This window comes from Pipistrellus kuhlii, unplaced genomic scaffold, assembly GCF_014108245.1.
Source record: "Pipistrellus kuhlii isolate mPipKuh1 unplaced genomic scaffold, mPipKuh1.p scaffold_m20_p_17, whole genome shotgun sequence".
NCBI lineage: Eukaryota > Metazoa > Chordata > Mammalia > Chiroptera > Vespertilionidae > Pipistrellus > Pipistrellus kuhlii.
In genome coordinates this window covers 8,030,813-8,101,095 of record NW_023425482.1, presented here as the reverse complement: position 1 = coordinate 8,101,095, position 70,283 = coordinate 8,030,813, and the positions used below count along the sequence as shown (strand labels likewise).

The following is a 70,283-nucleotide window of genomic DNA, read 5'->3' as shown; positions in this document are numbered from 1 at the left end:
CCCTTCCACTCTGTACAAAATCAATAAAATATATTTAAAAAATAATAAAAATAATTTTATGGTTGGGGGTCACCACAACATGAGGAACTGTATTAAAGGGTCGTGGCTTAGAAAGGTTGAGAATCACTGACTTAGACTGACCCATCTACCCAGTCCAACAAATCAGAAATATGGCAGTAGGTGAACATTGACACTCTCTCACCTCTCACATCAGTGCTTTCGGTTCTTTCCTGTTAACTAGCTCCTCTGCAGCAGCCTATGATGGATGGCTTCGCTGGGAAGTCTATGAATTTTCTTTAGTTTCAGGCCTGGCTGTATCCAGGAGCCCGAAAGTTGTCTCCAGCTTGGGATTCAGTTACAGGTTCTTAGCTTGTGACGTCCTCCTGTCTCTTTGTGCTCCTCAGCCGCCTCACCACCTTCCCACCTCACCGCCACTGGTATCCATGCCAGTGCATGTTATTATCCCAAACGGGGGCACCCAATGGCCTTCACTGTCACCTCAGACGCCTACAGCATTGCCTTCAAGTCTGCCCAACAGTTATCTGACTCCCAAAGGCACGGGGAGAGCCTGAGGGGACATTGGGAGCAAACTCAGGCTTCCAGCTGGACTTAACCCAGGTTCACCTGCTGCCGAGTCATGGGTTATTTTTTTTCTTCAAAAATCTCTTGAATGTATAAAAACATTCAAACCTGTAAAGAATTTTTGTGGGTTTATTTGAGCCAAACTGTCAACAATTGCGGGGAAGTACTATCTCAACGGATTGGGATATGCTCCAGAGAATAGCAGGTTTTCACCTATTTTTATACATAGTGATCAAAGAGGGGAGGTAGGTGGGTTACATGAAATCCATTGTGATAGACTAGAGAGGCGGGAGAAAGCAAACGGGGGGGGGGGGGGGGGGGAGGGGAGGACAGCGACCTCTGGGATTGGATAAAAAGTGAAATGATAGACACATAGTTTGGTGGGTGCAGGATAGTTAATAGTCAACAATTCACATGATAACAATAACAATGAAGGAATTTGTCCTGGCGCTCAGCACAGTAGGTTGTCCCCCAAGGGATCTGGAAAAAGGGAAGATACAAGTTACCCAGACATTTCAAAGGGTGTGTTATTTTAGATGCAAAAAGACAGATAGGCTCAGTTAAGGTAAAGTTGACCTTGTCAGAGAAGATACCGGCCTAGGAGGTGACTACCCACCATAACTGCTTTTAGTTAAAGTTTCATTTCAAACTATCCTTTGTGTTGACTTTAGGTCTCTGAGTTTGCAAGACCGCCATGCAGCCTCCCCTGAGCTTGTCAGGTCAGCATGTGGCCCCTTTCATCCACAGTTATAATGATCAATCTTGCCTTTAGAATAGCAAGATACTTGTTTTTGTAGGCTAGATGTGATGGAAAGAATGCTGTCCTCTCCCCAGCTGTCTGTGTGGCAGAAAAGAAAAACCTACATTAAGTGAAAATCAATGAAAAATAGGAATTTCTTGGATGAATGGGAAAGAGAAAGGTTTGGAGGGGTGACTAGATCAAGAAAAATGAAAGGGCATTAAGCAGCGATGTGGCCACTTTAACTTGTTAATAACGTGAATGCATTGCGGTTAATGGATCATTTTACGTGGTTTAAATTGCTGTCGCATTCATCATCCCAGTTGGCCTCTGTATCTCTCCTATGAGGCGGGCAGGATGTATTGGAATCTCCTAACTATATAGGAACCGGGTGACAGAAAATCAGTGCATCTTCCGAGGTCTTCGACTGACATGGAGTCAGAATTAAGAATGCAATCAAGACCCCGGGCACTTCTCAAACTGCCAGTTACAGAAACAGACCCAGGGGGTGTAAAGTACAGCATGGGGAATACAGTCAATTATGTGGTAATAACTGTGCATGGTGTCAGATGGGTACTAGACTTAAGGGGGTAATTACTTCATGACGGATAGAAATGTCTAATCACTATGTTGTACACCTGGAACTAATATCATAATGATTGCCAATTGTAATTTAAAAATGAATGTCTAAAAATGTTCTTAAAAAGACCGATGGTACGTCTTACACTTTATTTACTCCCTTTCTTTAGCAATTGTTCCCCTGGCCAAAGTCCTATTAATATAAACAACATTCAAACCCGTAAAGAGTTTTTGTGAGTTTATTTGAGCCAAACTGTCACCAATTGCCAGGAAGCAATATCTCAATGGATTGGGGTAGTGCTCCGGAGAAGGGCAGTTTCTCATCTATTTTATACATTGCCATCAAAGAGGTGGGTTACGTGAAATGCACAGGTGATAGATTAGAGAGTCGGGAGAAAGCAAAAACCCAGAAACCACTGGGATTGGACAAGGAGTAAAATGATAGACACAGAGTTAGGTGGGTGCAAGGACAATTAACATGGTAACAATGAAGGAATTTGTGGTATCTGGCCTGGAGCCCAGGCACATTGCCCCAAAGGGTCTGGAAAAAGGGAAGTTACAAGTTACCCAGGCATTTCAAGGGTATGTTACCGTAGATGCAAAAAGACAGGCTCAGTTAAGGTAAAAGTTGGCCTAGGAAGTGACTACCCACCATAACTGCTTTTATTATAGTTAAAGTTTAATTTCAGACCATCCTTTGTGGTTACCTTAGATCTCTGAGTTTGCAGGACCACCATGCAGGCCTTCCCTGAGCTTGTCAGGTTAGCATGTGGTCCCTTTTTTTCACAGTCCTTTTAGAATTTGGATGATGGTATCTGCAAGCTGGTATCCTCTCTGGGGACAGTACTAGACCTGGGGAAGGACAGAGACAAAGAAATAGTGCAATATATAGGAGAGGAACTGCATTATACAGATACTTTCCTTAAGAAAAGACTTTGACTATTGAGTTCTGCCACCAAAATTAAAAAAATAATAATAAAATAAAATAAAAAGGGCAAGAAAGGAGAAGAAATAAAAGGGCGAGCAATTCCACTCCACACACCATTCAGTGGAAGGCTGGGTCTTAGTGAGCAATCTGCCTCCCTCCTCCTCTGTCTGTTCCCTTCCCTCCCAGGGGCAGATTGTTGGGCTGAGTTTGAAGTTGATGTTCAATGAGCAGATTTCAAATAGCAAACCCTGCAGAGCTAGCCATAATTAGAGGCACAAGTGGACAACCTGAGATTTGATTTGGCTCTGGATGAGAAACCCTCTGTGATGTTTATATTATGAGACATAGAGACAGAGTCACACAGGGAAGAAGTTCACGTGATGATGGAGGCAGAGAGGAAAGTGATGAAGGTACAGCTGAGAAACGCCATGGATTGCCAGTAACACCGGAAGCTGGAGAGAGGCATGGGATAGGTTCTCCCTCAGAGTTTCCAGAAGAGCCAACACCTTGATTTAGAGCTGTGAGACAATAAATGACAATAGACATTAAGCTCCCAGTTTGTGGTCATTTGTTACAGCAGCCACTGAGTGTTCATACAGCTAGCTACCAGGCAGGCTATTTCCTGAGACACACAGGACTTCTCTGATGGGCAAACTTGGCTCAAGGACTCCCAGACAGCCATGCTGAAACTTTTATAAATATATTTTATTGATTTTTTACAGAGAGGAAGAGAGGAATAGAGAGTTAGAAATATTGATGAAAGAGAATCATCCATCAGCTGCCTCCTGCACACTCCCCACTGGGGATGTGCCCGCAACCAAGGTACATGCCCTTGACCAGAATAGAACCTGGGACCTTTCAGTCCGCAAGTTGACGCTCTTTACACTGAGCCAAACCGGTTTCGGCAGTCTATCTTGAATTTTGAATGGACTTTTAATCATCGTGAGTTTATAACATCCCATATGAGTCATTTGGAAAATATTGATTCACTAAGTTATGTAGATCTTCCAAATATTAAAACATGGCATTATTCATTATTTTTTAAAAATGTAGCTGTTACTATCACCACCATCTAACCAGAAAAGTCCTTTAAGTGTCGGGAAGTGGCCCAGATCACAATGGTGGAGATGAGTTTCCCAAAAGTCTAATTTTTGTTTGAAAGCTTGAATTTAAAAAACAAAACAAAATGATTTTAAAGAGAGGAGGGAGGGAGAGAGAGAGAAAAAAAAAATCAACTGGTTGCCTCCCACATGGGGTTCAAATCCACAACCTGGGTATGTGACCTGACTGGGAATCAAACCTTCCACCTTTTGGTGTTTGGGATGACATTCCCTCTGAGCTACACTGCCCAATGCTAAAAGCTTAAATTTTATCATGGAAAATAAATCTTGTCAAATGCCCTGAGCCATTCCTATGCAAATATTGCCTTCCTTCTCAAGAAGTCTGTGAATAATAATGATAATTTCCACCACTTAGAAGCTCTTGCTGTGTGCTAAGTTTACATGTTATCTTATTATATCAATATTTACATGTTATCTTTAAAAAAAATAAGATTGCGTATCTTTTATTCTTTTTTAAAATGTATTTTATTGATTTTTTTTTTTTTTTTTTTTTTTTTTTTTTTTTTTTTTTTTAGAGAGAGAAAAGGAGAGGGATAGTTAGAAACATCAATGAGAGGGAAACATCGATCAGCTGCCGCCTGCACATCCCCTACAGGGGATGTGCCTACAACCAAGGTACATGCTCTTGACTGGAATTGAACCTGGGACCATTGAGTCCACAGGCCCACTCTCTATCCACTGAGCCAAACCAGTTAGGGCTATATTTACATGTTATCTTGTTATTATATTTATTTTCACTATATCTCTGGCAGGTATAATTTCTCCCATTTAATATATGAGGAAATTGAGATTCAGAGAGGTTAGGTAGTGGCCCAAAGTCACATAACTAGTGGTATTCCTCTTGCTGTCAGAGTTCCAGAAAAGAATTTCCCAGGTAGGATAGGCCTCATTAAAATACCCTGCCCCCTTGGGGCCAGGAATTAACTCCTGCTTGTTGGATCATGTACCATTGATTCAGATGGCGAAACATGTATCCCTTCTGACAAAAGGATACTCATCAAGCCTTAGATCAAATGTTACCTCTTTGGGGAAACCTTACATCTTCCCTGGGTTATAATAAATACTCTCTTACCATTTGTTGGAAAATGGTAATAAAAACTCTGTTACCATTTGACAGGCACAATATTCCATGTACTAACCCCATAACTTCATTTCCTCCTGGCAACATGCTTGCAAAGTAGGTGGTATTAACCCCTGTATTAATTTCTTATGGCTGCTGTAATAGTAACCACAAATTTCCTGGCTAAAACCAAGACAAATTACTTATTTTACAGATTTGTAGGCCCCATGATTCACTATGTTCCTTCCGGAAGCTCTAGAAGAAAATCTGTGCGTTGCCTTTTCTAGCTTCTGGAGGCCGCCTGTATTCCTTGGCTCAGGGCCCCTCCCTCCATCTATTGTACAAAGCCAGAAGCAGAGCACCTTCATCTTTCTCTCTCTCCGTCTTCTACCCCTCTCTCTCCATCTCCTACCTCTCCCTCTCCGCCTCCCACTTCTTTCCTTTTCCTCTCTCTCCCTTCTGCTTCTCCTGTCACAAATCATTTATCTCTTTGTATTAAAATCATGTGTTAATATCGCTGTGAATGATTTAAGTTTGAACTGTGTCTTATTTATTATATTGTAATTTGTATTTTTTGTTCAAGTAATGTTTTTGTGGTTGTAACCACAACATGGATACAACAGTACATTCCATCTCCCCAGCTTTTTGTTATAAACAATTCAAACATACAGCAAAAGTTGATAGCACCACTTAGATTCAACAATTGTTAACATTTTGCTTTTTTTGCTTTCTCTTTACTAGTATATATATTTGTGTTTACATGATTTTTTTTGTTGAACCATTAAAAATAATAACTCATAGGTACTATGACATTCACTCCTAAATTCTTCAGATGCATAGCCTAACAATCAGAACATTCTCTTACATGAAAAAAAAAAAATCCTTATTCACTATGAAATTACCAACAATGCACTAAAATTATCTATATCCAAGCTATATTCAAATTTCTACAATTGTCAAAAAAATTTACTAGCTAAAAAACAAAACAAAATATACCAGTGTCCATCCAAGATTCACTGCATTTGATTTTTTTAAAAATTAATTTTGCCGAAACTGGTTTGACTCAGTGGATAGAGCATAGGGTCCCAGGTTTGATTCTGGTCAAGGGCATGTACCTTGGTTGCAGGTACATCCCCAGTGGGGGATGTGCAGGAGGTAGCTGATCGATGTTTCTAACTCTCTATCCCTTCCCTTTCTCTCTGTAAAAAATCAATAAAATATATTTTTTTAAAAATTGATTTTAGAGAAAAACATTGACTTGTTGTTCTACTCATTTATTCATTCATTGTCTGATTCATGTATGTGCCTTGCTGGGGGATCAAACTCACAATGTTGGCATACCAGGACAATGATCTAACCAAGTGAGCTACCCAGCCAGGGTTCACACATTTATGTTTTTTTCTGCTCTTTATGTTAGAACATCTCTCTCCTGACATAGTTTTCATGGCATCCCATTTTTCTTAAAAAATCAGACTACATGTCTTATGGAATGTAGGACTAGATCTGTTGATCTTGCAGCACTGTGTCTGGCAATAGTAGACTCTACACATGTTAGTTGATAATGGTTATGAATAGCAATCACAGTAGTAATTTTCATTGAGGGCTGGCTCTTTTAGCCAATGTACTCACACTCATCTAACTTGAACCTCACCAAAATCTTATGATATTTTATTAGTCTCATTCATAGCTGAGGAAACCAAAGGCTTAGGAAAGAGAAGTGGCTTGCCTGACATCACTCGGCTAGAAAAGGGGCCAAAACGGATGGTAAACTGCCTAGTCAGAAAGGGGGCTCACTGTTTCTGATAGATCCTCCCCTTCCCCAACTGGTAAGCGGAGTATGATGCACCTGCAGCCTGGACATTCTCTCTTGCCCTACAAACTCTGGACCTACTCCTTTGCCCACCCTCATCAACACAACTTTCCATCCACTTTCTTCTTTATTTATTTATTTTCCTCAATTTTTTATTAAAGTATAATATGTGTACATACCTTACCAATCCCCTCCCCCCACACTCCCATCTATGCCCTCCCTCCCCAGAGTTTTTCGTCCATTGGTTATACTTATATGCATGCATATAAATCCTTCGGTTTATCTCTTATCTCCCCCTTATCTCCCTACCCTCCCCACTGTAATTTGACAGTCTGTTTCTTTTACTTTCTCTGTATCTATCTTTTTGTTCATCAGTTTATAATGTTCCTTATTATCCAAAAATGCGTGAGATCATGTGGTGTTTTTCTTTCATTGACCAGCTTATTTCACTCAGCACAATGTTCTCCAATTCCATTCAAATTGCTGCAAATGATAAGCATTCCTTCTTTTTTATGGCAACATAGTATTCCATTGTGTAGATGTACCATAGTTTTTTTTTATCTAATCATCTGTTGACGGGCACCTAGGCTGTTTCCAAATCCTAGCTATTGTAAATTGTGTTGCTATAAACATAGGGGTGCATATATCCTTTCTCATTGGTGTTTCTAGTTTCTTAGGATATATTCCTTGGAGTGGGATTACTGGGTCAAATGTGAGTTCCAGTTTCAATTTTTTGAGGAAACTCCATACCGTTCTCCATAGTGGTTGCACTAGTCTGCATTCCCACCAGCAATGCACGAGGGTTCCTTTTTCTCTGCATCCTCACCAGTACTTAACTTTCCACTCACTCTCTGACATCAATCCCTCCTTCTCTACATCCTGCTGGGTTTGTCTGTCGCTGGCTCAAACCCTCATCATAGCCAGTCCAACCCCAACCTATTGGACCACTAACTTAACTCTTACCTAAACCAGACCTCAACACACCCTATACAACATCTCTCTTTAATACTGAAAACACTACCTGTTTAACAAATACCTCTCAAATCACTACCTCAACTACTCCTACACTTCACTACTGTGCTTTATCTATAAATTTACCCCCTCCCTCAGCCTGCCCTCCACTGGGTATTTTTCTCCTCCGTGGGACTACAGCCTACACCAGTGTCCTCCAGGACCTGTCACACTCGCTCTGTCTTTATGTCCTCCTAACCCCCAATCTTTCTATCAGAACAGAGGGAGAACTCCAATCCTCTCTTGGTCTTCTCAGACCTCACCACAAAAGGGAAGTTCTTGTTCCCCTCTTAGTGGGCACAGAAGGCCTCACGTCAGTAGGGACAGGAGCAGGAGGCATTTCCTCCTCTGTTCATTTCTACCACAAATTGTCTGCTGAATTTTCAGAAGCTAGATCCATCATTAGCAATTCCCTTGAATCCCTTTAAAGGCAGGTAGTCTCCTTAGCAGCAGTAGCCCTACAGAACTGGCACGCTTTAGATCTCTTGACAAAATGGGGGTAAGAATGCTGCTACTTTGTTAATGAATCAGGAATTGTCAAAGAGCACATGAAATCCCTCCAGGACAAGATTGACAGATGCAGCCAGCTAGAAGGATATGCCATCTTTGGCTCACTTAGCCCATGGCTCCTGCCACTATTAGGCCCACTGGTATTTATTCTTCTAATTTTGCTCTTTGGACCCTGTCTCATGTGCTGTTTCACTAGTTTTTTGCAGAACAGAATGGAGGCGTTCGCCAACCAGAAGGTGGGAGAGATGTATCTGGCCTTGAATTCAGAACCTAGAGATACCTGTCATCAGAATCCTTGAGACCCTGAGTAAACGCCCCCGAAGACATTCCCTCTCAGCAGGAAGTAGCTACAGAAGACCATTTTTTTTTTTTTTTTTTTTTTTTACTATTACCAAAAGCCAGTAATGATAGATCCTCCCTTCCCCCAACTGGTGGGTGGAGTATGAGGTAACCTGCACCTGCAGCCTGGACATTCCTGAGTACCTAACCTTATATAGACCATACATTAAGCCACCAATCAGCAGGTGCCGAGTACCCTGAGCCCCCCATACCTTCCCATTCCTCCCCTCAAAAGGCGTGCTCACCTCTGCATGTGTTGCTGTTCTCACCTTGCGAGACAGCCAGGCAGGTCCTTCTTCTCTAATAAAGCCTGCAGTCCTGATTTTTCGCCCTCTGTCTGATCTTTCAGTTTCTTGAACCATTGACCCCAAAGCTGGTCTGTCTGGATACACATACAGCGGTATGTGTGTAATCTAAGGTGACCAGATGTCCTGCTTTTGGTGGGACAGTCCCGATTTTTAACAATTTGTCCCGGGTCCTGCGGCATTTTAAAAAAGTCCTGATTTTTGGAAAGAATGCAAGACAAGCTAGGGAACGGTGGGAGAACAGGAAGGGAATATATGGTTTTGGCGCCCATGTGGCTGTTTAGCCAGGATATGAGTTTTATATTATTTTTGTTAGTTTTATAATGTTAAACTTTAATAATAACAAATAATTGTTGAGAACTGATTATCGAGAACTGCTTATCAAAGTTTGCATCTTTGATTAGTTGTTAGAATTCGACCACCATTGTTTAGACTTAATGAACAATGGCATTTTTTGGGATTGGCAACAATGAAAACATTTTGTAACTGTCTCTCAGATGATACACATTGTACTGCATGCTAGCAAGCTAGTTGAACAAGTGATGTCATTACAAATCAGCTATTCAGATAATTTACGTAGGTAAGTAATTTATTTATTTCATAAATACATAAATTTTCTTGAACTTAGCAGACAGTACTCATATTATTTATATTTTATAGTGGTGGCAAAAAGTCTAGCGCCAGCCTTGAAAGTGACACAACTATACATAATTTTTTTATTTATTATATTTGTAAATTGTACTTATGTTGAAATTTTAAAAAATATATTACAATACTATTTTTGCGTTCTATGAAAATTTTTGTTGCTCTATATAGACCAAATTTTTAATCAAGAACCCTCCCCCCCAATGGTGTTCGGCTTTACCAATGTTAAAATCTGGTCACCTTAGTGTAATCAATGGCACTGCTTTTGCCAGGCCTCAAGTGCATTTGCTTGCTTGTTTTTCAGTATCCTCCAACTGTCAAGTAAAAGGCATGTCAGTATTTGTGGAATGAATGAAAAGTGAGTAAGGGAATGAATGGATGGAAACGTGATCTTCATACACCAGAGGAGTCCTCTGGGTCTTCAGCGCTCCCTCCGGAGACCCTGGCCCAGGGAGACTCTGCGGCTGGGGCTGGGGCTGAGGCTCCCGGGCACCGGACGTCCCGAGTCCCGCCCCTCAACCACTTCAACAGCCTCCCACCAGGTGAGAAGCCGGGCCCACCTTGGTGCTTTTGATGTTTTCATCTCCCTCCCCTGCGCTTTCCCCCCTCCGGCCCCGCAGCGGGGCTCCGGCGGCTCCAGTGCAGATCCAGGAAAGGGCCGCATCCGCCCCACCGGCGCGGGCTCAGAGTCCACCCGGGGCCGGCGCCCGCCGCGCACGCCCACGCCCACCTGTCCGCCGCGCAGGCGCAGCACGCGCCCGGCGCGCCCGGCCCCCCCGCGCCCCGCGGGGCGCCGCCAGTGCGCAGGCGCGGCGGCCGATGCGAGTGTCTATGTGCGGGCGAGAAGATGGCGGCGGCGGGGGAAGCAGCGTGAGCAGTCGGGCGAGCGACGAGGCTCATTGAAACGGGCCGCCATGGCCCTCCGCAGCCCACAGGTAGCTGCCGGCCCGTGCCCTCGGCTGGAAGGGGCCCCCGAGACGCGGCGGACGGGCAGCGGGGCGGGCGGCGGGCGAGCGCCCGCACCCTGGCCCGGAGCGAGGCGTGTGTGAGTGGGGGAGGGCGCCGGGACACGCTGCCTGGGACTAGGCCCCGAGCCTCCCGCAGTCTCCGCGCCTCGGCCGCCCGCCGCCGCGGACCGCCCCGCGCCGGAGCAGGCCGTGCTCCTGCCCGTAGGAAGCAGCGGGAAGAGGGCGTGGGGGGGGGGACGAAGGGGTTAAACCTCCCCGGCTGGACCGCGCCGGCTATGGAAACGGGGCCCTTGTCACCCGGAGAGGCAGCCTGGGGGCTTCCGCAGGCCCCTTGGGCGGCGGAGCTCCAAGCACTCCCGTAGCCTCTCTGCTCCGAGCGAGCCACCAGATGTGGGGGTGCCCACTTTCTCCCCGTCTCCAATGGCTGCTTTCTCAGCTTGATTGACCACGGGGGTGTGTGAGGGGGGGGGGGGGCTTGGCTTGCTGGTTTACTAGTTTTTACACTAAAATTAAGGAGCATCCTTGGGTTACTGTATGGACCATGTTAAATTCATTAACAAGAAAACTAAAAATAAGTCTCCAGGACTGTACTTTTACCCGCGAGTGACATCTTTTGCACGAATTCATGTCAGCCTGCATGACACTATGCACCCTGTCACAACAGTATCCACAGGTTAGGAGACGTTTGTAATAATCCCAAAGAGGAAAGAAAGTAAAATGCACCTGTGTCGAGTTGAGTTCGAGTCACACTCCTCCCCTCCCCCATTACAGATACTCTGGATAAAAAAAAAAAAAAAATCGGCGTGTGTGATTATTTGTCAAGTTTGCTGTAGACTGCTGATTTGTTAACATCTAATCCCTATAAGTTACTGCACTTTTATACCGTCTCAATGTCCTTTTGTGTTAAGTATGGGGGAATAAAACAAAGTAGCAATTCGGTAAACTGGTGGCCGGTAAGTCCCAACCCTTTTCAAGTATTGGCTTTTGTTGCCTTTTTGGAAATGAAGTCGATTTTAATAACTTGTAATTAATGCGTGTTGTGGAATTTAAAACGTGAAAACCTTTTTAAAAAGTTAAATCCACAGAGTTGCAGTTTCGTTAAATTATTGGTACTGTAGTTAGTTTGCACTGGAAGTTTCTCCTTTTAACTTTTTGTTTATGTGTACAACTACTCTTTAGTATTTAGTATTGTACTTGGTACAAAAAAGAGACTTACTAGTTGAACAATTTTTAAAATGTGTAATTAAAAGACTTTAAGAGATTTGGTATTTGCTTTTTTTCTCAACTTAAAATGTGCATGCAAATAGCTTATTATAGTAAGTATGGACAGGTTCAAGGGCATTGTGAACTGAGGTGTGATAGAATAGTCATGGTGTCTGACTTGTGTGGCTCAGTTGGTTGGGTGTTGCTGAACAGCCAAAGGTTACTGTGCTTCGATTCCTGGACCTGGTGATAAAAGAGTTTTCTCTGTCATCTATGTTACTATCTCTTCCTTTCTTTTTTTGAAATCAATAAAACAAAACAAAACTATATTTTAAAAGAAAAAATATTCATAGTGATTTTGAAATGAAAAAAGAATGTCAGGCACAATTCACTGCCATTATTATAGGCACTAATCACAATGCAAAATTTATTGAAATGTTAATTAGCAGTGATAATATGTGAACCTAATTGTAATTTTATTTTCATTCATTGTTCTAGTACTGTATGTTTTATACAACAATATGGCCTATATACATCTTTATAAAATTGGAGTGGCAAAAGTTAGCTGAACATAAATGCTAGCAGCACATTGGGTTATTCTCTTAAAGCAATGTTTCCCAAACTTTTGACATATGTCTACCCCTTCTATAATTTTCTTAACGCTGAGTACCCCTCGTACTCGTGAGAACGTAGAATTAGGCGCAGCTAAGCACGGTGCAGTGCATATCCCCACCAAACTCCGGTGCAACAGGTACCCCCACCAAACTCTTCCCGTACCCCTGGGGGTACGAGTACTACACTTTAGGAAACACTGTAAAAAATTAAAGTATGGTTTAAATGATATTAAGTTCTAGAATGGAGAATTTAGCAATGGAAATAGTATGATTTCTCTCTTTTAAAAAACTTTTAAAAATATATATTTTATTGATTTTTTTACAGAGAGGAAGGGAGAGGGATTGAGAGTTATTGAAACACCGATGAGAGATAAACATTAATCAGCTGCCTCCCGCACACTCCCTTTTGGGGATGTGCCCTTAACTGGAATCGAACCTGGGACCTTTCAGTCTGCAGGCTGACCTCTATCCAATGAGCCAAACTGATTTTGGCTTATTAGTAATTCTTGAAAGAGACATTTTTATTGGAGTCTTACATAGGAGCAACTGAAGTATATAAAATTATGAAGTATATATATATATATAGGATACTTGGAGATTCCTTTTTTCCTTTGCATACTGACTGCAAAATATTGAGATATATACTAAGACTAGTTATGCTGTTTAAAGTTTGTGAGTTGATGGTTGTTGCCTCAGTGGTTTCTACAAAACAGCGGTGCAGGGGAATGGTGTTCAGGGCGGTGCCCTCATGCTCTGGAGCCCATATTGTTGGGACCAGAGTGTACTGAAATCATAGTGAATAATAAGTGGATCTGCCTCATTCTAAACTCCTCTTAGAGCAAAAGTTAGAATATATATTCCAGACCTTTTTAAAAATGTGGAACTGGCATGATTTACTAGTGCACACATAGGAAAACTTAAAGGAGAAAATGATTACAAAGCTTAATGGTTATTTACTGCCAAGCCTAGTGACACATTTACTTTGTGCTTTCTTTGCTCAGAGAGTATTCAAATACTTGAGAAAAGTTGTATCTCTTCTCTACTTGAAGTAGTTACATCAAAGTTATTTTTGTTTGTTTGAGTGTTTTACAGATTTCAGACATGTGAGCACTTGCTAATAATGGATCTGGTTTTTCAGGTGGCACATTAAAGGTGGTTGATGAGTACATTTCTTATTTTCTGATATACCAAGTAGAAAAATAGGAAGAGTTTGCTTTTGAGTTTGTAATTAGACATATTTCTATTAACTGCCACACATACAAAAATCATTGTGGCACAAAACAGGTAAATCTGTTAGCAATGGAATTTACTGGCCTTAGGCCATTGGATTACTGTCATTTGTCACGTTAGTGCTATTTCAGCAGTGTAGATGTTCATTTTCAAAGACTTACATGTGCGTGGACTGCAGTTTTCCTGTTTATTGAATTGATCTTCCAAAAAGTCTTTCTATGACCATTTCTGTCCACTGGCTGGATTAATAATTTGTGTAGGTATACTAGTAATAAAGGTAGCCTAAGGGGTATGTTCATAGTGTTTGTTTCAAGATTCAAACATTGTAGAATCTATCATAAACCTAGATGTGGAGTCTTCAGAATGTAGACTTGTCACGAGCTGGCTACTTTCTATTTGAAAGCTCCTTCAGCCTTACCCCAATTTCAGCAGAAGACCTGAGAAACCAGAGGCTGTCAGCCGATTAACTCCATTCTGCCCTCTATCTGGAAACATGCCATGCTACTTTTGTCCTCTCCTGTGAATAGGGTATGTGAGATATTGAGGTAGAAGTGTGGTTTGGGACAGAGAGAGGCAATGTGGAGAATTAAAGCATATATTTCTAGACTTTTTCTTTTTGGCTTACTTGAGAATTGTTAGATGATAATATGCATGTATAGTGTTAGCCCAGTGCTTGACACCAAGTGTCTACACACTCATGATGACTAGTCTTCTGATTTTTAGGCTCATCCCACTTGGTCTTTGTAGCTTTTTTGGTTGCTATTCTTTAGATCAATTCTCAGTTTATTTTTCTGGTATCAGCTCGAGAGCCATTTCCTAAGACTGCTCTCTCTTACTTAAGTAATAGAAATGTGTTAGAAATGAAAGTGCATCCTAATAGGTTGGGGTCCCCACTATTCTGCCTTCATGATATTAAATTTAATTTTAAAATATATTTTATTGATTTTTTACAGAAAGGAAGAGAGAGGGATAGAGAGCTAGAAACATTGATGAGAAAGAAACATCAACCAGCTGCCTCCTGCACAACCCCCACCAGGTATATACCACAACCAAGGTACATGACCTTGACTGGAATCGAACCTGAGACCTTTCAGTCCGCAGACCGATGCTCTATCCACTGAGCCAAACTGTTTTCGGCCGTGATATTACATTTAGTCCTTGACTTTCCGCCATATTTGATGATGGTGGATTTTTGTCTCCCTTTTTGTCTTTATGAAGAAACTAGAGGCCTAGTGCGCAAATTTGTGCACAGGTAAGGTCCCTCGGCCTGGCCTGTGATCAGGGCATTTGGGGCCACAGGAGGTTGGCCGGGGGGAGGGGCCAAGGGAGGTTCCGATTAGGGTCGATGGGGCCAGCTGGCTGTGGGGAGGGACCATTGGGAGGTTGGCCAGCCACAGAGGTTGGCTGTGGGAGTGCACTGACCACCAGGGGGCAGCTGCGTTGAGCATCTGCTCCCTGGATGTCAGTGCATGTCATAGCAACTGGCCGACAGGTTTGGTTGCATATATATATATATATATATTGGTTGCGTGTGTGTGTGTGTGTGTGTGTGTGTGTGTGTGTGTGTGTATATATATATATATATATATATATATATATATATATATATATATATATAATAGATAGAGAGAGAGAGAGAGAGCGCGAGCGAGCGATATGCCCAATGCATGAGTTCATGCACGGGTGGGGTCTGGCTATCCCTGGCCCCAATTGGGGTGGATTGGGGCCGGGCCTTTCAGGAGGAAAATTTGGCGGGAGGTTGGACAGGCCTGGCCAGCTGTGGGGAGGGACCCAGGGCGATTGGGGAAAGGGGGAGCGATCCGGGCCAGTGGCCTGGGGTAGGGGCCTTGGGTGGTTGGTCCGCTGGCCCTACCCCTGATCAGAGTGGAGTGGTAAACTAGGGGCGGAGCTGACTGGGGGGATGAGTTGCAGGCCAATTGGGGTGGTGGGGGCCCATCACGGGTGGGGCTGGCTGGGGGGAGGGGCTGCTAGCTGATCTGGTGGGTGGGGTTGGCATAACAGGGGCATGGGAGGGGGGAGGCTGAAGGGAGTTGGCTGGCTGGCCCCACCCCCCCAAAATACGCAAGACTACAGCTGTTGCCTGGCTGGAGTGGCTCAGTTGTTTAGTCCACCGAAAAGGTTTTTGGTTCAATTCCTGTCAGGGCACATTCCTGGGTTGCAGGTTCAATCCCTAGTTGGGGAATGTCCAGAAAGTAACCAGTCAGTGTCACTCTCTCGTATCGATGTTTCTCTCTGTCTCTCTCTCTAAATCAATGGTTGCCACCAATGGTCTGTGAGGTCTGAAAGGTTGGTGACCGCTGGTTTAAGGAAACCTTTGGAACAGTGGTCGCCAACTGATGGTCTGTGGGCCACTGGTGGTCTGTGAGGTCCGAAAGGTTGGCAACCGCTGCTCTAAACATATCCACAGGTAAGGATGAAAAATAATAAAAATAAAGTATGTCTTAAAAAAAAAAAAAGACTGCCCTTGTTATTGTGGATGAGCATCCCATGAATATTATAGCACCCGATCCCCACCTATATAGTCCTTAGCTGAGATTGACTGATTGCTCTGCAAGTGGTGGGGATGGCTTTTTGGACCACTTTCTTAACTTTAGTCTTCTCACTGTTGACAAAAATAGAAATTTACCTTTGTGATATGTGTCAAAAATGTTCATTTTTGTGTTTAATATATTGAGTAAAGCTGGACATTTTGCAAGACATGGACCTTGTGAACTAGAACTGCCCAAGAATATTTAATATATGGTTCTGCAGAAAATTTTGATTTGCCTTTGGTCTATCGAGGTGTTACAATCTGCATTCATTGTTTTCATGTAAACATGATAGTCCAAGTGTTCTTTGCGCAGTGCATTTTTATTTTATATTAATTTAAATTTAGTCAGGACCAATTAACTTGTGAATTTATTTGGTGCTCTGATAATTGTCAGGAGGATTTCTCATTTTTTTTTTTTTTGTGTGTGTGTGTGTGTGTGTGTGTGTGTGTGTATGTGTGTGTGTGTGTTTCTCTTATTGTAGACAGTTTATAACTCTAGAGAAGGCAGCAATGCCTCTCTTTTTAAAAAATATATTTTTGCTGATTTCAGACAAAAAGGGAAAGGGATAGAGATAGAAACATCAATATTAAGAGAATCATTATTGTCTGCCTCCTGCACGCCCCCTACTGGGGATCCAATCCATAACCGGCACATATGCCCTGACTGGGAATGACCAGGTTCAGGGGTTGAAGCTCAACCACTGAGCCATGCTGACTGAGCCAATCTTTTTCTTTTTGGTAAGAGATGTGGAAGCTTTGGAAGAATAGAAGAGAATTTGAAAATGACATTTAATTCTAGAGTTTGGGGAGATGCTTGTGAATGAACACACCCACAGTTTTTGAATGAACACACACACAGTTTTTCTTAAATATTGATATTTAAGTAGAAATTTCTGTTAAATGGCTGCCATGATATGTACATTTATTTATTTGAGACCTGGGGTTGACCTTCTGGATTGATCTGATAATTGGAAAAGGAAGAACATGTTTATTATAAAACATTAAGGATTCAGTAATTGACATGTGGAGGATATTGTGCAATGTATAAACTACATGGTTTATAAAGTGCCATGGCTGGCTTGACCCTTGCAGCAACTCTATAACATATTATTACCGTTTTACACAAGTAAAGTGAGACTCAGAGAGGCTGTGACATGGCTTTTAAAGTGAGTAATCAGGACTTAAAAGCAGGGCTTTGAACTTCTAAATTCTTTGCCTGTTTTACTTTACCAAGCTGCTTTTCTAGGAGAGATTGGTAAAAGGATAACATTTCATATTAGGACTTCCCATAGTAATTCCTCAATGAATGTTTATGATGGACAAATGAATGAAATGAAGATTTAGCCCTAGCTGGTTTGGCTCAGTGGACAGAGCGTTGGCCTACTGACTGAAGGGTCCCAGGTTCGATTCCGGTCAAGGACACGTGCCGGGGTTGTGGGCTTGATCCTCAGTAGGGGATGTGCAGGAGGCAGCCAATCATTGATGTTTATCTCTCTTTCCCTCTCCCTTCCTCTCTGAAATCAATAAAAAATTTAAATGTTTAAAGATGGAATGTTATTAATATGTTAATAATTATTAATTACTAAATACTGTCAAGGGATGCATTTTGTTATAAATTCTTATTAAGGCATGCTAGTTCTAAAACATGCAAACAATATATAAGTATGTAAGTTAAAAAATATAAGTCAATCTCTTCCTCTCATCCTCAATCTTCAATTTGATATGTGTTTCTATGTTTTTTTCTGTTTGGACATTTATTTATTGGATGATTGTTCTATTGTTCATCACACAGTTCTAAGCAGATAGTCATTGAACTGAACTTTTTGGAGCAAATCTTATCTTTAAAATTACTGAAGGCACCTATTCAAATATAGTTTTCTTAGTTTTGCCCAATTTTGTCAGGGAATGAAGCAGATATACTGGAGGTAAAAGTGGCTCATTGGGACCCACTATACTAAGGACTTTGGAAGTGCTGTAGAAATTTCTGAGTAACAAAATGTCTAAACAATGTTTTTCTTTAAAAGAAAGGATATTTTGAAGACACTTAGCCCCTTAATTATAACAGTTATATTGGCCAGTTTTTCTGTTGTAAGAGAGGTCTGATTTAAATTCAAATTATTGTTGATGGGTTACCACCGCACTAGAAAAGATTACTGAGAGGACTAACCTTTTGTTGGAGAGATTGTAGGTCACCAGCCTGAGTGAATAGTGGGGAATTGGGTAATTACCTTGGGTATATTCCTATCTTCAAAATCAGATTTTCTTCTCCTCTCCCTTTTGTTTTTATCAAAATAGCGCAACAGCAAAAAAGAAAGCACTCTCCTCCGACTCCCCACCTCAGGTCCACCTCCCCAGAGACAACTGTATTCAGCCATCCACTTCTGACTAATCAAATGCAAAATCAGGCCTTCTAAGGGTAGCACTCCATTTCATTTGGAATTAATTTTTAGGACATCAGACCCTTATTCAGAAGTACAAATGTATGTATTGTGTGGTTGTTCAAAAATTTTTGGTGGCTGGGCATTAGCAATATAGAGTTGAAAAGGAGAGATTCTGTGCTTTAGAAATTAACTGAATAGTGGGGAGAGAAATCGGGTAATTGATGAGTCCTGTTTAGGGTGGTAATTCCCTTAACAGAGGTGTGAACACCATAGTCAAGAGCATTCATTCATTCATCACATAGTTACTGAGTGGCTCCTGTGTACCAGGCACTGAAGATGGAGTGATGAGCAAAAACAGTCATTGTCCCTCTTTCAGGGAGCTTGCTGTCTAGTGAGGCAGTGCTCCTCAGATAATCACAGTAATGTGTGTATTATTCCTAACAGAAATGTGTCCAGAAGGAAGGGAACACAATCTAGTGGCATAGTCTGAGGAAGTCAAGAAATGATTTTCCCAGAATTGGTACCTTAGCCGAGAGCTTGAGACCATGGGAACAACATGTGCCTTGTCTCTGTGACTAGAGTGAGTTTGGAGCAGTTAAGGGACTCAGAGAAAACCAGTGTGTCTTGAGCTCAGTGCTGAAGGTGGGAGGTAGACAGCAACCTTGCATCCTTTCTTTCTTTCTTTAAAATATATTTTATTTTATTTTATTTTATTTTTTTTCGGAGAGGAAGGGAGAGGGATAGAGAGTTAGAAACACCGATGAGAGAGAAACATCCATCAACTGTCTCCTACACAGCCCTACTGGGTATGAGCCTGCAACCAAGATACATGCCCTTGACCAGAATTGAACCAGGGACCTTTCAGTCTGCACGCTGGCGCGCTCTCCACTGAGCCAAACTGGTTTCGGCCCTTGTATCCTTTCTTAGAAGATACTGTCTACCTTGAGAAAAACGTGGAAGAGAGCATTGTACAGCACATGACCACAGAATCTCAAAATCGGATTGTATTTTGACTTATACTCTCACTGCCCTATGTAGAATAGACTAGCAGGGTCACAGTAGCAGTAAGATCAGCAGGAGGATTCTTGCACTTTTGACTAGGGAGGTTGTAGTAGATAGAAATGGCATAATCTAAGAGATAATTGGGTGTATAATAAAATGGTTTGAAAAAAGGAGAGTGTAACTGTAAGGAGAAGCTGGGAAGATGTTTCATCTTTTCCCACTTAATCTGTTGACCACTTTCTCATGAATGGGATTAACTAAATCGTATTTTGAACAAAATTTTTAAAAATTTCTCCAATCTAGTTTAAGTGTGAACAACAACCAAGAATACAGGTTGTAACACTCTGAGAAGTGACATTATCTAATTTTAGCATTGAGTGGAATGAATTGTGGAAACAGAAGCAGCTGAAAAACCTGAAAGTTTTTGAAGATCCACCACATTCGATCTTCACAATGAGATTTTAATTTTGTTGAAGTTCATTAACTAACTGATTAATTCCTTCTTATCAAACTCTTTTCAGCTCTCACTGTATGCTGGAGTGTTTGTTGGGGTTTGTAAGTTGTAAAACACAATTACAAAAATATACATAAGTGTGAAAATGTTCCCCAAAGCTACAGATGCTTTACAGATGACTGCTGTGCTCCATATCATGAAACAGGCCTAATGATCAGCATGGTTGCAGCGCAGTCTCCACCACAGCTCATTTTAACCGTGACTGTCTGATGGCCCAGAGAGTCGGAACTAACTTTCTAATTCACTCTGAAGACGGGTTGGGTCAAAATCTCTTTGGGGATGTGTGTACATAGCCAGCCAATTTGCCATCAGAAGCTCTGCTGCTTTATTTGGTTACTGGTCATAGATTTATCAGCTTAAGAAATCTTTGCCTTCCAGTTTTTCACAAACTGGTGCTAAAAAAATAATTGCTCTTGGTTCTTTTAAAAAAATATATTTTTAAATTGATTTCAGAGAGGAAGAGAGAGGGAGAGAGAGAGAAATAGAAGCATCTATGATGAGGGACTCATTGATTGGCTGCCTCCTCCACACCCCCTACAGGGGATCAAGCCTGCAACTCAAGCATGTGCCCTGACTGGAAATCAGGGCTCAACCACCGAGCCATGCTGGCTGGGCTGTTCTTGGTTCTTATAGAACTCTTGGCTTTTCCATGTAATAACAGCACAGTGTGAGGTGTCAGGAATATAAACTTTCTTTTTCATCTGTGACTAGAGTTCTGTTTAGTGAGAAAGGTAAGGGGAAAAAAAATCTTCTAGTTTTGGCTGGAAGCGTAGCTGAATATAACTTGAACTTGACACAATGATTCTGTAGCAGTATTCTAGCAATGACTAGACCTGGACACAGTTACCAGGACTGAGTTTGGAAAGAGTTTGCCTCTCATCCCAAGGTGCATGTTGAACAAATGAGTGTTTTTTTTTTAAAAAAATTTTTATTGATTTTAGAGAGGAAGAGAGAGGGAGAGCTAGAAGCATCAATAATGAAAGAGAATCATTGCTTGGCTGCCCACTGTAAGTTCCACACTGGGGATCAAGCCCGCAACCCAGGCATGTGCCCTGACTGGGAATCAAACCATGACCTCCTGGTTCATAGGTCAATGCTCAACCACTGAGCCACACCAGCCAGACCAAATAAGTTTTTTTACTTTTATTTTTTAAGGTGGAAGAAAGTTAAAGTACATTTTGTTTCTTTGCCATTGAATTCTTCTTGGGTGATAGATTTGAGTTAGCTCTGTTAATTAGTTCATCACTTCTCTATGAGAAAGGAAAGGAATCCCATGTGTGTGGCTTTGAGGACCCTGTGGACTTTGATTCTGTAGGTGCTTCACCTTTTCTCCTGTGGTCAGTTGGCCATTCGAGGAGGCCTGCTGCCTGCTGGGCCTGTGTTGGCCCCGTGCCCGGGATGGTGAAAAGAAGACATGGCCCTGCTTGGTGAAGGTACCACCGGACAGATGGTCATCTAACTAGAGATATGCAGGTGCCCTTAAGTAGGAGTTCAGGGGTCCTGAGGGTGATCTGATGGGCCCAGGAAGGCTTTTTTTTTTTTTTTAAAAAAAAAAAAAAAAAATATATATATATATAATTGATATTTTACAGAGAGGAAGGGAGAGAGATAGAGAGCTAGAAACGTCGATGAGAGAGAAACATCGACCAGCTGCCTCCTGCACACCCCCCACCGGGGACGTGCCCGCAACCAATGTACAATACATGCCCTTGACTGGAATCGAACCTGGGACCTCTCAGTCCGCAGACCGACGCTCTACCACTGAGCCAAACCGGTTTCAGCAAGGCTTTTTTTTTTTTTTTAATATGTGTGTTCTGGTTCTCCTCCAGTGCTTCCACTGCCTAGCACAGCATCTTGTCTTAACTGTGTGTCAAATGGATAAGTTAATTGACAGAGGGACTAGTTGAAGGAAATAAAGAGCACACCTCGTTGTCATTCAGTATGTTCAGGGCTGTATGTGAGTTTGTTTTGTTGTTTCTGGTTCTGGCAATGAAGAACAGGACCATAGCATACAGATCCATGATTAAGAAGAGGTGGGCTGCTATTCTTATTTCAGATTGATGATAATTTCTGCAATAAGAATGCATGGGTGACCTCTAAGCTTCCTTTAAGATTTTTCAAGGCTCTCTGTATCTCTGTTACGTAGTTTCTTCAATCCAAGTGCCTGACCTGTATTTCAGATATTTCTCTCTCTTTTGTTTCATTCTCTGGGCTTTTTTTTTTTTTTTTTTTTTTTTTTTTTTTTAAAGGTAGTTCTGAGATCATAGGACAGTTATTGATGTGAATAAAATGTTTTCACCATAGCTTTCCCATGCCCAGTTGGTAGGCCATGGCAGTGATCCTTTGTTGACATGGCAAGAGCAAATGCCCTTATACCTTAAAATTGAGAGCCAAGGAGATGTCAGCCTTCAGGTAGAAAGGCTGTGTGTCAGTGATGAGCTTGGGAAGAGAACTTCAGTTGGCTCACCTGTTATTTTTATATTTGCCATCTTTATCACCGTAGATATCCCAGCTAGTGTCGTCATTAATCCACTAGTGTTTTGTTTTTTTTTTGGTGTTTTTTTTTTAATATTTCCTTTCATGTGTTTAAATTTTCTTTTCAGTTAGTTTACATTTAGTATTATTTTGTGTTAGTTTTAGGTGTATGGATCCATTTTTTTAGTTTCTGATTGTGAGTTGATTCTTTTCTCAGATCTAATTAAAACAATAATAAACTGAAGGATAAATGTCTTTTAATTCATTAATTATTTTGGAGGCATAGCTGGAGTTATATTTTGCTAAGTAATACAGAAGAATAATTTGTATTAATTGAAAACACTACTTCCTGCTCTGACCGGTGTGGTCCAGTTGGTTGGGCATCGTCCCATGCTCTGAAAGGTCACTGGTTTGATTCCAGGTTGGCACATGCCCAGAGTTGGGGGCTCAATCCTAGGTAGAGGGAGTGTAGGAGGCAGCCAATCAATGATTTGCTCTCACATATATGTTTATCTCTTTTCCCTCTTTCTAAAATCAGCAAAAAAATATTTGAAATACTTCTATGTCAGTGACATGGCAAATCCTTAGTTCTCAGCATCCATTTTGCATTCTTTATTTTAAACAGATAGTAATTTTGCATCTTTTACTGCTTCTAAGTAACTTTGGTTTTCATTAACAACCAAAGCAACTCATTAAGGGAACATTCTGTACTTCCTCCTTAAAATTGGAAGGAGAGGTGTGTATGTATAACTAACATAAATACTTCTTGTTAGGCATCTCTAGATTTTCCAAGGTATTTGAAGAGACCATTGGCAAGCAAATCAGAAGAAAATCATTTATGTAGAAGCTCTGATTCAGTGATGTACCTTCCTTTCTAGCAGGAGGCCTTCACAGCCAAGCTTTTGTTGGTTTGGTGCCAGCATATTTCATTAAGTGAGAAATCCTGTAGAACAGATGTGTTTACAAGTTTTTGCCCATGTAGCACTCTGTTTAATGAAACACTGGAGTTTTGATTCAGTGTTGTTGGCAGTAGTTGTGTGCAGTGTGGGGTTTGAGTAGGTGGTCAGGGGATTCAGGCAATTATAAAGGCTCAGTTACGTGCCAACGATCTGAGGTGGTAATTGAATGATGATGACACAGAGGCTTAAATAAAGGCAGGCACCCTTACAATGACAGCATGGAGCAAAATACAAATATGCACAGTAGTTCAGGTGGTGGTGTGTATCACTAGTAAGAATGTTTGGACTAAGGAACATGAAATCTTAAAAAATAAAAACAAACCCAATTCTGAGATCATAGGACAGTTATTACATGTTTGCAAATACAGAGCACTTAAGAATTCTATTTATGTAAATGAAAGATTAATTCTATGCTCATTGGTATTCAAGAGCTGTTTTATAATACAGTTTACCCTCATTTGTAGATCTTATTGTGTTATACTTTAACAATAAATGTATCCATTTTAAGCTTGCAGTTGATTTTTGAGAGAAAGTGAGAGGGAAAGATATATACATCAATGATGAAAATCATGGATTGGCTGCCTCCTGCACACCCCTAGTGCCCTTGACTGGAATTCTGCAGGCGGATGCTCTATCTACTGAGCCAAGCCGGGTAGGGCTAAAGTTTTCTTTAAAGCTAAATTTCCTTCATGATATTTAATTTAAAAATTAGATAAATATCTTAATTATATTTAAAGATTATACTTAAAAATGAAAACTGTGCTCCTGGCTGGAACTTCTTTGGTGATGGTTAAAAACAATAAAAACCAGTCAGAGCAGTCAAGTTAAAATTTTGTCAGTCCAGTTATGACTTCTAAACTACCATTGTGAGTATGAAAAGGTTATCATTCCTTATCCCTAGAACTTAATTTGTTGTGGTTTTTCTGTTTTCTTTTTCCTGAATTCATTTGTTCAACAAAGTATTTTAAGCACCCATCGGGGCTTGACAGGGTTGGTGCTGGCTGGGTCTGGATCTAGCCCAATGGGGGTGGGGCCGGCCAGGTTTGGGTCTCTCGAGATTTCAAGGCCCATGTGGGTGGGCAGGGACTTCACTCTGATTCTCGTGGCATGCCCCAGGCTCTGACAAGGTTTTCATATACATTTTACTAATTTTCTTTAATCTCTGACACTTCTATTACAGAGAAAGGGCAAATAGCAATATTAAAATATTTCCTCTAATTAATCCCCTTTTAATGTGCATTAATTTTGTGCACCCGTCACTAGTAATAGTATATGTCCTGTGAATTTTACCCATTTAAAGTATATTGCTGTCTGTGGATGTGACTTCATTACACAACTTACCCATTTTCAGGACTTCTCTGCCCCAGGAAAGGAAAGCAGAATTCTGCTACTACCCAGTCGGTTGAGGAATAAGCCTTTCTCTGCCTCCTTCTTTCGTCTCTTTCTCTTTCTTCCCCTCCCTCCCTCTCTCCCTCCCTCCCTTTTTCCTTCCCATTTGTAATACTCATTGCAACTTGCAGTACACTTACTTGCACTATTACAAAACTTATTCACTGTGTCCTGAACCCTGTGTTTGTCTAATTCAAAGTTTATTCTCATAATTGAGTACATTTGACTGTGGATAGTTGGTGCTCAATACACATTGCTAAATCAACAAAATTCCTGCTGTGCTCTGACTGTTTAAACAATGTCATCCCCAGATGCCCTCAAAACCACCCACATAGCTTTCCAAATTGAAAGTGCCTTGTGACTGTTTAATAGCTTCCAGTTAATACCCATCAAGTATGGGACTGTGATCAATAACATTTAGTAAATAAGTTAAAATGTTTATTTTTATGCAAGTACTGACCTGATACTTTTTACTTCATTTATTTTGAGATATAACTCACATATAACAGAATTCATCTATTTAAATAAGTATACTAGTACATTTCAGTGGTTTTTAGTGTGTTTGAAGAGTTGTGCAACTATCATCACAATCAATTTCACTCCCCAAAACCCATACCTATTAGCAATGGACTCCCCTGCCTTTACCTCCCAGCTCCTGGCAACCACAATCTACTTTCTGTATCTAGGGATTTGCCTTTTCTGGACATTTTATATGAATAGAATTATACAACATGTGGTTCTTTGAGTCTGGCTTCTTTCACTCAGCAGCATGTTTTCAGGGTCCATCCAGGGGGTAGCCTGAATTACTATAGTGAGAGAATATTTCCAAACCGGTGTTTCTCAGTCTTTGTTAGATCCAGGAGATCCTCTGGAACAGGGAAGGACTTTGGAGTTTGTCTAGTCCCGCATCCCCTCATTTTAGAGATTAAATTAAGGCGTTTATTACTCAAAATAGTTTATTAGTTTTTAATATTTCTTATATCCCAAATTCAGTTTCCTTGGGTCCAGAAACCAGGGAGAAGACTGTATTTCCTTTTATCTGTGACTTGGTTCTGTCCTTTTACCCCGTGAGGCTTGACTTTGGGTCTGTACGCGGGAGTTGTTCCTGAATAGTCAGTCATCTGACTGCCGTGGAACCTGTGAAGTAGGATGCACATGCAGCAAAGTGTGTATTGATCACTGCCTTTGTATCTTAATGTTTACCTCAGAGGCTGATCTCCTGTTTCCATGAGTTTTGGAAAACAGAGAACATTCATTGGGTAGCACCCTGCACATGCATTCACACTTCTAGAGGCAAAGTTTTGGAAGCTTGATTGAAGATTTAGTATGCTGTACTGCAATGCCTCCTGGTGCCATGCTGTAGTGGTAGTCCTCCATTTCTACTTTCAGAAAGTGGTGTTTCCTGTGGATCTTAGGTCTGTGGAGAAATGCAGGGAAACAGCAAACACCTCTCTTCCTCCATTTTCCTTTGGCGGAAAAATCTTTGCATTTCCTTTAGCACAAACTGATATTTTCAGCTTTGCCCAGCCCTATCACTAGGGTTTATAGGGTTTATCACTGGGCCCAGGGGCTGTGCATCAGGGAGGTGTCTTGTTTCCATCCTAACTGTGTTGTGGACATGCCCTCCTTTTCTCAAGTATTTCTTACATATGTGTTTTTCATGTCCTCCTAGAAAGGATGAGAAAATAATAAGACATGAGAACAGTGGGAGTTCTGTAAGCCTGAGCTGGGGTCAGGTGAACGTGAGGGAAAACGGAGCTTTCTTCCTTTTGGGGGGTGGTGGAGTGGGGAGAAGAGTTACTCTGCCTCCTAGGCCCTCTTCCTTAAGGGGCATGGAGAGGCTAGACGGCCTGGTGGTGTGTTCTCCTTTCCTGTGGGCGTCATGGCAGTTGGGAAAGGAACACTTGATGTAGCGTTCATGACTCCATTATTCACCTACCTCTGGTGGGAATTGCTTGAAATCTAGATCAATTTTCAGTTTTGCCTTGCTTTATTTGTGCAGCTATTAGAAGAGGAGCATTCCTGTGACGTGGTGTGACCAACAGAGGAGCTTCAGGCACTTTCTATTGTTTCATACTCACAGCACCCATTTGTTGAGCGTCTGTGCTAGTGTGTGCTAAGCCCTGCACCAAGCTTTGGAAATGCACTTATTTGTTCCTCCTGTTTAGTTTCCCATGCAAACTTAATTGTCCTATGTTTTTTTTTTTTTTTTTTTTAATATATATTTTTATTGATTTTTTACAGAGAGGAAGAGAGAGGGATAGTTAGAAACATTGATGAGAGAGAATCATCGATCAGCTGCCTCTTGCACACCCCCTAATGGGAATGTGCCCGCAACCAAGGTACATGTCCTTGACCGGAATCGAACCCGGGACCTTTCAGTCCGCAGGCTGACGCTCTATCCACTGAGCCAAACCGGTTTCGGCAGTTGTCCTATGTTTTAACTCACTCTGCTCTTACAGGACAAACTGATTCATGTGGTCAGTGGCATTTTCTTCCCCACTGATTATAAATCCTGTAAAATCAGACACAGAATCATCTTCATTTTTTTTTTTTTTACCCAAATAATATTTTCCCCCTAAAAATCAACTTTAAAAAATCTTCTAAAGGAAAGAGAATGTTTCACGCTTACATAAATAAGGAGATAAAGGTTTTCCTTGACAGTTTTCGTGGCAAATTTCTGGATCTGTTTGAGTGACCAAGGGTCATGCTTCTTAAAACCCACTCCCTGGATGTTTTTGTGGACTTTTGTATGTATATGTAAATCATCATGTCAAGATGTTTTTGTTTTTTTAAAATATGTATTTACAGTTTTGGTAGCTACTGCAAGAGAGCCATCCAGAAATGTTTCCCCCAGAATATCAATGCATTCTTATCAATAGACTGTGAGAGTTATTTATTCACATTTACAACAATAATGGGTAATATCCGTTCATATAACACTTGATTGCTGGTTATTTTTGAATCACATGCTTGTAAATTTCCCTGTAAGTTATTAGATTGTCAGCTTTATTATAGCAGAGAATCTGTTTTTATCATTTTTATTTCTAGTATTGATTATGCTGCAAAGCACTTAGTAGGTGTTAGTTTCCAGTTAAATGAACGAGTAATCAGTGAATGATTGTCTTTTGTAGAAATCCAGTCACATTTTTCTTATTAGTGACTTATTTCTTGAAGCTTCAGGGAGAGTATGAATTGCCATACACTTGTTAAACTTGCTTCCATGCAGTTTAACCATTTTTTTCCTTTGTGTGTGTTTCTTTTCTTTTTTTCTTCTTTTTAAACCATTTATTTTTCCAGAAAGTCACATTCTGAATTCTATGCAGTGAGGTTACATAATTAGGTTTGTGTCTGTCAAGTAATGTTTATCTGTGCATCAAGTATCAGTGGATTTTTAAAGATAAAAATTGCATACATACTCGTATTTTAAAAAATCATTTAGGTCATTAGCATGTTCCTTTTTATTTTTATTTTTCTATCTTCCCATTTGAACCACATTTTCTGCTTTTCTTTAGTATGTATGGCAGAAAAAAATAAAATGGAAGTGGTAACATGAGTCAGCAGAAAGGTAAATAGAACTCCAACTGGAAATGTTTGTGAATCAAAAAATTGTCCTGCAAGCAGGACTCTGCTTATGAGTTTGGTGTACAAAACTGACCTGTTTCAAAATAAGCATTAACCATTTCAGAGTTTTCTTTGACAGTTTTGTAGAAAAGGCTAAGTAGTATTTTCTTGTTTGTAATTGGAAAAATAGGACACTTAGAAATCTCACTTTATAGACCTTTGATTTAATGAAGGAAAGATCTTGGGCATTCTAGCCTGAATATATCATAGAATTGTTTTAATATATGAAAGTATATAATTTATATAGTTTATGTGATCAGTAATTCTCTCCTCCTCTCTCCTTTCTCTCTCTCTTTTCCTTCAGTATATTTTTGGAGATTTTAGCCCTGATGAATTCAATCAATTCTTTGTGACTCCTCGATCTTCAGTTGAGGTAAGACAAAACTTTAGTTTATTGAGTATATGTGTAGATGTAGTTAATGGTTATGTTTTAGTTTTGATTTTTTAATTTATGCTTTTTGATAAGGAATTCCAGGATACAGAAAAGTGCAGGAACTAATATGAGACATGCCTGAATCCACCAACCAACCAAAAAACAAACAAACAAACAAACAAAACTAGTATACACACTTTGAATAATGATAAAGGAAGTGTTTATTAAAATAAATTGCATTTTAAAAATGTAATAGAATCAGGTGTTAAAATGTGTATCCATTTTTTTGGGACACCCTGCATTAACATTTAACTATATTTATAAATGGCAAAACATTACAGATAACAGTTGAAACTTCATTATACCCCTCTTTCATCTTAGTCTCCTATTCCCAGAAAAACGACTCTGCTGAAATTGATACCTATTGTTTTCTGACTGTGGTTTTTAACCATTTATTACATATGCATGTTATCAACAGATAGTGCATTGTATTGTTTTATATGAAATGTCATATAAATGTTTCATACTATATTCATCATTTTATAGTTTGTTTATTTTAAGCTAATGTTCTTTAGATTTATCTATACTGATGCATTTTGTTCTTGTTCTTTCATTTTAATTGCCAAATACCATTAATTGAACACATCACAGTTCTTGTTGAGGACCATTTAGGTCTTTATGTCTTCTCACTATTACAAAAATGTTGCAATAACCGTATTTGTCATGTCTTTCATGCTCCTCTAGGTTACTCCAGCATATATTCTGGGAATGACACTGCTGGGTTGTGCAAGTGATAAACATCTTTAGTTTTACTAGGGACTGCTTATCTGCTAAGTGATTTTTTGTTTTTAATCCTCATTCGAGGATTCTCCCCCCCCCCCCCCCCCCCCCCCGCATTGATTTTCAGAGAGTAGAAGGGGAGTGAGGTAGGGTAGAAAGAGAGAGAAACATCAATGTAAGAGAGATACATCGATTGGTTGCCTGCCACAGGGGCTCTCTGGCAGAGGCTGGGGTGAACCGAAACCTAGGTATGTGGCCTTGACCAGGAATTGAACCTGCGATTCTTCTGTGGCTGACACTAACCACTAAGGCATGCTGGCCAGGGCTCAGTGGTTTTAAATTTAACATCAGCAGTGCATGAGACTTTTCTCTATCTCATTTAAAAACAAAAAAATCTTGCCTAATTCTCAGTATAGGCATATTTAAGATTTTTGTTAGTAGATTTTAATTTGATGGATTATAAATAGGCTGTCATTGTTTTAATTTACATTTCCCAGATTACAAATAGTTGAGCGCTTTTTATTATTTTCATGTCTATTGATATATTTCTACTTCTGTGAATTACCCGATGTCTATCTCTTGTCGGTATTTTTTTATCAAGTGTTTTTTCTTTTTCTTATTGACTTATAGGGTTAATAATCTTGGTTCTGCATGTTACAGGTATCTCCTAGCATGAGGGCTTTTAAACTTCATATATGATGCATTTTTTCCCCCCCCTGGGTAAAGAGAGCACACTTTTCACTTTAATGTCTTATATATTGACTTTTTTTCCTCATGCTTTATAGATCTTAGGTTTTCAAAAGAATATCTTTAAAGAAATTTTTTCCTTAAGGTAATAAAGACACTTGTTTTCTTCTAAACTCTTAAGGTTTTTGTTTTTACTTTAGCATTTAATACAACTTAAATTGAGGCATTGATTTTTATATGTGAGTGAGGTGGGGAATCTAATATGGCAATAGAAGTGGTCTCAGCACCATTACCTAGAACTTGGCCTTTAGATGTGTAGTACCACCCTGTCAAGTCACATCTCCACATATGCTAGGTTGATTCTGGGTCCCCTGTTCTGTTGGCCTTTTGCTTTGTCTCAATACCATATGTTTTAATTGCTGAACCTTGACAGTCTTTCAGCAAGGCTACACCTTCTTATACTTACAAGTTATTTTGGCGTTCTTTCATTCTTAATTCTTCCTTAGGAATTTATGATCAGCACCTCAAATTCCATGAAAAATTCTATTGAAATTTCAATTGTAATTGTGTTAAAGTTGTGGATGAATTTGTAGGAGAATTAACATATTTATGATAATTTCCCTAAATATGGTTGTGATATATTTCTCCATTTATTCAGCTTATGAATAACTATGCTATGAACCCCAGTCATAATCATGTTATTGGTGTTCAAAATAGGGATAGGATGCTAATTCTTCTTGAAACTTCCGACACTCATCATTAGAGACAACACATAGACCTCAACCAGCTACTGAATAACAAGCCCATGATAGCATTGGGTAGGCTGTAGGTGCACAGCACATGTGTGTGTGTGGGTGGAATGTTAGAATTAAGAGTTATTCTCAGTGGTTTGGTGTCTTAATATTTCAGAGGAGAGTCCTAGGGTTTCTGAGGGTCTTTTAGACAGCAGAACAAATGGTGGCAGCACCAAAAATATTTTAAAACATTACCTTATCAAAGGTCCCAAGTCCTGTCTTCTAAGGTGATTTGATTGTATCTAATATAACTAGATTTTGGTTTTGCACATTGCTCAGTTTACTTTTGTGTGTGAGATTTTATGCTCTTTGGTTTTTATACTTTGTTTCTTATAAATAGCTATATAAAGAGGTAACTTTAAGCAAACAATTCTTACAGTTTATTCTGCTTTGTAATTTTTAAAATATATTTTTATTAATTTCAGAGAGGAAGGGAAAGGGAGAGAGAGAGAGAAATATCAGTGATGAGAGAGAATCATTAGTCAGCTGCATCCTGCATGCCCCCTGCTGGGGATTGAGCCCACAACCTGAGCATGTGCCCTTGCCCAGAATCGAACTTGGGACCCTTCAGTCTGGAGGCCAGTGCTCTATCCACTGAGCCAAACTGGCCAGGGCTGTTCCTGCTGTGCATTTATTATACCCATTTTCCACAGACTGAAGGACTTCTTGTGAGCGGAGGAGGTTTTGTTGAATTAAAGGTTCCATGTGCTGCTAGAGTAAACAAAGATACACACTTCTGGGCCCGAACTCATTCCAGCATTCAGTAATTCCCACAGTTACACTCTTAACCAGATTTGTATATAGTAAGTGTTCTAAACACACTAACAGAGAACGGCAGTATTGCCCTGGAACCTGCGGGGCGATAGCTTTTCATATTCTGCTTCTACCATTTAACTAGATTCTTAAATACAGGGACATTAAAAAAAACACACACACAAGTTCTAGTGACTTAAAATTGTATCGATTTCTATCACCAGGGGGCACCCCAGTGTTGTTGGTAGAAAAAGGAAGGCATTCTGTGTCTGGGATTCTGTTAAACAACTTTTGTGGCTGCAGAGGAACATGATCTCTATTCGTGGTTTCTTCACATGCACCTTTCTGCTCCTTAATGTTCGCGCCAGCAGTAAATGCTAGAGTGTTTGGTGCGAGTGTTTGAATGGTGTGTGGAATGAATGGTCTTTGCACTTCAGGGACAAAGCCAGTGTAGCACATCTCTGGGTACAGAATGCTTTCTCCTTTTGTGTCAGTGTGAAGGTTACTGGGGTGCCCCTGCATGGTGGAAATACATGCAGTTTTTAAATCCTGGAAGCAGTCATTTGCTTTTGACTAACACTGCATTTTCTTAGCTTCTTATTTGTCATTAATTCTCTAGGGCACATGTGTCAAACACAAGGCCCGCGGGCCAAATCCGTCCCGCCAGGCCTTGCAATGTGGCCCGCACCACGCTGTCATCACTGCACTCCGCTGCGTTTCCATCACAATGACAGTTTATGACTGTTCAGTAAACCATTCGGCCCGCGATTTAGGCTGGATTTTAGATTTTGGCCCCTTCTCTGATTGAGTTCGACACCCCTACTCTAGGGAGAGAACTTACTCAGTTACTTGGAGCGATAAGCTTTTACCTCTGATTATTGACTTGACTTCCTAAGAGTTAGTTGGAGAAATCAATTGAGGAAGCCACTTAAGCAGTTCTCAGCAGTAGTGGACATGGGAATCACTTGGGCACCTCTGAGTATTGCAGACACATGGGGCCATTGTACTGCCAGTGCTGCAGCAAGCAGAGTTTGAGAAGCATTGTGATTTTTGTTCTTTTGTTCTGCCTTCTGGGAATAGTTATTCGTCTACTTCCTTTGCCATCTAAACTTTGTTATCTCAAACATACGCATTTGGAACATTTTCAGCTCTTAGATACTATGGAATAGCTGGGAAGGAGAAAAATTTGATGTTTCTACAGACACTTGCCATTTTGCATGATCTTTTCCAAACAAGGAATGTGATTTCTAGCTATTAATTTGGTTATTTAAAGCATTGTACTAAAAGGAAGCCACAATTCACAGACTTTTCTTTCCCAGTGGGGCTGTCTCTATCCTCTACCCATAGGCCTGGCAGTGCTTACATCTAGTGATAGCGCCCACGAAGTGCTGACTGTCACTAAGGCATCTTTACCAGTGGACAAAGATAAGTGGCAGTGGTATTTATGGACAGTCATTAACATCCTGTGAAACAAAGGATATATTATAAGCATTTCATTGAAACAATTTACTTGTTAATTGGAGTTTTGTGGGCTTTCTTTTTGCCTCATTTTTGGATCTATTTAATAACAAATATTTTAAATTATACCTATGATATCTTTTTCTTAAATGAAGATGATTTACTTTTACTGTCTTTCCATGTGTACTATTTTGTAAAAATGACATGAAAAGTTACATGGATAAAAAGTTTTAATGAAGTAGCATGTGTTGGGTTTTAACATTTTGTTGAATTAAAATTATTTTGATTCCCCATGCAGCTTCCTCCATACAATGGATCAGTTCTGTGTGGCACACAGCCTGCAGATGAACTACCCGATGGTAAGCTTGTTCTCCTTTATTTTCCCCGTGTGGATGGATTCTGGCCATATGTGCTCAGGCATGTCACCTGGAAACAGGGTTTTCCTTTGTTCATGCTTTTTGAGTAAACATTTCATTATAGCTTGATGTTTTGGCTATAAACTAGTAAGATTTAATCACTGAACCACTTTGACTAGTGACTTTAATTTTATTCTATGCTTCATAGTGTCAGACATTCAAGGTTTAGTTAAGGAAGTAGTTGTTCAGTTCTCTTTTTTCATTAGCAATTCATCATAACCAGTGCTTTTTGTCAGAGTTCTTTCAGTCTGGGTACAGAGGCTGCTGGGCCCCGAGCTGGCAAATCTCTGAGCATGTGCTCTGGGTATGGCTCAGTGGCAGTTTGAATCTGTTCCTGCAGTTTTACATTTATGACCCTGTCTGTCCAGAATGTTCTTGGAAATTCAGGTAACCTCTTTACCTTCTGGCTTGTTAGTGTGTTTTTTTTTTGTGGGTTTTTTTTTTTTGTTGTTACATGTTTTTGATCTCTGTAATAGACAATGAACTGATTCTGAAGATGGTGCTTGTTGAGATGTAGCGATTTTGTATTACGTGCCTGGTGTTCAAATAACAGCAGAGCCCTTATTGCAGGCTACCATTGCACAGGTCAAATTTGTCTAGACCATTTTTCAGTTTGGTTCACGTCAAAGACTCTGGCTGACCTTAAGGAAGCTGAAAGCTAAACCTTTTCTTTTGTTCCCTGTTTTGTTAACAAGATCAGACCAGTGAAAGGAGTTTTAATTATAATTTAGGTTTAAATGTAAACATTGAAAAGGTTATGTAAACTCTTTATAGTAAAATCAGAAAGTGGTTACATCAAAATATCAGCAATTTTATAAGAAACAGTGATACAGGAAATCATGAGGGAAAGAGTAGTTCTAATGATGCCTTAGGTTGAGAATAAAATAAATGAAGCTAGAGGGACCCAAAGGCCGTCGCCCTGCTGCCCAGCCTCTGGAGCAGTGTTTTTATCTGTGTCAGTTGGATTTCTCTGTGACTATATACTTTGCACATAGTGATCAAGCTGCAGATGTTTACTCGGTGCTTTAAATTGTTTCATTATTTTCCTTTCGTGTTATACCTTTGTCTCTAGTTCAGTTATTGGTCCCACCATCTTCACAGTGGCATATGCTAGAGATCAGAGGCTTCACTGCGAATGCTGCAGTGATCAGACTTCGAGAAATACCATGTGAGGATGTAATTGTTTTCATTGAGCTGGGTTTCCTTCTCCCAACAATCCATGGCATTCCTGACCTGAGCATTGAATTCCCACGTACCCATTATATTGACTGGATTGTTCAAAGAATTAGTTTGTAGGACTTCTTCCAGTCTTTCAGTTTGACAGGGCCTTGTCTAACCTCTCTGCTTTATATTATAATTTTAATTTCTATCCTCTGGAAGTCCCCATTAGCTACTCTGAGAGTAGAAGATAAATTCAAGCTGTTTTTCATATCCCCAAATTAAATAAAATCTTATAGCAAATTATTTATTCAGCAGAGAAATAAAATGTCAGTGTTGTTCATTAGAAGAAGACTTTAGTGTTTCAGTTTTCAAAGAGAAAATAAATAGTTATTGGCATTTTTTATAGTTTGTATAGCTATATTCTTAACTAATGGGATGTTTACTGACTCTTTTCTTTCTAAATAGGACAAGAATATCAGAGAATTGAGTTTGGTGTTAACGAAGTAATTGAACCCAATGACACTTTGCAGAGAACTCCCAACTACAGTATTTCAAGCACATTGAACCCTCAGGCCCCTGAATTTATTCTTAGTTGCACAACTTCCAAAAAGACCCCTGGTGACATAGATAAAGAAGCCAACTACAGCTCCATTGACTGCCAGTACCCAGGCTCTGCCCTTGATCTGGATGGCAGTTCCAACGCAGAAGCAGAAGTTCTGGAAAGCGATGGCACCTCGGGTGGTCTTGGACAAAGGGAGCGGAGAAAGAAGAAAAAGCGTCCACCTGGCTATTATAGTTCCTTGAAAGATGGCTGCGAGGGTACCATTTCCACGGAAGCCCTGGTCAATGGCCATGCCAGTTTAACCATCCTGAACAGAATATGCACAGAGGATGCAGAGTTGATGAGCAGTATGCCCTTGCTGAGAACACCCAGGACTTGTAGCAGCCCTCAGGACTCCACAGACTTCGTCAGTGGTGCTGTGCCTGGAGGTTCTTTCCCTGGGGCCCTGGACTGCGATGCTAGGACTGAAGGGCAACCTGAGGGCTGCCAGGGGCCTGACTTTGAACAGTCCTGCCTTCCTGCAGAGGCTGACAGGGACAGCCTGTTGAGGACAGCTGTGGCTCACCCTTATGTTGGGACTGATACTACTGAAAACCTTGGCGTAACTAATGGACAAATACTTGAATCCTTGGGTGAGGGCTCAGCTGCCAACGGGATGGAGTTGCACACTGTGGAAAGCACGGACTCGGACCCAGCTAAGGCCGAGAGCACTTCCCCTCCCACCGAGGCCCTGGCCTCTGTGGTGGGCACCACTCCTGTCAGTCAGCCTAAGTCATGGGCCAGTCTTTTCCATGATTCTAAGCCCTCTTCCTCCTCACCTGTGGCTTCTGTGGAAACTAATTATTCCCTTCCTGCCACATCTCCCCTGGTCTCTGAAAAGCAGGCTGAAATCAAGGAAGGGCTTGTTCCAGTTTCAGAGGATCCTGTAGCCATAAAGATTGCAGGTATAGTTCAAAAGATACAGATCGAAAGTGAAGAGGGGAGCAGATCTCATCACCTGTTGAGTGAGAAGTTTTCAACAGTCTGGGCTTACGAACTGTGGTGATAGATTGTTACCCAGAGCAATAGTAGGTTATCTGTTTGTTAATAGGAGTTTCTGTAGAATGCCTGTGCCTTACATGTTATCTAAAATAATATATAAACAAAATGAGAGGGGGCTGTCATAGCTTTATGTTAATTGAAAAATCTGTCTGTTACCAGTCCTTTTCTATTGGCAAATACATTTCCATTTCTTGCCCTTTGATCAAGTATTTCGATTCCATTGTGACTTGTCCTATCTGTTACATCTATTGTACACCTTTGGTATAATTCACTTTGCATTGTTTCTATATTTTTTAGATACAAGAAAGCATTTGGTTTTTTTTTTTCTTTTTCTTTTTTTTAAATGCCTGTTTTGAGTAAATGGATTTTACTTAGTTTTAACACATCAAAGTTAGCTCTTGACACAAAAAGAAAATCTAACAGCTTGACTCAAAGTTAAGGTTTTATTTTGAAGTGGTAAGACTTAAAAGTGAACCAATTCAAAATACAAATGTAAAGCTGCATAGTTTGCAACTTTTTAAATTAAGGTAGGAAGTCGTAAATACAGAGGAGCATCTATGTTTATATGTATCTAGGAAGCCAGAGCTATTTCTTCAGGTTTCATCATACCATGCTTAGTAGCCTATTCAGCTTCCTATTCCATTATCCGAGTTAAAATAACCTGTCTTACTGAGGCTTCATGTGATACCTTCTGATTTAACATTTTGGAGCACCTGAGAGCATTACCAGGGATGAGGAATAATGCAGTAGAAAGCTCTAAAATGTATACCCTTTTATGAATGGTCAGAACTCCGTCAACTGTAACCATTCTTTTTTGATGGTCAGAATTACATCAAATATAAAACATTCTTTTGATGGCAGTAAGATGACAGCAATCAATACTTTTTATTTTAAGTGAGCATTTTATTCCTTATACAAAAACACATTATTTACTCTTGGTGTCTGCAGTTCTCTTAAAATAAGGAGGTAATTGATGGCCAGACATCATTTTGGATTTCATACCTATTTTTAAAAGACAGGTGATTTTTTTTTTTTATAACTTTTAGAAATTATTCATTGCAAGGGAATGTTGTTAACAGGATAAGACAGTATAAATTTGTATAGATTAAGTTAAAAGCTTATTTTAAGCTATAATGATAAGTGCATAGTAGGATGCTTTTAAAAATGTGCATTCTAAGTTGAAAGTCTTGAAGTCATTGTAGTTATACTTTTATTCCTAAAAATTACTTCACAAAGGAAAACCTCTCATTCCTGGGGAATTTTCTTAATCTTTAGTTACAATACGAAAGGAAAGCTTTATTTCAAATGTTTTAAAACATTACAGGCATATAACTTTAAATGTGGTTTGATACATAGTTTGCTTTGTTCTACGTGTGTTAAAGTCTATTTAACTTGCTAAATCTAATGTTAACCTGCCTTGTAAACAAACTGCTGTGTATGTAGGAGCTCTTAGTTACTGTATCAGTGGCGAGCATTGCTACAATCCAAGTAATTATTTTTGAATGAATGTGATGTGTCTCTTTCCCATTGCTCCCCCATTTTATTTTCTTAATCCTATTTTGATTAGGCCAGTTACAAAGATGAATTAATTATCTGAGCAAAAGTTTAGTTCCTTTAAAAATATTTTATTCTTTTGAGTCTGTTTATTGAACCTTAGAAGTGTAGAACATGGTTTGCTGACTGTTCTCAGTATTACTTTCTGTAAGATAATGCAGTGGTAGTAGTCACATTAAATAACACTTGGAATCATATAGAGCTTAGGTAAAATGGTATTGTTTGGGATATTTTTCCCTTTGTCATAATCTCCTACTTACAGATTTACTTTATAAAAATGATTTAAAAAAATGCATTCAATTTGCCATGTCAGATTCACTGTCACAAACTGGCCTTCCATGGGCACGCCTTTAAGCCTAGTCCCACTATTGTAAGCAGCATTTAACTGACATTCTAGCTCCATTAAAATATCTGTTGATTTTGGTTATCATAGCATTTGCTGTACATTAGCATCTAACTGATTCTACTGAGAGAGTAATTTTATGTCTATCATTATACTTACTGGCTTTTGGGAAAGAGGGAGAAGAGAACAGTTCAAACATTGTCAACTGTTTTGAATTCTTCACATTTCTGGATCATCAGCCCTGTCATTAAGTCTCTGTTTAAAATGCCAATTAATTTTTGTATAATCACAAGTGAGATACTAATTAGGATACTAATTAAGATCACATATAAGGACTTTTGAAGTAGAATATAACCAAGTCTTGATTATTCGTAAACTGCCTTAACCATTACATTAATGGTTCTGCTTTCAACTTCTTGGTGGCAGGGTTTCTTCACAGTGTAGATTATTTATGAACATTTTGTTCCAATGGCTGTTTCTTAAATATAAACTCTGTGTTACAAGGAGATAGAAGGAAAGAACACTTCAACTGAAACACCAGTAATGGAGAGAGCAAGAAAATTACTGCAAGTTGAATGTGCTCAGGAAAATGAATTTCTGGGTCCATGTTTAATTGAAATGTAAACACAAATTTAGCCTTTTATTGACCTTTGTTTTGTGGTTTGTAAATCATTTATATTCACCAACTTCCCCTTGGGAAATGTTTTCTTAAATAGTTTGCATTTTCTCTTCAGATTCTCCAAAGTAGCGGTAATATAGCATACCCTAAGCTAAAAAGAGTTATAGTACTTGATGGCAGGAATCCACCTTGTGGGTTGAAAGTTCAATCCATATCTGATTCGATATGTATATGTCCTCACTGATATTTATCATGTGTCTCTATTTTATAGAACTAAACTGAGAGAGCCCTTCCACTAAATAAAAACATAAGCCAATTTGTAATCAGTGGTACATTTGGGTTGCTTTGCTGTCCTCCACATGATGAGATGTATTCTTCCATAGTGATGTAATGAGGAGAAGAGAAACTTTTGGATAATGTTCTGGACCCATGGTTGGGAAACTGCAGCTCGCGAGCCACATGCGGCTCTTTGGCTTTTCTACAAAATACCATGGCCTGGGCAAGTCTATTTTGAAAAGGTGGCATTAGAAGTTTAAGTTTAAAAAATTTGGCCCTCAAAAGAAATTTTAATTGTTGTGCTGTTGATATTTGGCCCTGTTGACTAATGAGTTTACCGACTACTGTTCTGAACAATTAGGAAGATGTCAAAAAAATAGGTCAACATATCAGAATGTTAGTTATGGGGCTAATTATTAAGTGACTCAATGACAGTTCTGCACCTTGCAGTTTCATGGATTATAAATGGTGGTATGACCTCTAAATCCTAATTTTAGGAAAACAAAATTTGATGTGTAAAATGTGTCGGAATAATCATAGCTTATATTGACTTACATGTTTACAATGCTAGTATTGCCACTGAGTTTATAAATCATTTCATTTAAATGGTATGTTGCAACATGCAAGCTCCTGTATATGTCTTGTAAAATACAAGAAACTATATTAACCACTCATTTTTTTGTATGCCAGATTTCACAAAGTTGAACTTTAATCCAGCCATTTAGTGTTTGAGCTATTACAAAAGTGAAGACATCAGTTCCAATTCCTCATCTCCTATGTGATACGGAGTCCTTCTGGCATTCGTTCTATTCCAGTAACATTGTTTTGGGGAGGCCCAACAACTGCTGGGGGAAAGGTGGGCGGGGAAGCCATTTAGGAAAGGTGCTCTCTGACTGGATCTGAGGAGTAAATGACACCAACAGTGATGATTGAAAAGAAGGGAAAAGTTTGGCATTACAGTAAGCTTGTGATTATTTGCTAAAAAAGAAGGGAAAATGGCTTACTAAGAGTGCTGACTTGGGACTGCATGCCAGATTTAAAGTTTCAGTTTCAGGAAATAACTTTGCCCTCTCTCCTTTATGACTGTCTTTTTTATTTATTTATTTATTTATTTATTATTTTATAATTGTAGTGCTTATTGGACTTTAGGAATGAAATAGTGAAGGAAATGGTGATATTGTTAGAAAAGGAACTTAATTAAATAGAGCCACAAGTTATATGAAGAAATTAAAAGCAACATTCATACTGGCTTGTCTGCAAGTCATGAATAATTGACTTTGACTTTTGAATTATAGAAATAGGATTCATTCATTTTAATACGATTCAATAATAGTGAGAGGTGACTATAGGAATTAGAATGGTCTTGCATCTGTGCTATTTTATGAGGAGGGAGAAGAGAAGCGCACCGACGAACTTCATCAGAAGTTAGTGTGTCTCAGTTTGGAGTTATTGAAATTATTTGGGGCAAAATGCTCAATGTGCAATATGTTACCAAAATGAACCTTTAAATTATTTAGATATTTGACTTTAAGAGAATCCTAATAAGAAAATTGTAATTTTTTACAATATTGCAATCTTTTTGAAATGGAACTTTAAAACAACTTTAAGGAATTTAAGCTAACATTTCTTCTTGGAGTACTGAAAATTATACTTTAAAACTCTTCCATAAATTAATATTAGCACTTTATCCTGTATAATAAAACCCTAATGTGCAAATTGACCAGACAGCAGAACGACCAGTCGCTATGACATGTACTGACCACCAGGGGGCAGGAGCTCAACTCAGGAGCTTCCTTTGGGAGATCAGTGCGCTCCCATTGGTCAGCCAGCAGCCAGGCTTATGGCTGATGCAGTGGCAGAAGCCTCTCCCACCTCAGGCAGCACTAAGGAGCAGTGAGCCTGGGTTCTGGCTGGCGCGCACAGCAGTGGTGGTGGTGGTGGTAGCCTCTCCCGCCTCAGGCAGCACTAAGGACCTCTCGAGGGATGTCCACCTTCCGACTTAGGCCTACTACCTGTGGAGTGGGCTTAAGCTGGCAGTGTACATCCCCTGAGGGGTCCTGGACTGTGAGAGGGCCCTGGCCAGGCTGAATTCTTAGTTTTATAATAAGGATTATGGAGTGTCTGTAATGAGCTGACAACCCTGCTAGGAGTTTTCTGTACATGTATTACATTATCACACAGTAGCCTCCCCACGTCTGATCGTAGTGTAGTCTGTTACAGGTGAGGAAAAAGTGAAGTCATCTGCTCCATAGTGTGAAATGAAGTGGCAGAGCCAGGGTGTGAACCCAAGTGTCTGGTTTGTCTTCCTGGACCCTTGCCCTTGCCTTTGCCTGCTTTTTCCTTCAGCCTCTCCTGGAGGCTTACTGAACTATGTGATAGAATGACCTTTGAAGTTTACTGGGTCATTTCTATCCAATCTGAATGCAGCCAATTTTAGTCTCCAGATGGTTAATTCATCCCATGCTACTGTCTAATACAGGGGTTGGGAACGTCCAACCCATGCGCCATATAGGTCCCATGAAATCTGGTTTGGCCCTACCAAGGCATTAGGGGTGAGTTAATTAAATGTTAATTAAATATAGCAGGCTAATTTTTAAATTTTGTATGGCCCGTGAATGGTGTGATAAGGAACCAAGTGACTCTTGGCAGAAAAAAGGTACCCCATTCCTGGTCTAATATGTACTTACAGTATACCATTCACTAGGTCAGTAAGTACCAATTGTCCTTGCAGAAAGAGAAGAAATCATTTGCAAAAGATGAGACTTGATGTAGCCAATAGAGATGACGCTATCAGGCTAGTGACAATTGAAGACCTGTTACCCAAGACAGGGAAGACTCGGCCTAGTACTTAGCAGTGTGAAGGTGTTGTCTATAAAGAGCTGCCTATTTAGGGAAGGAGCTACACCCTCCTGATACAAGGTAACCAGTGATGGTGTCTTGCTTGGGAGATACATTGTGTCACTTAGATTGAAATAAGTTACAATTTTAAGGAAGACTGTTTCCAATTGTTAATTTTACTTTGAGAGTAGTGTTTAGAATCTTTGGAAGATAGTAACAGAATGGTTATGTATTTTAGGTTATGGAAGACTTGCCACAGTAGAGAAACATTTTCTAGAATAAGAGCTTAATCATTAAGGAAACTCTAGATTGTTCAGTGTCTCTATTTCCTAAATCTGTAAAGACTTATTAATCTACATTTATGGAAATTGTACCAGAAGGCTCTTTCAAAGAATGCTCAAGACTTAAAAATAAGCTTGTTTTGTACATTTGCTAATGAATCCTTTGGTTCTACATTGTTTCAGAGTTTTTGCCTTTTTAATTTTATAGATACAGTAGAGGCCCAATTCACAGATTCGGGCACCAGTGTGGTCCCTTGGCCTGGCTTGTATCCCCTCGCAATCTAGGACCCTTTGGGGAATGTCGGAGAGTCATTTTCGGCCCAATCCCCCCAGTCCAGGCTGAGGGATCCCACAGGGCTTCAAGTATGCTTATAAGATTTTTGGTTAATCTCTTCCTGCCCCCTCCCCCTTTCCTCTGAGATTCATCACTCTGTTCCATGTCTACATGCCTGTGTGTTGAGCGTCAGCCCCCTGGTGGTCAGTGCGTGTCATAGTGCATGTCATAGCAAACAGTAAAACGGTCACTTACATACAGTATATAGACTAGAGACCCGGTGCACAGATTTGTGCACCAGTGGGGTCCCTTGGCCTGGCCTGCGGGGATTGTGCCGAAACTGGCTCTCCGACATTCCCTGAGGGGTCCTGGATTGTGAGAGGGTGCAGGCCAGGCCAAGGGACCCCACTGGTGCACAATTGGGGCCAGAGAGGGACTGCAGAAGGCTCCAGGGAGTGTCCAAAAGCCCAGTCCCAATCAGCTGGACCCCAGCAGCAAGCTAACCTACTTGTTGGAGCATCTGCCCTCTGGTGCCATTATAGCTACTGGTCGAACAGTTGCTTAGGCTTTTATATATATATATATCTGCCTGCTTGGAATGTTCTGTTGCAGTTATTGAAGAAACCACTAGGTGATGCTAAGAGACTTGAATTTCAGATTGTGGAAGAACAACAGTGAAATGGCATTTTTACCTGCTTGCTCCTTAAAATACACAAACCAAAAGTAATGGCCAGAAGTTGGCATCCATTCAAAGGGAGGGCTGATTAGAAACTAAAGATTTCTGTCTAACCAATGCATGCTGTTTCCCAGCTGAATGTTGGAAAGAAGTCAGTCAATTTTAACTTGGATCTGTTCTCTAAATTCCAGAGGGTTTGAATGTTTCATTCTTCAGGAGTGCAGATTACTCTGGGTGTGGAGCTTAGTTAAGCATATAAGAGGAGATGACTTTTTAGTGGATCTTAGAGCAGTTCATTCTTGATGTTTTTGTATCTGCTTTTTCAGAGTGGAGTTAGCTTTATAAATTATTTTTTTGTTTAATGATATGAATTTAAAGTGTTTTTGGTTATCTATAAATATATTGGTTATTTTGTGTTTTGAGTCTATTAAAACAGCCGACATGGAAGGGAGTTTTAGATCTTTTATACATGTCCTTGGCCATTTCTTTCCATTTCCCCCCCAGTGTCTATGTTGAACAGGAATTAATGTCATCAAGCCCCTTCTCCACCTCCCTCTTGGACCTTCACCCCAAACCCTCATCCTAAAAGACTTTGCCTCCTATGTCCTTGAGACCCTGAAACCTGCTTCTGTCCCCACTACCAGTTTAAATTCCCTGTCCTTCTGGATCACTGTTACAGATTCTGGCCTGTCCCGTAGACATGTGCTCCTTAGGATTCCATTTCTGAGCCACTGCTTCTCTTGCTGCACGTGTTGTCCAAATGCACACTTCCAGCCCTAGCTGCAGGGGCCTGGTGTATGTTAAGTGTAGATATGTACTTGCTGATCTGTGATCTGTGGCGTCATCTGGGTACCTCTTCTCAGCACCTCTAAAAAGCAAACTCATTATCTCATCACAGTACAGGACAAAAAGTAATCCACTCATCTTGTTATATTTCTGTGGACAGAAGGCACTGTTACCCCAGCTGGGGACGGGCTTCTGGTGTCAGCTGCCGTTCGTTGTCATCAGCTCTGGCTGCCTCAGGGTTTTATCCAGTCCTTAGATTGGGCTGAGCATTCCTTCCATCGATCCCTTTCAGCTTCACCTGCCCTGTGATGCCCCTTCCTCACTGGCTGCAAGCTCTCCTGCAGCAGGGCCGGCTCAGCCACTTCCACCCATCTCCGTGCCTCCAGCAGCTGGTGCCCAGATGGCTCTGCAAAGGGCAGCGTGTCGTTTAGCAGAGGTCCTGTGTTAGGAAGGCGGTTGCTTTTGAGTTTTATATTCCATAAAAACTTAATTGGTTCTAGATATAAAAATGCCATGACGAAGATTTATAGGTGTCCTGCTGGATGCCATTTGGGATTGATGCTTATTTGAAAATGCAGGGGGTTTTGTAGTGTTTGTGTTAACTAATTGCCCTTCTTGGCACACATTGGAAAATAAGACTTGTGATAATATGGCTCTAAGACAAGATGGGAAAATCTGTTGTAAGTAGATCTTAACCTGTGGAGAAGAGTTAATATCTGAAACCTTAGAGTAAAAGGATTTTAAAGTGGAACCCGTTGTCTCCTGAGAAGAAAGAGCCCAGCTTCTGGAGTCAGGCCGACCCAGGTTCACGTGTCAGTTCAGTTATGTGACCATCAATTACCTGACTCCTCGACCTCAGTTTTCTCACCTGTAAAATTGGAGTGATACTGCTGTTTGCTGATAGGGTTAAGATGATTATGAAAAATACAGATAAAACAGCACAGTGCCTGCTGCATGACCGCTACTATCTGTGCTGGGTGTTCTCTCATGGAGACTCCTGGTTCAGTTCTGTAAATGACCCATTACTCATCGAAGGCACAGTACTGTTCCTTGTAGTAAGAGAGGTAAGAGGAGCTTTGCCAGCTTAGTCCAATTGAATAGATTGCATTGGATTCTCTTGAGCCTATGATGTTTTCCTTTTTTATAAATGGGAAAAGTATTCCCCGTTCTTCCTCAGTTAGAGGAAAGAGGGCGTTTACTCTCACAGGAGAACCTGGCGGAGTGGGTCGATGTTAGAATTTTGCAAATAAGTTCCTTCATTTAATGCTTAAGTCTGGGACCAGCCAGAAAAGGCTTCTTTTGTTTGAGCAATGCCTTGGAGGGATGCTGCCATTAAATGTGTGCTCACCTAGTGCTGCTTTCCCAGCGCACAATGTAAAGTAAAGGGTGGCTGTGTGGTCTGGCCACACACACACTGCATTTCAGGTGCTGGGTGTGCTACCTTGCTCCTGTGTGATCACAAGCAACTATTTAACCTTTCAGGGCCTCGATTTCCCTATTGGTGAAAGGGAAAAGGAATGGTACTCCTGGACTAATAAGGATTAAGTACAGCCAGTTAACATATGTAAATTGTAAAGCACTTGCTAAGTGTAGACAGTGTCTATAAATTGTAGCTGTTACTATTACAAGTTTCAAAATGACATTTCTGAAAAAAACATTTAAAGTATTGTATTTAATTTTAAAAATCATTACAGCATTGTATAAGGATGGCATTTAAAGCTATTTTAAGACTGTGAAGCAGGGAGATGTCCATGGGTGAAACCCAAAGACAAGAAGCTTGTTTCTAAATGGAATACGGGAGTTCCGGCGTACAAAACAGTCCTAAACTCGACTTCTAATGGAAAACATAGTTTAGTTTGTAGAAGATAGCAGTCCCCAAAACACAGTCGTTGAGCACCCATTGTGAGGTGTTGTGTGCTGGAGTAGTTGCTGGTGGTTCGTTCAGACATGGAGGAGACTCAGACTCTGCACGGAACCCCTTAATAGCCAGCGTCTCCAAAACCATGCTGCTACCGAGGCAGGCCTAGCTCTCAGTCTTTAAGAGGAAAGGCTGTGCTTTTTTAAACCCTCTAATACTAACATTTGTTCCTTATTAAAATAGTTATCATGCTTCCTAGTTATATTCCCACAAGAAGACAAATGGTGTTTGGGAGAACTTTTTAAGAATTTTAATCATTAAGTAATGTACATGATGTTGAATGGAGTGAAGCTTTAACTCCATATGCCTTTTCTTTGGATATGTGCTTTATTGGAGGGGTTTTGAACACTCTCCCGGATAGAGCATAAGAATTTGCTTCAGTGTTACTCACTAGATGTCATTAACTTCTTACATATGCTTCTTTACTCTTTCAGAGTTACTGGAGAATGTAACCCTAATTCATAAACCAGTTTCATTGCAACCCCGTGGACTGATCAACAAAGGAAACTGGTGCTACATTAATGCTGTATCCTTCTTAGATGCTGTTCCAAGGCCGACTTACTAGAGTTTTCTCATCCTCAGCCTCCATGAGGCATCTACCCTAACATTTGAATCCAGAAACGTGGTTCCTTAGTTTGCCTACCTTGCCTCTAAACAGTGTTATTCCTCATGCTCCAGAAAGATTTGTTAATCTGGTAATGACAGAATCAGGCAAGTTTTCTTAATAGAGTGGTCCCAAATGCTAGGGCAGAGTGACCATTTACAAATGGAAATTTTGTTTTCATTGATTTATCTTGGTCGAGTCAAGTTCTTGTATGTAAACTGCTGATTGCAGAGTAAAACCTTAAGTGGGTATCAAAAGGCAGTTATTTGGTTTATTCCCTTTTGTGTTTACATATCTAAGTTGTTCAGTGTCCTTGGCTTACTTAGTTTTATGTGCTCTTGTGCCTGATGTACTGTTTGGAAAGTCGGTGTGCCTGTTTCCTTTCCTTTACACTTCCTTACTGCCAATATTTAGACACTGCAGGCACTAGTTGCTTGCCCTCCGATGTATCACCTGATGAAGTTCATTCCTCTGTATTCAAAAGTGCAAAGACCTTATACGTCAACACCCATGATAGACAGCTTGTAAGTAAGGTGCTTAAAAATGTATTGAAGGGGAATGGGATTTTCCCCCTCCGATTATTAGAATTCAAATAGTTTAGCAAAGTGTTGATTTCCTGCAAATGAGTCCTATGTTATTTTTAAAAAATGTAGTATTCATGATTTTGTATGGAAGCTAACCAGAAACGGAATTGGAGCATTATTTATCTGTTTTCTTTAGATTCTGTGGAATAAATTTTAGTGTTTACCAGTTTATCACTTAAAATATACCAAAAACTTACATAGAAAAGATTTAAGAACTCACTAGTTATAGCATTGGCTGCCTAAAATTTGCTATCTTCATACTAATTAATATTCTGCTTAGCCATCAAGACTATTTAATAAGAGCATTTCTTATAAAATATGTACTTCTAACCTTCCTCCCCCTCATGTTTAGTGTTCGGCTAATGAATGAGTTTACTAATATGCCAGTACCTCCAAAGCCCAGACAAGGTGAGTACAATGAGCTCTTCTGATGTATTACATATTGAGAGTTTAAACTCAGATACTAAATTTGTTTGTTTGTTTTTTTCATTTACCATTAAACTTTAATTTAGTTCTGTGAATTCCATTCATATTTGGAAAATAAATCTGTAAGCAAAACAAGTATCCTTGACAATTTAGTAATTTCATCCTGGCACTGGTTTTAATAAGCATTTGATATAAAACTGGTCTCCAAGAAGTCTGGATCCTCATTTTTGTCCATCTATCTAAGATACTTTTTTGGTCCAGGAGAACTGTTAGCAAATTAGAAACAATAGTTAATTGAACTGATAGAAACAACAGAAACAAGTGCTTTTAGTGAGGACTAAAGTGGGGAACTTCTGAATAAGGAACACTTTTTTCTCTATCCTTGGTTCCAAAGCCAGATCCTAGGCTTAATCTCCTTCCTGCAAAATTAGTCAGGGTCTCTAGTCATGTCTATGTGCTACCCCAGGACTTATGCTTACCTTGGACGAATTAAATTATTTTTGTGCCACACTGAGGCCCAAGGATGATGGAATTATGTGGCTCAAAAACATTCTGATCTATTTTTTTTTTAAGTAATTAAAGTAGGTATCTTTATTAAAAAGGTAAAGCAAGTACATTTTAGTAAAACTTATATTTCTGATTCACAAGGTACAAACATTGCTCCCCCTCCAGCCTAATTAAAACGCAGGCGGCTATGGGCTTTTTAAAATTCCTTCTTAAAAATCTGCTGTTGAAAAATTTGGGTGTATTTAAGAACTATATTGTTACTTTATTTTGCTCTTCTTAGTGGCCAAAACCCTCATAACATTTCAAATATATGTATATAAGTAAAATATAGATATCAGTTTTCATTTGATAAAGCTTTCCATGAGATTTCAAGTATATTAGATTGGCCGAACTTAAAATACTTTCTTTAAGAAGAGAGAACAAATTCTTTTAATAATTCCAGAGCTCCTGAAATGCTACAAAATTATCCCTCAGTTATAGCTTTGAAATTTAACTTGGAAAGACCATCAAATATATATAAAATAAATTTCTATACTTTAGGCATTTAGTTACCACAACTACATAATTTCTCCCAATGTAATTATAACCTTGAATTTTTAGAGCTGGCACGTCAAATATTTAGCATTTCTTAGATTAGGCTGCTAGAATTAGGTAGCCATACAAATGCAAATTAGTTACTTGTTGTTGTTGTTGTTGTTGTTGTTGGAAATGTGACCAGCCCCAAGATACTAAATTTGATAAATTCAGTCTTATTGGGAGGAAAAATTTTTTAAAAATAGATGTTACTATACCTATGCTATTTTCAGCATTGGGTGGATGTGGGAGGGAGTTTTGATGATTTTGCTTTTTGTCATTTTTAGGCTTCCTTTTTGTTATGAACATCTATGTTCTGTTTCTGTTGCAGCTCTTGGGGATAAAATCGTGAGGGATATCCGCCCTGGAGCTGCCTTTGAACCCACATATATTTATAGACTCCTGACAGTCATCAAGTCGAGCCTGTCTGAAAAGGTTTGGGACTCCTCTAACGTAGCCGCTGGAGGGTTGCCTTTTACTCCATTTTATGCCTTAACTATTGCTTATTCAGGGCTTGCCCTCTTTGTAAGTGCTGTGATGGGTGGGTGTGTTCCATAGATTTAGGCTTGTTATGGAGTAAGTTGGTTGGATTCATTTAACGAGGTTGGTGATAATCATAATTAGAACCAACGTATCATTTACTGTGCACCAAATATTGTAAGTTCTTTTGTATATTAACTCACTTAACCCGGTGAGGAGCGTATGATTATTCTCTCCTTGTTATGCTTGAGAAGAGTGAAGTCACTGCTTAAGGTCACACAGCTTATACATGGGCAGAGCACAGCTTTAGCTTCAGCTCCTTAATCCCTGCCAAGCTGCCTTTGGGTCCAAAGGAGGCATTTGTGGCTGTTGATCTCAGGACTCCCAGCGTGAATGAAAACCCGGTGCTTGTGTATGGAGGTGGCCCCAAACAACGAGTTCTTGTTCTCCTATTTGATTTAACAAAACACCAACTTTGAAATAACTTTTCTTATAAAGGCAATGCATATTTATTGTAGAAAATTTCATAAATACAGAAAAGCATAATAATAATAATAAAAAAACATTAGTTCTATCATTTGGATATACCTGTTTAATCTGTCTCTCCTTTTCTCCGTCCTCCCCTCTCCTTCCCGATCTCAGCTGTCCAAAGAAAAACTCAAATGTTTGGGGGAGGAGGGGAAATACTTTACATGAGAATGTGTTGAAAATTTAAGAGGAAGCATAGTTTGAACATGCAGGTAGTTACATTCCCTGCAGGTCTTAGATAGTGATCATAGGAGTCAGATGGAATTAATGTGGTCATATGCCCTTTTCAGGGTCGACAAGAAGATGCCGAGGAATACTTGGGCTTCATTCTAAATGGACTTCATGAGGAAATGTTGAACCTAAAGAAACTTCTCTCACCAAATAATGATAGTAGGTTATATGTATTTGCAACAAAAATGTGTGAGGATATTTTCTTAAGAATTATTTATTTTGCCGTAGCTGGTTTGGCTCAGTAGATAGAGCATGAGCCTGCAGACTGAAGGGTCTCAGGTTTGATTCCGGTCAAGGGCACATGCCCGGTTTTGGGCTTGATCCCCATTAGGGGACTTGCAGGAGGCAGCCAATCAATGATTCTCTCTCATTATTGATGTTTCTATCTCTCTTTCCCTCTTCCTTCCTCTCTGAAATCAATGAAGATATACTAAAAAAGAAGAAAAAAAGAATTATTTTTATTTTTAATTCTCACCCAAGGGTAGTTTTTTTTCGTTGATTTTTTGAGAGAGAGAGTGGGAGGAAGGGGTGGGGGAGAAATAGAAAGATACATGGATTAGTTGCTTCCTGTATGCAGTCCAGCCGGGGCTGGGAATTGAACCTGCAACCCAGGTAAATGCCCATGATCAGGAATTGAACTGTGACCTCCTGGTGCATAGGTCCACACTCTGTCACTGAGCACACTGCCCGGGCCATAGTGTTTGTTCTTGGTGTAGAGTCTTAATGCAGAACACACCCTGATTTTGTTCATAAAACTATATAAATGACAAATCTCTGTAGGTGATGTATGTTGAACTTTTTTTATTTTAATGTTTTTGCTGTTCTTGTGAAGAGTATCCTAAGCAGACTGTCTGTTTTCCAGAACTTCCTATTTCCAATGGACCCAAAAGCTACTCAGTGAATGAGGAAGAGCAGGAAGAACCAGGTGAAGGAAGTGAGGACGAATGGGAGCAAGTGGGCCCCAGAAATAAGACTTCAGTCACTCGCCAGGCGGACTTCATTCAGACCCCAATCACTGGCATTTTTGGGGGACACATCAGGTTCATGTTTTTCTGGAATATTTTAGTATTTGCCTTTTTCAAGGTTTTGAGATTTTGCTAAAAGGGGGAGGTATAAGACTTGTCCTAAGACATTTTGACTTGCTGGTTTCCCTTTACACTTCAGTGTACTCTCCTCTTGGACTTCTAATAAGTTCTCTTGCCAGCTGCCACTGCTTTCATGCTACCCATTGTGGCTTTTCGGTAGAGGGCGCTGTACCCACGGAACCTGTCTGCTCCCCCCCCCCCCCCCAATTCCTAACTCCCCTCCATCAACATTTACATTCCCTCAGCCCAACTGTTCACAGCTAGGTTGGAAGGGAAGAGAAGAAATTATGTATCCCATTGGAGAAATTGTAGGCACTGGACCAAGTGAGTTAAAAGTTAAGGGAATGCCGAAACCGGTTTTGCTCAGTGGATAGCACATCAGCCTGCGGACTGAAAGGTCCCAGGTTTGATTCCGGTCAAGGGCATGTACCTTGGTTGTGGGCACATCCCCAGTAGGCGGTGTGCAAGAGGCAGCTGGTCGATGATTCTCTCTCATCGATGTTTCTAACTCTCTATCCCTCTCTCCTCCTCTCTGTAAAAAAAATCAATAAAATATATTAGGAAAAAAAAGTTAAGGGAATGTGGGAGAGCTGCTTGTACATGAGGAGGACATGTGACCTCGCCTGGAGTACCTGGCACCTCCTGTACCCCAGTTTCCTACGCCAGCTGCTTTACATGCATTCACCAAATCCCCCTAAAAGGCTTTTATTTATATAATTCAGCCATTGAGTACTGCCATGATGTTGAATGAGGGAGAGTTACTCATCTGGTCTGAAAGGTTCTCATTATAGCACATTTCCTCCCTGAAGGCCTCACAACAGAGCCTACCAGGGTGATTTGTTAGTGAGACTCTCAGCATTCCGTTGCCCCAAATGTTGTGTATCCACAAGAAATAATACCCTCTACAGGGTATTATTCAATAGGTTTAGTTCAATCCCTGCTCTAAAACAACTTAGATTGAGTACCTTTTCAACAGGCTAATGAAAAGCTCAGAAAATGTGCACTGACTTCTCACAAACTAGTCAGGGATGCTGGAGGACTGGATTTAGAAGCCAGTTGTGCCATGTGACCTTGAACAAGTCACTTCTGTGCCCTTTGCTGTTAATTACTTCCTGGGCCCCTTTCTATTCTGGAGTCTCCCGTGTCAGCCTGTGGTCAGGCGTGCTCGGGGGAATGCCCAACCTCCGATCGCTGCCGCTGTAACTTGTTTTTGCCAGATATGGCTCCTTGGGTTGGGCCATGTTGGGAGGAGAGAGCAGGGGTCCAGGCCTGTGAACAGCAGTGAGAAGAGGCTGAGTGTGCCCTGGGCTCTCCATTGGGCCAGCAGCCTGATGTTAGCTTCTTGGGGCACTCACTAAGGGATGGGAGAGAGGGTGATGTGTAGACAGAGTATCATATTTTTGCCCAGGTGTAGTGTCAGAATCATGGCTACTGTTGGCCAACATACCCACGTTCCCGAGTTCGTCTGAGAATGACCCCTGGGAAAAGCCACAGTCCACTTTGTGGCATGTCTGGCTTGGCCTGAATGGCTCTGTCATGGTCCCTCGCCTCAGCCTCTGGGTTCTTTCTGTTGAAATTGATTGTTGATATGTCTTTTTTTAAAATGGCAAAGGAAAGGAAAGGAGTTATTTCTTATAATTTAGGAACTATTCTTTGCATAGTAGCTATCGTTAAGTATGATTCTCTATTCAAACAAGTGGAAAGGTTTTCTTCTAAAATTCCCCCTGTTCTGGTGGCTTTTCAGTTTCCACAGAAAGAATCTTTATTTGTTTGTTTTTTAAATCTTTAGTGTTGAAAGTTTTACATATATTCCCTCAGAAAGAATCTCTCTCCACCCTTTCCCTCCAGGATGCTTTTGATTAACTCTAGGCCCTTTGAACCAAGAGGACCACTTCTTGATTTCTTCCCCAACTTCAATTAGTGGTTTTCCCACTACTCTTTGGAACCAAGGGAGGGGACGAGTGTGGACATGCTTCCTCAGACTGTGTTGGGAAAGCAGGGTATGAAAATCAAACCCTAAGCAGAAAAGCTTTCAGCTCACTCTTCATGTGTCTGCTCTAAGAAGTCTGAATATCTAGCCACACCCGTTTTATTCCATCTACAAACTAGGTCACTCAGGCTGCAGAAATAGAATCCCTTGTTGAACTCTTGGAATATTTCCTTGCTGAGGCTAAGTGACAGATGGGCCCAACACACAAGTTTTACTCAGAAAAACTTAGAAAAAGAAAAATGAAATGAGAAACCAGCTAAGAAAACAAGGTTGAATTGGCATCCTTCTTCTTGAGGGAGGTAGCCCTGTTTCCTGGAATGTTAACTTGTTTTTTATTATACGCATCCTGCTCCTCTTCTTTGTAAGTCATTTTTATAGGGGAAAATGCCATTAAAAATATTCTGTTTACCTTGAGGTTTCCTCTCTTTTATTAGCGCAGGCTGCGATACTTTGAGAAAATGAAATGTGTCAGCATTTTGAGGCCATTTTAGATAGTCACATTTATTAACTGGTGTATTAAATAAAATGTGGAGTGGAAGTGAAGGAGTTCGAAGGTGAAATATGCTTTCTTCAGAGCCCTTCAATAGGAAATTGTCAACTGCTGGATTTAGTTGCTAGAAATACTTAGGCATGGCAATCAGAAGAATTATAATTTTTTTTGTTGTTAATCCTCCTCCGAGGATATTTTTTCATTGATTTTAAGAGAGAGTGGAATGGAGGGGGAGAGAAACATTGATGTGGGAGTGATACATTGACATATTGCCTCCTTCATACACCTGACTAGGGCTGGGGATCAAGTGGCAATCAGTAGGTGCCCTTGACCAGAATCGAACCAGGCACCTTTCAGTCCATGGGGTGACGCTCTATTCTCTAAGCCAAATTGACTAGGGCCAGAATTATTTTTAAATTCAGTATATTTTTGGCTTTTCTGTTCTCGCTGGTCTTCTGAAGGTGATTTTGAATAATCTTATTTTCAGTGTTTATTCCTCTTCTCCTGTTGGATAATCTTAAGAGAAAGTGGGAAGGAGTGGTCTCTTAAAGTTTTTTGTTTTTGTTTTTTCAATTTTTAGGTCCGTGGTTTACCAGCAGAGTTCAAAAGAATCTGCCACCTTGCAGCCATTTTTCACGTTGCAGTTGGATATCCAGTCTGACAAGATCCGTACTGTCCAGGATGCATTGGAAAGCTTGGTGGCAAGAGAATCTGTCCAAGGTTATACCACAAAAACCAAACAAGAGGTATATTCACGGTTGATCTTGAACCTGTCTACTGAGGCACTTGAGTATGGTGGAAAGAACACAGAATTAGGAATGAGGACAGGTGGATTTGAGTTCAGCCTCTTAAATCAGTTGCTTAACTTTTTTGGACTGAGATTTTTCACATTTTTAGATGAAATGGTTGAAACAGTTGATTCTAACAATCTCCTTTAGCTCTGAGTCACATAGCACAAGGGAACAGTCTTGGGGATTATTTATCCTGAGTTGCATTTAACTTTCTGGCTATCTAATCATGGGACCACAAAGTCAGTGCTACCCCTAGCAGAGGCTGGTGGCTTGTTTATATTCCTGATATCATAGAGCACAGTTTCACGAGATTACTCAGGACATAAAAGAGATTCATAGCACATCTGTTTTGCATTTGATTGTAGATCTTCCAGGATTGTTCTAGTGCCTTTTGCCCTTTGATTTGATCTGGAAAAGATAAAAGTCTTTCAGCCTTCAGGAGTGGAGACACAGATTGTAACTTTAGTGTGGTGCACCTGTCAGCTCAATCTGGAGAGAGGGGTAGATTCTGCCCTTTGAGAGCTTCCTAGTTCCTGGCTGCCCAGATGTACCAGTTTATGCCTGTTTCCAGCCCTTCAGTTGAGAATGTCTTCTCCATTCTCCTAAATTGTGGCAGTGAATTCATACACATCTATTGGGAAATGAGTGCAGGCTAGTGATGGGCAGTGCTTTTTTGAACAGTTTGTAGTATTCCTATGAAGCTTGATTGAAATAATAGTGTGCGGTGACTGCAAAGTGAAGAATGACGTCCCAGAGTAGAAAACATGCCACCTCCCCACATAGCTGAGGTGGATATAGCCTTGCCTTGTGACTCGTGACCTGAGTGAAGAACAAAAGTAGGATGTGTTCCTCTGGGGACTTCAGTGCATCTGGGGTCTCCTGCATTGGATTGGTGAAGCCAGCTCTTGGGGATTTGCAGAAACTATGCCTAATTCTCCACCATATTTTCTGATTCTTCCTTCTCCTGAGCAGTTTTTCTTAAAATTTAAAAATGATGGAAGCCAGTGTCAGAATCTTGGCAGTTGGCTTTGTGAATAGGCTAAGCAGATTCTAGGGGTGGGACTTAATGGAAGAGAAAGCTAGTGGGCACTGTTTCAGGGAGGTGCTTTGTGTGGCAGGAATGTGACTTGGTTGTGGGGCTCTCCTCAGCTTGTTCTCTGGCAGCTGTGACTCCGGAGGTGGATGCACTGTCCTGGCCACGGGGGCACTCTTCCTGCGCTCTGAGCCAGCTGTGCAGGGCCGCCTACTCGTCCTGCTGCGGAGGCAGTCCCTGGGCTCTTGGGAAAGCCCTTTGTGATGTATCTATTGTTCCCGCTGTTGCTTCTGCTGCAGTTAAACTTGGAGTTTGGGGAGGTGGTGGAATGGGAGGTTCGGATTGAGATAGAGGTGGTTATTGGACTATTGTCAGAGAATGCTAAGGAAAGATGATTTGTTCTTGGTGGCTGGCTGAGAGAAAAGATTCAAGAAAGAAGTGGATTTTTGGCAGAGCTTTGAAGATTAAAAAGAACAATTCTAACTGTTCTAGTCCATGGTTATGATGGTTATGTGGTTATCAGATAAGAGAATACTCAGAAAAGCAGATACTTGAGGAAGGGACATTTTGGACAACTTGTGGTATCTGTAAAGAGCAAATAACACAATTTCTGTAATGTGGTTTTTTTTTTAAACTTTTAAAAATACCAAATTTTTGTTTCTAATGTTTTTATTGATTTTAGAGGCGGGGGGGGGGGGGGGGGAGGGAGAGGGAGAGGAAGAGAAACATCGATGGCACATCAGTTGGCTTCCTCCTGAATGCTGGCACTGGGGATTGAGCCTGCGGCCTGGGCATGTGCCCTGACCATGAATTGAACTGGTGACTTTTTGGTCCAGGGGATGACACTCAACCAACTGAGCCATTCTGGCAAAGCCCAAGTTTAACTTTATTATACTTTTAGGTCGTGTGTGTGTGTGTGTGTGTGTGTGTGTGTGTACATAGGATGATGGTTCATGGGAAAATGTGATTGGGGTCTGCTTTTGCTGAGTGATAAGAAAGTGTGCCTCCACTTGTCTAGAAACCCAAAAACACATTTAAGAATTTCAGATTAGCTACCTAGTGAACTGCTTGAGGTTTAGCAGTGAACTGCCAAGCATCCAAAATGGAAACCATCCCCACACGACATGATTTAAAAGAACATTTAAAAAATATATATTTTTATTGATTTCAGAGAGGAAGGGAGAGGGGACAGAAACATCAGTGATAAGAGAGAATTACCTATTGGCTGCCTCCTGCACGCCCCCTACTGGGATCAAGCCCTGCAACTCGGGCATGTGCCCTTGTCCGGAGTCAAACCTGGGACCTTTCATTCCGCAAGCCAACACTCTATTCACTAAGCAAAACCAGCTAGGGCACACCAAGATATTTTGAATTTAATTGCATCTATAGATGCTTATGGCGTACAAAAGGTTAAGGTAAGAATGACAGGTCTCTACACTGAGAAGCATCCCAGAGACACTTCATTCCAGCTCTCCCAGTTCTCAGGTGAGGAACACGGAGCCATCATTCCTAGTTTCATACTTTTCATTCAGTCACAGATTCTGTTAGATACAGAAACACTCAAATATAAAGACACGGTGGCCATGTTATCTTTTCTTAAAGAGTTTATACATATAGAGAACAATAAAGGAATGAAGTATTGTTTGTGAGTTTGCATTTTAATAAGCACTCATTAGATTTGTGAAAGTATATATTAAGTTGCATTTAATAAAAAGCATTTATTAGAAGCTATGAAAGGGTTAGAATAAGTAGTTTTAGGGTTAAACCATCTAATTCAAGAAACATATAAGCCTCAGTTTTATCAATACTGTGAGAGTTATTAAAAAAACAAGGTAATAAATATATAACTCAAGATACCACTAAGTTAGCTTTTTTACAGTTATGCCAATTTGTCATTAGTGCCACAGAGCAAAGATTGTTAGCATGAGTTCACAGATGGGCTCAGGCACCCAAGGAATCCTCTGCAGTTGTGTTTACAGATATACATGCATTTTTCTGAGAAGGATGCCAGTGGTTTTCTAAGGTGTTGAAAAGATCTCACAACCCCAGAAAGGTCCAGAAGTTCTGCCATGCACTATAAGGTCTTTGAGGGGAAGGGGCGTGGCCTCTGCCGCCTGGAGTCAGATGGCCTCTGGACCTGTGTGCTTTGTGTCCCAGGTCGAGATTAGTCGGAGGGTGACCCTGGAAAAGCTTCCTCCTGTCCTTGTGCTGCACCTGAAACGATTTGTTTACGAGAAGACTGGCGGATGTCAGAAGCTTATAAAAAATATTGAATATCCTGTGGACTTGGAAATTAGTAAAGGTGAGAACTATGTAAGGCAACAGCGTTTATGGTGACAGTACTCCTGGAAACCAGTGGGCATTTGACACATGAGCATTTCTGTAGAAGGTCAAGATTAAGAAATTTCCTGACTTTTAATAGACCTTTTTTTCAAATTCATTAAAATGGCTTTTTAAAAATGTAAAAATAAAACATATAATCTTACTAGATTAGAAAAAAATAGGTTTTATCCATCAAAATGAGTATCAATTTATAGATTAATGGTGCAGAATAATTTTTCTTATACTACATATTAACAACTGTGTGGATCAGCCTGATTAAATGGCCTTTTTTTTTAGTGAATTGGGAATGTTCTCTATAGACCACAGGGGATTTCTCTGACCCAGTTGCATAACATACCTGTTAAGTTTGTGTGTTGCCACGAGTTTCCATCGGTAACCTGGGCTTAGCAGCGGTGGCACATTCTGGCAAAATCACCAAGTTCGACTTGTCTTGCTATAAGTGCAGCTTGAAGCAACTTTCCTTGAAAGCTTCAGAATTGGTGAAAAATGTTTTCTGATAATGAAGCTTGATGAGGAGCAACACAAGTTAGAGGTGATTCTCCAAATAATCAGAGTGTCTGGAAAACAGGAAAGAGGATGGGATGGTGTCTCCGGGTTGGGTAGAGCCCTGGGTCCCTGTCACCTTCCTTGTCTCCCTTCCCTCCCCACAGCACGGCACCCACTCGCCCTGCCTTTTGGGCCAGTGACGCAGGAACTGGTGGGTGGCAGCCTGTGCTTATGCTCGGCTTCTATACCCAGGGATGTCCCTTTTCTTCCTGTGGCTGAAAATGGATCCTGTGCCAGTCTATGGCCCCCTCTCCTCCCATAGTGAGCTACTCCATTCTCAGGCAGCATGCTTTTCTGGTTCCATCTGAGGACCAGAACAAGGAAGAAACTCCAGCCGAGAATCACATATTGGGTCATCGTCCCAGTCTGCACGGCTTTCAGGAAACAGCACGCCAATAGTGACCCACTCTTGCACCTCTCCTCGCCCCCAAATTAACCACCTCGTTGGACTGACTTGTGTGGTTTCTTACAGACACTATTTGCATGGCTTTTCTCGTTACGTGTATTTTTATATCAGCTGCCACCTCAGATTCTTTCTAGAAAGAGAAATGACAGAGCTAAGAAAAGAGAAGGAGCCAGTAATCTCCAGGTGAACTCTTCCCAGCATTGGAGTGGTGCTTCTGTAAAGGGGAACTTTGTGCTTTAAGGACGAGGGGGTCTGGCCTGCTCCAGCTGGCAGTCGGACCTCTTTGGAGAAGCCATATCACTGTTGTGTAATTGAAGCTTTGTGTCCTGGCTCCCATGTAAAATATTTTACTGCCCAGGTTTTCTAAGACTGTTAAGAGGGCATCCCCCCACACACACTTTTTAGAGCATCTGCTTTTAAGGGGTTTCTAGCATGAGCTTAATAGTTTCAGTATGTTACTCATACTTCTTTGATGGATTGATTGCTGATTATGTCTTTTACTATACTGCACAGCTAATTTTCTTTGTGGGTCACTTTTTATGCAAATAAGGGAATAGAGTTTTGTTTCCCTGGTCCACCAGGTATTTCTGTGAGCGGAGACTTGTTAGTTTTTTGCTTCTGTTACTCTGAGACTCTCTGTAAGTGCTTTTATAGATTGGAGCTGTTGATATTTTGTTTTTCAGAGCTGCTTTCTCCAGGAGTTAAAAATAAGAATTTTAAATGTCATAGAACCTATAGATTATTTGCAGGTAAGTAAATTTGTACACTAATTCCCCATTAAAGCAATGATAAAAGAGTTTCTACTCAGGCATAATTTTGCCATAATGCCACTTAACATAAAGAATAGATTTCACTATCGGTATTGCTATAGAATTTTAAGTCAGGCAATCATTTGAAAATGTGTGTTTTACCTGAAATTTGGTGCTTAGAATTTGACAAAATACCCTCTTGGCTCTAAACTGAGCCCAACGTAAGACCATAAGACCTTGTTTGACATGATCGTTTCTGTCTCTGAGACAGAAGAGAAGGTTTCAGCCGCCAGGCTGGCGCTTTGAGAATGTGACCTTTTCCTGCTGCCGTGTGGTACCTGTAGTACATGGTGCTTGGAGTGGCTGTGACACGGAGTCACCCAGCTGGTTACGAGTCTCAAACTGTTCATATGGCACTGAGGGTGTGTGTGAGAAGGTGGCCTGAGGTCACATGCTTCTCAGTCAGTCATGGGAATCCCCCTCTGGGGTGGGTGAGAGGGGTGCTGGACAGCCCTGTCCCAGAACCAGGAGCCTGGAGCTCCCTGTGGTTCCAGCTTGTCTTCTAGGCCTTTCCCCCCATTCTTTCTATTCTATAGCCTGCGTCTCTTGTGCCTTGAAGCTGTAATCTCTTTTGACAGTTATTTGCAACAATTGAGTTTGCTCTTCTGGCTGTCTTTATTAGCATTTTCTAGCTTCTTTGTCATCCTTCCTTCTGTGTTGCCTTCGGTGAGGTAGATGCTGTGAGTCATCATACAATAGAAGACGTTTCATAGAATACTTAGGATTCTCATCTTTTCATGTAATATAGCATTTTCCTATATCACAATCAGTTCCATGAAAAATCACTTATCCTTTATAATAAAAAGCTAATATGCAAATTGACCAAACAGCAGAACGACTAGTTGCTATGATGTGTACTGACCACCAGGGGGCAGATGCTCAACGCAGGAGCTGCCCCCTAGTGGCCAGTGCACTCCCATAGGAGTGCTCAGCCAGAAGCAGGCTCACGGTGTGGGCAGTGGTGGGGGCCTCTCCCGCCTCTGCTGCAGTCAGACATCCCTTGAGGGCTCCTGGACTGGTTGAGGGCACAGGCTGAACTGAGCACCGCCTCCTCCTATCTCCTCCCCCACCTCACAAATTTTGTGCGCCAGGCCTCTAATTGTAATATAATTCATTAATTCCTTCTAGTGGGTATTTAGGTTCTTCCAGTTTTTCATTGTTATAAAATTTGTGTCTAAGATCCTGATACTCTCTTTTAGAACAGTCTCGAAGTGGACTTGGCTAGATCAAGGGCATGAACTTTTTGTAGATCTCTGGGTGTTTTTTCAGATGTTGATTATTTTTTTTTTTTTAAATTAAAAAAATATATATTTTATTGATTTTTTACAGAGAGGAAGAGAGAGGGATAGAGAGTTAGAAACATCGATGAGAGAGAATCATCAATCAGCTGCCTCTTGCACACCCCCTACTAGGGATGTGCCCGCAACTAAGGTACATGCCCTTGACCAGAATCGAACCTGGGACCTTTCAGTCCGCAGGCTGATGCTCTATCCACTGAGCCAAACCGATTTCGGCTGATGTTGATTACTTTATACTGTGGCTCTGTGGGGGTGTCTTTCATGTTCTAATTTCTAGTGTTCTCTCTAAAGTATTAAATATTTAGAATATTCAGCTGGCTGATAACCCTTGCCTAAAGGGCTGACACATGGAACAACCTTATTTTATCAGCATTTTGTTTTATTGTTTGTGATGTATTGAACATTTAAAAGATGTTAAGATGTATGTGTATACCCTTTTATTGTAAATTGTTTAGGTCTTTGTGTTTGAATAAACTGCCTGTGTCGTTAAGTTCTCTCTCTCCCGCCTATTTTGGTAAGTGTCTCACAAGACAGACAGCTTTTTGGAGGCAGTCAGGGGTGTGTTTAAGCTGTTGGTGTGCAGTGCTTGTCTCACTGGGTCCCCCGCTGGGCCTCTCTTCCAGTGGTCTACCATCACGGCAGCAGTGCGACGGGCGGTCACTATACTACGGACGTCTTCCAGATTGGTCTGAATGGCTGGCTGCGCATCGATGACCAGATGGTCAAGGTGATTAACCAGTACCAGGTGGTGAAGCCCGCTGCAGACCGCACAGCCTACCTCCTCTACTACCGCCGAGTGGACCTGCTGTAACAGCCCTGTGCTGTGTGCCCACATCTGCTTGTAGAACACCAGCTCTCACTCACTTCCTTCCTCTCTCTAGTGGCTCTTTAGAGAGAGACTCTTCCTCCCTTTTGCAAAAATGGGCTAGAATGCAAAGGAGATGCCTTGGGTTTGTGCACAACATAGTTTATGGTGTCTTCTAACTTCCAAATCAAAATCACTTGGTTGAAATAGACTGTCGCTTGATTTAAGAAAATACACAAAAATCCATAATTTTGAAATAATGCCGATTCCTGAGTTGGAAAGGAACTTGCATTTGATTCCAAGTCTGATTGCTCTGGTAGGATGAATTCTGCACCAGCAATGACACTTGTAAATTTGTGAAAATGAATTTTATCTTTACTTAAAAAATGAGTTTTTTAATCCATCACACTTTCTTCCCCCCACCCTTTAGTTTTTGATAAATGATAAAAATGAGCCAGTTATTGGAGAAGAAACAGATCTTCAAAAGAAATAAACACAAAAAAATGAGTTGCTGGTTCCTAATAGGAAAAAAATACATTTTAATAATTGTGTGACGAGAAACTGCTTACGTACACATTACAGATCAAACATTTGGAGTTAAGGTGTTAGTCACATAGATGGGTGATTGTAACTTTATTGCCATTAAAAGATTTCAAATTGCATTCATGCTCCTGTGTACACATAATGAAATACGGGCAAAATGATGACGATTGATCTTAAGTCCACTCTTTACTTTTGCTGCCTGCTCTTCTCTAATGCTGCGTCTCCAGTTGTACACAGTTAGTGATGCCTAGGATATCAAGTTGTTGCCCATCAATAAAAATCACTAAGTTGGTCTAACACTGGGCGTGGTGTTTCTTTGACTGAGTGCCTTTTCCAGCGCCTGGGATGCAGGCTGCTGGGTAAGCTGGCGGGTGTGAGAGCACCGCACCAGGACTCAGGCTGCGCTTGTTTGATGTTTCCCAAGTGAGAACGGGAGTGATTTGGGTAAATGGGTTTGAATCTCCAAATAGCAGAAAAGGGAAGTGAAGTCTTCCACAGTTGTTTCTGTGCCGTATCTAGCCCCCTCGGGTCCCCCTCCCCCGTTCCCTTCCCCACTCCCACATTATCATGTCACCAAAGTGGTGGGTTTTGATGGGCCTATCATCTCTTGTGTGCCACTGGGGCATCCTGGCCCCGGACGCCACCCTGGCATTGCAGAAAGGAAGCCTTCCTGGACTGAAGAGGAGGTGGAGAGGAGGGATGGCCACACTCGGGCCACCCCCATGGCTCTTGTGCCACTAGTGTCCCGCTTTGGCTCATACAAACAATTCATAGAAATGTCCTTGGAGCTCCAGAGAAACGGTTGTACTTGGTCTGAGCTGCTTCCCAAGCTCTTCCTCCTGCCACTTGGTGCTCCCTGTGCACCTCCCACATTCAAGCTCACAGTCCCGTCACTGGCCACGTGGCCTCGTCACCCTGTTGTAACCCTGCTCGATTCACTCAGCCAGCTTACAGGTCATGTAACAATTAGCTTCTCATTAAAATAACGTGCACGTGTTTGGAAGCCAAATTAACTGTGGGGGAAGCAACCCACATAGCAATAACTTGGCTGAAGATGAAATGCAACCCATTTCTGAAGCACTTCATTGAGCTCAGGGCTGTCATGCTGTGAGCCAGGTCCTGCCTCTCCTGTTGGGAACGCTTACCTGCCCAGAGCATGCACTTGGCCTCCATCGGTGGTGCCGGCCATCCTCTCGCAGCAGGATGACGTGGCTCTTCAGATGTGAAGTTACTAGACTGACCCCCTCTCCAGAATGCCCTCTGACCCGGATGCCTGTCACAGGAATCGAACAAGAGGCCAAGAGAAGGCTGTTATTGCTACACAACCTGCTTCCAAGTATTAAAACACATCCTGTGTACTTATTTTTACTTTTTTTTAAAAAGTAAATGTTTATTGATTTCAGAGAGGAAGGGTGAGGGAGAGAGAGAGGAACATCAAAAGCATCAATGATGAGAGATAGTCACTGACCGGCTCCCCCTTGCATGTCCCCCATTGGGGACTGAGCCTGCAACTCAGGTATGTGCGCCAACCAAAGTTGAACCCGGGACCTTTCAGTCTGTAGGCAGACGCTCTATCCACTATGCCAAACAAACTAGGACACATCCTGTGCATTTAGATGAGAAAATTTCCCTCAAATAGGGGTTTCTACGTAAGTTTTAAATTGCTAAGGTGTATATTGTGAAAATCCCAAAATACGATGGAAATGACTGAGGTAATGAGAAACTTTGAAAGGTCTCAGGTATCTCAAAAGTGGTCGAGATGAACTAAGTCCAGTGGGACATTTGGTGTCGGTCAACATGTGCTGTGCAGTGACACTGATCCACTTTTTTTTTTTTTTTAACTCCAATTTTATTGTGGACATTTTTAATATCCTCTTTCAGAGTTCCAGCTGAATCCACAAACTCATTTCTTTCTCTTTTTCTTTAATATATTTTTATTGATTTCAGAGAGAGGGAGGGAGAGAAAAACACATCAGTGATAAGAGAGAATCATTGATTGGCTGCCTCCTGCATGTGCCTTTGACCGGAATTGAACCTGGGATCTTTTAGTCCTGACGCTCTATCCCCTGAGCCACACCAGCTAGGGCTGATCCACCCCTGAATTGCTGTCCCCGCTGGTACGCCCAGACAGCTAAATTCAGCCCTGTGGTAGCCAGCAAAGGGCTCCACTGTTACCTGTACGTGAGGATGTTGGGTTTGAGAGGTGAAAGGTAGCTTTGTTTGAAAGAGAGCCTGCATACCATCTAACAACTCCAATTGTATTTAGATGTAGCTTCCCAATGTTGCTTACGCTGATCAGCACACCCAGCTTCAGACAGAAGTGCGTAACTCAGGAAGGGATAAAATACATAGCAAGGAGATGTGGGCAGTGGAGTAAGAATTATCTGCATCTGGCCAAAACCGATTTGGCTCAGTGGTAGAGCGTTGGCCTGTGAACTGAAAGGTCCCAGGTTCAATTCCAGTCAAGGGCATGTACATTGGTTGCTGGCACGTCCCCAGTAGGGGGTGTGCAACAGGCAGCTGGTTGACGTTTCCCATCGACGTTTCTAGCTCTCTATCCCTCTCTCCTTCTCTCTGTAAAAAATCAATAAAATATATTTTAAAAAAAGATCTGCATCTGGTCCCTGGAGTGAATGGCTCGTGGACAGAGAATCAAATGCTAGTAAACCCAGCCTTTTCTAGGTCCCGACGGAATGGTGGGCTTCCCCGTGTTACCCATTCTTAAGACTTTGAACTCAATGTTTAGTATTTTGTGCTGCAATGTGTAGGGTTTTTTGTAATTTGTTTTTTAACATATTTTATTGATTTTTTACAGAGAGGAAGAGAGAGGGATAGAGAGTTAGAAACATCGATGAGACTGAATCATCAATCAGCTGCCTCCTGCACACCCCCTACTGGGGATGTGCCCGCAACCAAGGTACATGCCCTTGACTGGAATCGAACCTGGGACCTTTCAGTCCATAGGCCGACGCTCTATCCACTGAGCCAAACCGGTTTCGGCAATGTGTAGGTTTTTATAAGTTTCATAGACTTTCTCTGGCTTTAGGCCATTTACATGTAGAACTTTGCCCATTAACCTTGGTGTTGCTGATATGAATTTAATTATTTTCCTTTATTAGCATTTGATATGTCCTTATAGATAGTTCTTAAATAATATGAATGCTGAGTTATTGTCAGAAGTATATTATAGAGAGATTTTTCTTTAATATGTCATTTATTACAAGACTGGGAAGAATGTAATGAGGTTTATCTGATTGGTGTATTGTTTGTCCAATAACCAAGAAAGTGGGTGAGCTACTCTGGGTTCCATTCAGAATTAAAAACGAGTGCTCGCTTCGGCAGCACATATACTAAAATCAGAATTAAAAATGGCAGTCATGCCCTGGCCCTTGCAGCTCAGTCAGTGGTTAGAGTGTCAGCCGTCAAACCAAAGAGTCACAGGTTTGATTCCTGGTCAAAGGTATGTATCTGGGATGCAGGCTCAATCCCTGGCACTGGTCTAGGCACATGCGGAGACAGCCAATCGATATTTCTCACATCAATGTTTCTCTCTTCGTCTCCCCCTCTTTTGGTCCCTTCTATTCTGTCTAAATCCAATGGGGGGAAACGGCAATCATTTCATTGTCCTATTTAAATAACGGTAGTTCAGCTCCCCAAGTGGCTCAGAGCAGCGTTGTGCTTTTATTTTCAGTGTAGTCACCTCATCATGATCTAATGTGTGGGCGACATGAGCAGGAACTTTGTAATCAGCAGTTGCACCATTAATGCCTTTTCCTTAGTGGAAATTTCCTAGGCTCTCACCAGCTGCTTGTACTTGACCAGGCCAACTGGTTAGAAAACTGAGATTGCCGTGGAAGTCAGTTGCTTTGAATTGACCAATTAAACCAGTGGGTCTGATACTGTACAGCTCCCAGCTAGCTTGCAGGAATTGGTGATCATCGGTTGTGTGGTCTGGCCGATGATCCCACGGCTTTTCTAACACTTCTCCAGCTCAACAAAGAAAACAGCCCAGTGGGCTGTCCCAGTGAGGGCAGCTTGTCCATTACACCCATTTCCTGCGGGGCAGGGGACTTAGAAAACATGAGACACAATCCGAGTGGTTTAGAAACAGTTCCTGTCTGGCAAGGCCACTCATGAACAGCAGCTCCACATGCAACGTTGTGTTTCTCCTTTAAGTTTAATCATCACAGGCATGCTTTTTCCTCGGCAAACGCTTCCTCTTGCTTCCTAGGATTTTTAATTTATTTTTTATTAAGTGTTGTTACTCATCTTCTGGTCTGACCATTCCCGTCTTATTTCTACCTTTTGGAGGAAAATTTATTTGCTTGAAAAGTGAAATTCACTTCCTAGCCCCTAGCTTCACCTTGTGATAATGTTTGTGTTTTTCAGGAATGAACCAGTGAACAAATGCTTGGTGCCCTGTTCCGGTCTTTTTCCTCCCCTCCTCACCCCCTTTATGCGAAAGGGTATATTGTTTTACAGCAAGTGTGGGCTCCTTGAGCGGGATTTAATTGTGAGTTTATTGCTCCCTAGTACTTGCATTTCGCGTCACACATTTGGTCAGGTCTCCCGCTGCACCCTCACTGATTGCAATTAGGTATAATTGACTGCAGATTTGCTCAGCGTTTTGTCAAGTGGTCTTTCCTCCGAGTCACGGGAAGTGAGCTTCTAAGTCACTGTCGTTGATGAAAGGAAAACAACGCAATCCTGGCTGTTGTGGTTCCAGGGGGGTATTTTGGTTTCACGCTGTTGTCGTCTGAAATATTTTCATTTTCTTGTAAACTCCATTTTATCATAGACTCCACTTATGTCTTCCTTATCGCTCATGGTTTGTTTCCTAACAAGTGAAATGTTGAGGCAGCTGCGCGTACTCTACCAGGTGACTCGGGGGAGTGCTCGGGCAGGCTGCGGGCATGTGGGAACGGATAAGCCTCACCCTGCGTCCCTGATTTGTGTGTTGTTTCCTAATAGAAGTCTTTTGTTGTTATTGTCTTGTGTTTTTTTGCTTGTTTGTTTCTAACATCCAAACCCATCTGGAATGTGTTTTCTGTTTTCTGTTGTGGGCCATCTGCGTGGTTTTCAAAGTGTTGGTGGTCCTGGGATTACCGGGTTGGGTCTGGTGATCCTGACCTTGGGTTTCCCATCTGTCCTTCAAAGACAGCAACTCTCGCCAAAAACGGTTTGGCTCAATGGACAGAGCGCTGGCCTGTGGACTCAAGGGTCCCGGGTTCGATTCCGGTCAGGGGCATGTACCTTGGTTGTGGGCACATCCCCAGTAGGGGATATGCAAGAGGCAGCTAGCTGATCAATGTTCCTCTCTCATCGATGTTTCTAACTTTCTATCCCTCTCCTTTCCTCTCTGTAAAAAAAAAAAAAAAAAAAAAAAAAAAAAAAAAAAAAAAAAGACAGCAACTCTCTTCATACGTTTTATGAATATTTGAATATTTTGGGATTTGGAGGATGTTTTCCATTGATTTTTTTTTTTTTTTTTTTTTAAGAGGGAGTGGAGGGGAGAGGGAAAGATAGAGAGAAACACATTGATTGGTTGCCTCCTATTCGAGCTCTGACCAGGACCCAGGCCAGGGAGGAGCCTGCAGCTGAGGTACTTGCCCCTGACTGGAATTGAACCCGAGTCCACAGGCTGATGCTCTATCCACTGAGCAAAACTGGCTAGGGCTCTGTGATTTACGAAAAAAGCATTGCTCTGCTTTGAAAAAATGATTGGAAGTCTCTTGTAAGATGTGGACTTCCTGATGTGAGGATTGGTTCTTCATCCTCCTTCCTTTTCCATCCTGTCAGTGGAGCCGGCTCTGGACTCGGTGCTGTTGGTGAGTCTGTCTCCTTTGCACAGGCAATTTCTTACTGCTGCCTAGGTAGCTGCTGCGACCTTGGGCTGGGTTTGCGTCCCTGCCCTTTTCATCGCATGCAGCCTAAAGTGGTGCCCCTGTGCCTCCCACATGCCAGCATATGCCCACCTTTGAGTCCTCCTGGGGGTGCTGCAGTGACATGAGCTTTATTCTGGTTTTGGAAAGGTGTTAATTTACTTTGCCATGAAGACATCCCTGTGTCTTGTGGTTTCTAGTGCCCCTTGCATTGCAGGGCCCTCCCTCCCAGTGAGAGAAGCACAGGCTCCAATGGCTCCTCTACCTGGGGTTCGTGACCCGGAGCATGTCATGGGTGTTGGCACCAGTGCCTCACGGCAGTCAGCCCTCTGTGGCCACCATTGAGGTGCTCCTGCTGGCCGCCACCCTCAGCTTCTCTGGCTTCCCCGCCTCCTGTTCGCTCTCGGGGACATCATTTCTGCTTTGGCTTAGGGCTTGGCATGCATTCTTTTTAAGATGTCCGCAATGGCTAATACCTAGGGCTTCCTACAGCCCTGGCTGGGGTTGCTCAGTTGGTTGGGTGTCATCCTGTGCACCAAAAGGTTGCTGGTTTGATTCCCCATCAGAGCACATACCCAGGCTGCAGGTTTGATTCCCAGTTGTGGTGCGTGTAGGAAGCAACTGATGGGATGTTTCTATCCCATTGATGTTTTTCTCTCTCTCCCTCACTCTAAAAAATCAATTAAAAATGTTTAAAATGAAAAAGCAGGGCTTCCTACAGACCAGGCCCACCTCTGAGCTCCTTACAGGCCTTGTCCTGTGTGCAGCTGGGAATGGGTGGCGGCTTCAGTCTGCTCGGAGCCCTGACCCTGCTGGGGAGGTGCTCACCCTGCACCCCCGGGCCTGCCTGCTCGCCCCTTTCAGCTCCTGGTCCTGGGGAGTAGACTGGAATGGCAGATGGGCTGGTGGGTATTGCAGACAACAGAAGGGGGAAGATCTGGGTGAGCTGCTAATGTAGCATTAAAAAAAAGGCTATCTGAAATGATGAAAAACTGGGTGCAGAAGCCACACAGCCTGTGTTCCAAACGCCTCTGCAGTCATCAGCCACGTGACCTTGGGGCGGTGGCCCGGAGTCCATAAAAAGGCTGGAGGTGGCACTGCCCTGCCGTATCGGACAGGATTAGGCTAGAGAAGGGCTGTGATCTGTTAGCAGCACAGTGTTGGGGCTCAGTGAGCCCTGGAAACTGGTGGATACTTTGGTGTCATCACCGGGCCTGGGGCTGGGGCCTTATTGCTGGCAACTCACCTTTTGAATTTTTTTTCTGCCTTGACCTTTGACCTTGCTTGCCCATCCCCTCCTTGTCCCCTCATTTGAATTTCTGTCATCTTGGTAGCCCTGGATGTTTCTGTTCAATTCAGACAGCTGGGCTTTGTCTCTTGCCTGGTCAGGGCCACCAGAGGAGAGAGATGTTTGCTACTGGCTGAATTTCCACTAAAAAGCAGGTGTGCCTGGGCGGTGGGTGACCCGGCAGGACTGCCACCGGAGCGGTCCTGACTACCCAGAGGACCTCACTCCTCCCACTGTCTTCCTTTGGTCCAGCTGCACGACCTGGGGCGGCCGCGCCACACGCCTGCTTTTCTGTTACTGCTCTTCTCGGCTGTAATGGGACTTCGATTAAAAACTAAAGCCACTGGTGCAAGGACAGACAAACCGGTCACAGACAGGTCCGACCCAAGACTGCATCCAACCCAAGATCCGGAGCAGCCTAGCAAGGTTTGTTTTCAAAGAAATAGAAATATAAAACTTCAGCCGAAACTGGTTTGCCCAGTAGATAGAGCATCAACCTGCAGACTGAAAGGTCCCAGGTTCGATTCCAGTCAAGGGCATGTACCTTGGTTGCAGGCACATCCCCAGTGGGGTTGTGCAAGAGGCAGCTATATATATATATATATAAAACTTCAACCCACAGTATAACTGAGAAGAAAGCTCACACTTAATTTAGTAAATAGAGCCAACGACACGAAGCTTCAGTTCTGTGTTGTGACCAGCGACGAGCACAGAGGGTAGAGGAGAAGGAGGAGAAAGGGCCGGACGGACACGGGGAGTCCTGTGATCTAGCCTGGTCCTCCCGGGGACACAGTGCAAACCGTGACGGGGCCTCGGAGCACCAGGCTGGCCTGGGTCGCCGCCAGCCACCGAACAGCGTCACTAACACCAACCCTCACCTCCCCAGGAGTTCTGTCTCTCCCCAGACAGTGA

At 41.4% G+C, this 70,283-nt stretch overlaps 1 protein-coding gene and 1 long non-coding RNA gene across 4 annotated transcripts; both read left to right on the top strand.

Moving 5' to 3' along the window:
* Positions 1–10,409: 10,409 nt before the first annotated feature.
* Positions 10,410–62,498, top strand: USP10 (ubiquitin specific peptidase 10). 3 transcript variants are annotated; one of them, XM_036440459.2, is made up of 14 exons: positions 10,410–10,564; positions 28,844–28,912; positions 33,683–33,743; positions 35,427–36,467; positions 46,564–46,655; positions 47,148–47,257; positions 47,670–47,725; positions 49,155–49,258; positions 50,122–50,221; positions 50,925–51,102; positions 54,208–54,373; positions 57,609–57,753; positions 59,430–59,495; positions 61,477–62,498. In XM_036440459.2, exons 1-14 carry the CDS (start codon positions 10,544–10,546, stop codon positions 61,662–61,664), a joined length of 2,397 nt encoding a protein of 798 aa, XP_036296352.1. In that variant the 5' UTR covers positions 10,410–10,543; the 3' UTR covers positions 61,665–62,498. The 3 variants fall into 3 exon arrangements, with proteins under 3 accessions (XP_036296352.1, XP_036296353.1, XP_036296355.1); XM_036440460.2 differs by lacking the exon at positions 59,430–59,495; XM_036440462.2 differs by lacking the exons at positions 57,609–57,753; positions 59,430–59,495.
* Positions 40,067–42,598, top strand: LOC118720499. Its single transcript, XR_004988456.2, has 3 exons — positions 40,067–40,080; positions 40,564–40,569; positions 41,784–42,598. It is a non-coding gene; the product is annotated as an uncharacterized LOC118720499 (long non-coding RNA).
* Positions 62,499–70,283: the final 7,785 nt, after the last annotated feature.

What these genes read in the sequence shown, in the direction of transcription:
- USP10 (XM_036440459.2), top strand. Translation starts at nt 10,544, where the DNA reads ATGGCCCTCCGCAGCCCACAG. An exon ending in ACTGGTGCTACATTAATGCT is followed by an intron (nt 46,656 to 47,147) that starts GTATCCTTCTTA and finishes GCCAATATTTAG; the next exon opens with ACACTGCAGGCACTAGTTGC. An exon ending in GGACTTGGAAATTAGTAAAG is followed by an intron (nt 57,754 to 59,429) that starts GTGAGAACTATG and finishes TTTGTTTTTCAG; the next exon opens with AGCTGCTTTCTCCAGGAGTT.